We start from the raw sequence: 72,089 nt of genomic DNA on the forward strand, positions 1-72,089 counted from the left end.
AGAGGTGGCCAGAAGGATAAAAGGGGGAAATGAAAAGGAGGGAGACAGATCCAGCCAGTAATCAGTTCCTTAAGTGTTCTCCACCGTCTGGAACACACAGAAATTCACAGAGTTGGGTAGAGTAGAGAGGGGTTAGGGAGGAGATACAGGTGACCTGGTGGAGAAAATGGAGAGTCCAAAGGGAGAGACAGCAGTCAAGCCAGTAATCTCGTACACTAGTGAAAAATGGGTCCTGAAGATTGGGTTCTTAAAGGTATAAAATTGGTAACAAATACATGAAAACAAAAATTAGAAATCTAGAGTAGAGTTTGGAATTTCAAAAATGCGATGTTAATGAAAAGAAGAAGGAAAAGAAAGAGAGGAAAAACGTACAAAGAAAAACAAACAAGGTCGTGAAAGTAATAAAGAAACTACAGGTACAAAATTGATAACTAATACCAAAAAGCAAAAATTAAAAATCTAGAGTAGAGTTTGGAATTTCAAAAATACAATGTTAAAAAAAAAAAAAAAGAAGAAGAAGAAAAATAAAGAGAGAAAACAAACAAACCAACAAAAACAATGTCGCAAAAATTATAAAGAAAATACAGGTACAAAATTGATATCAAATACCAAAAAGCATAAATTAAAAATCTTGAGTAGAGTTTGGAATTGCAGATATACGATGTTATATAAAAGAAGAAGAGAAAGAAACAGAGGGAAAAAAAAGTCACAGAAATTATGAAAAAAACTATAGGTACAAAATTGATAACATATATCGAAAGGCTAAAATTAAAAATCTAGAGTAGAGTTTGGAATTTCAAAAATACAATGTTAAAGAAAAGAAGAAAAAGAAAAAAGAAAAAAAAAAAAAAACCACGGTCAAAAAATTATAAAATATATATATGAAGTTTGCTGAAGAAGAAAAAAAAAAATAGGGTCTTTTTTTTTTTTTTTTGCAAAGTAATAGTTATAAAAGTGAAAATTACAGGACAATAGAGGACTTAAAAAAATTTTTTTTTTTTAATAAAAAAAAAAAAAAGAAAGATTGATCGTAAAAATAGTAAAAATATATCTAGGTCTTTCTCTGGTTTTGTTGTGAGTATTGTGGGTTCAGTTCATTTTTGGCAGTTCCTTAGTCCGACTTATATTTCTCAAGATCTATAGGCCCCTTCCTATGTAATCCGTAGTAACCACAGGGTTTTAATCTATGGCCTGTAGCTTCCAAGGCGTTTCCCTCTGTTATAGCTTCTTCTGTTTGCTGGTCTCTTCAGTGTCTGGTTCCCGCCCTGACACAAAGGGGATGGTTGAGGACACTATTTTTTTTTTTTATTTTAATTTAGGCTCACTTGTTCAGCCGCGCTGTGGGGAGGGAGGGAGGGATGCTGCAAACAGATAACACTGGCGTGCGCTCGCAGTGCCCCAGCTACACTGGGTCTGCCCCCGCTCACGGCACGTGTAGCCTCCCTGCCCACACTGCTTGGGCTCTAGGTTGTTCCGCCGGGAACAATCAGAGGCCGGCCCTGGGCTGAGCTCCCAGGTCCAAGCCGCTCAGGTTCAGGCACTCGGGTAGTCCTCAGAGGCGCAGACTCGGTTGGGCCTGTGTTTTGTGTTCTTCCCAGATCCGAGCAGCTCAGGTGATGAGGTGTTTGGCGGGCGCCAATGCTGCGACTTATCGCCTCCCCGCCACTCGGTTATCTGGGTGTAAAACCGGCGCACCTTCTCAGGCAGATGTTGACCATCCAGACCCCCAAGAAGTTTTAGTTAGCAAAGAGGCCTGCTTACAGTTTTATAGATAGTGTCTCTCTGGGGCTGCGATGTCCCCCTTCCGGCTCTGGCTGCCTGTCACCGGAGGGGGAAGGTCTGCAGCCGGCTATCTCTGTTCAGTCCTTTGTTCTGTGCGCGGGCCTGGCGGTGTCTTAGGGCTGGCTTTTCGCGTGGTAGATATCCCACAGTCTGGTTTGCTAGCCCAAATTATTTCGCTCAGATAGCGCTCAGGACATTCGGCCCGATTCTTACTCTAAGGGACACAGCCCGCGCCACACTTCCCTGCCCAGCCCCCGCTTGCTAATGCCGTGTGCAGGCATCTGCGCTGCTTCTCCGCTGGGGGAGTTACCGTAGGGCTCACAATCAGCGATTTTTAATTGTTTATTTTTTTTCCCCTCCCTTTTATGTTGCCCTCTGTGCTTCCAAAGCTCGGCACAGATTCGGCAGTGAGAGGGTTTCCTGGTGTTTGGAAACTTCTCTCTTTTTAAGACTCCCTTCCCGGGACGGAACTCCGTCCCTCCCTCTTTTGTCTCTTTTTTTGTCTTTTATATTTTTTCCTACCTCCTTTCGAAGAGTTGGGCTGCTTTTCTGGGTGCCTGATGTCCTCTGCCGGCATTCAGAAGTTGTTTTGTGGAATTTACTCGACGTTTAAATGCTCTTTTGATGAATTTGTGGGGGAGAAAGTGTTCTCCCCGTCCTACTCCTCCGCCATCTTGGCTCCTCCCAGTTAATGGATCTTTTAGGGCTCAGTAGCTCCATCTGTAAAATAGGGATATGATTACCTACTTTATATGTTCGTTCTAAGGGTTGAGAGAAACAGTACCATCATTGAATCTAAGTTCACGTGTCTGAGGCACAGTGAGGCCAAGCAAACTGAAAGAACAGAGTTTGGAGCCAAAAAACGTTTATTGATGGAGAGAGGACTGATCGAGAAGACGGGAGGTGTAAGTTTGTCTCACATCCATCTTACTGGCGGAAGGCTTTTAAAGGCAACATTTGAGGTGAGGGTTATGGGGGGTGGACACATGACTTTGTTCTGATTGGTTGGTGGTGAGTTAACAGGTGATGTTTCAGGAATGTTCATCATCAGCCTTCTGGTTTCAGCGAGTCCGGGATCTCCATTGTGTGATCAGCATATAGTCACCATGGTCTACCTGGTGGGATCTTCATTCCTGCAGAACAGCTCAAAGTCAGATTGTTCTGTGTAGCTGGCGGAGGAGGAACTGGGATTCCATTTTATTGCTCAACTATTGTTTCTTGACTGCTTTTCCTTTATTTCCGTATTCTCTCACTTCCCTATTAGTAAATGCTTGAGTCTACTCTTTGAAACTCAGGAAAGGTGTGGGAGACTAAGATATTCTTCTACAGATGATAAATGAGGGACAAGAAAAGGCTTTTGTGCCCAGGAGCGCCCAGAAGGGTCCTACTTGGTTTCAGTACCTCTAATAGCACAGTGCCTGCTAAGGCTCTGCCTTTTTTTTTTTTGCCATACTGCACGACATGTGAGATCTTAGTTCCTTGACCGGGGATTGGACCTGCTCCCCCTGGAGTGGAAGCATGAAGTCTTAATCACTGGACCACCAGGGAAGTCTCAAAGCTCTGGCTTTCTTGCTTGTCTTTCCTCCCTAGGTTTCTAGTGTCTTCTCCATCAACTTCTGGCCCTGCTTTTAGATTGCATATATATATGTATTAATATATATGATATAAAAATACCTGGAAGGATATACACTGAAACAGTAACTACAGTCACATCTGGAGAGATGGATTACTGGGGAGACAAAGAAACTCTTACTATATACATCTGTAATTTGAGAAATGATGTTAAAATGAATATGTGTGTATGTGCCTGCTAAGTCACTTTAGTCTTATCTGACTCTTTTCAGCGCTATAGACTGTAACCTGGCCAGGCTTCTCTGTCCATAGGATTCTCCTGACAAGAACACTGGAGTGGGTTGCCATGCCCTCCTCCAGGGGATCTTCCCAACCCAGGGATCAAACCCACGTCTCTTATGTCTCCTGCTTCCCAGGTGGCTCTAGTGGTAAAAAGTCCACCTGCCTGTCAAGTGAATATATGTATTGACTCCGAGTCATTGTGAAGTGAAAAATGCAGTTTGCAAAATAATATGAAATCTTTTTAATAAAGAAATTCATGTATGCAGAGAAAATAATCTACACTGTAGAAGAAGGTAAATGCAAGAGTCAATAACAATTACTTTTAGGCAGTAAGATTGTGGATGTTTTCAAATGTTCTTTTAGCTTACCTGTATGCTTCAATTTCGCTGAGACAAACATAGATTGCTTTTGAATAAGAAAACAAAAACACACGCACATTAGGAAATAAAGTTAGAAGGTAGCTGCAGAGCAAATCATCCTTGTTTAGGAAGCAAACTCAGCTTTTTCCTTCAGTGTAGGAAAAAACCCCAGTTCTTCCCTACTAGGTCTTTCTTCCCTATGTGTCTCCTTTACCTTCACAGAGAACACTTCACTTCTGACACTTCTGGTTACCAAATGCATGGAGATTTTTCCCTATACCAAGCAATTCTCTGTGACACCAACTAGTTGTCCTGCAAGTCAACTCCATTCTGACACTGTCTACCTGGAGATAGCTTCAGATCCCACTGGGTAAGGGTTCAGTCCTACAGGACTGCTCCCTCCCTTTCCCCACCACTTCAGATGCCATTTGCAAAAGCCCCAGTTGTTATCTGTACTTCTGACCAAATGGCTATAAATTAGAGGTTTCTACGACTGCCCTCTTTGGGTTTAATTAGTTTGCTAGAGTGATGCATAGATCCTGGGAAACAGGTTTCCTCACTAGATTTGTTGTTGTTGTTCAGTCGCTAAGTCATGTCCGACTCTTTTGTGACCCCATGGACCATAGCACACCAGCCTCCTCTGTCCATGGGATTCTCCAGGCTAGAATATTAGAGTGGGTTGCCATTTCGTTTTCTGGGTGATCTTGGACCAGGGGTCAAACCCGTGTCTCCCGCACTGGCAGGTAGATTCTTTACTACTGCTGCTGCTGCTGCTGCTGCTAAATCACTTCAGTTGTGTCCGACTCTGTGCGACCCCATAGACGGCAGCCCACCTGGCTCTGCCGTCCTTGGGATTCTTCAGGCAAGAACACTGGAGTGGGTTGCCATTTCCTTCTCCAATGCATGAAAGTGAAGTCGCTCAGTCATGTTAGACTCTTAGCGACCCCATGGACTGCAGCCTACCAGGCTCCTCTGTCCATGGGATTTTCCAGGCAAGAGTACTGGAGTGGGGTGCCATTGCCTTCTCCATCTTTACTACTGAGCCACCAGGGAAGCCCTACTCACTAGATTACTGGTTTATCATAAAAAGATTTATGAGGAACCGCTAGATGGAAGAGATGCAGAGGGCAAGGTATGGATAAGACACAACGCCTCCATGCTTTCTGTCATTGCACCCAGTCTTTGCAAGTCTTCTGTTTGCCAGCCTGGAAGCTCTCCAAAACTTGTCCTTTGGGTTTTTATGGAGGCTTCATTACATAGGCACTGCTGATTAAATCATTGGCCATTGGCAGTTGAACTCAATCTCCATCCCCTCTCCTCTCCCTGAAGTTAAGCAGGGGTCGGGGGCGGGCACTGAAAGTTCCTACCCTTTAATTGCTTCGTTGGTCTTCTGGTGATCAGCACCCCCCACCCCCACCATCATTAAATTACCTACTGAAAATTGAAAGTATTAGTCGCTCATTTGCGTCAGAAACTTTGTGACCCCATGGACCCTAGCCCGCCAGGCTCCTCTGTTCATAGGATTCTCCAGGCAAGAATACTGGAGTGGGGAGCCATGCCCTCCTCCAGGGAATCTCCCCAACCCAGGTCTCCTGCGTTGCAGGTGGATTCTTTACTATTCCAAGCCACCAGGGAAGTTACCTAAGGGCATTCTAAAAGTCACCTCATTAGTATAACAAAAGACACCTTTAGGGCTCCAATCAGAGGAAATGCCAAAAGTTTTAGGAGTGCAAGGTGATCTCTCATTGTAGTTTTGATTTGTGTTTCTCTAATAACTAACAATGTTAAACATCTTTTCACATGCCTGTTGGCCATCTGAAATCTTTGGAGAAATGTCTATTCAGGTCTTCTGCCTATTTTTTTGAGTGAGCTGTTTGTTTTGATGCTGTTAAGAGTCATAAGCTATTTATAAAATTTGGAGACTAATCCCTTATTAGTCACATCATTTGCAAATATTTTCTCCCAATCTTTGGGTAGTCTTTTCGATTTGTTTATTGTTTCCTTTGCTGTGCAAAAGCTTTTGAATTTAATAGGTCTTGTTTGTTTTTGTTTCCATTTAGGTTTTTTATATTTGTTTTTGTATAGCTTTTGTATTGTATTTTGTATTGACCCACTTTTTCCAGCACCAGTTGGTTGACAGGCTATGATTTCTTCACTAACTTGCCCTTACACCTTTGTCTTTTGAACTGTGGTGTTGGAGAAGATCTTGAGAGTCCCTTGGACTGCAAGGAGATCCAACCAGTCCATCCTAAAGGAAATCAGTCCTGAATATTCATTGGAAGGACTGATGCTGAAGCTGAAACTCCAATACTTTGGCTACCTGATGTGAAGAACTGGCTCATTGGAGAAGACCCTGATGCTGGGAAAGGTTGAAGGTGGGAGGAGAAGGAGACGGCAGATAATGAGATGGTTGGTTGGCATCACGGACTCGATGGACATGAGTTTGAGCAGGCTCTGGGGAGTTGGTGATGGACATGGAGACCTGGCATGCTGTAGTCCATGGGGTTGCAAAGAGTCAGATATGACTTAGCGACTGAACTGACTCACTACTCTTGCACCTTTGTCTAAAATCAGTGGATTTATGTAAGCAAATCTGTTTCTGGATTTTCTATTCTTTTCCATGGAGTTAAATATCTATTCTTTCTCTTCAATATCATTCGCCTTGACTCTTTTATCTTTAAAATAGTAGATCTTGAATTCAGATAGTTATCAGTCCTACTTTGTCCCTTTTCGTTTTCTAAAAGAAGATTCACTTTACTTTTCTGAACCACTTTTCAGAGTCAGACCCTTTGGGGCCATCCTCCTAGGAGCTGAGTGAGTGCCCATCTCTGAGCCTGTTGTTGCTGTTGTTTAGTCATTCAGTCATCTCTGACTGTTTGTGATTCCATGGGCTATAGCCCGCCAGTCCCCTCTCTCCATGGGATTTCCCAGGCACGAATACTGGAGTGCTACTTTGTTCTTATTTTTCAATATTATTTTGGCTATTCTAATGCCATTGTCAACCCACTCCAGTGTTCTTGCCTGGAGAATCCCAGGGACGGGGGAGCCTGGTGGGCTGCCGTCTATGGGGTCGCACAGAGTCGGACACGACTGAAGCGACTTAGCAGCAGCAGCAGCAGCAATGCCATTGTAATTGCATATGATTTTAAAAATCAGCTTATCTGCTTGTACAAAATTTTCTGATGAGATTTTTTTATTGGATTGTGTTGAATCTATATATCAGTTTGGGAAAGATTTGATACCTTAACAATATTGAATCTTCCAATCTATTTACCTGGTATGTTAAATATATATATATCTATTTATTCAGGTACTTTAAAATTTCTTTTATCAGTATTATATATTTAATATTTTTCAGCATATGACATATCCTTAATAAGATTTATCTCTGAGTATTGCATGTTTTTTCTGCTATTGTGAGTGACTTTTTACAAAATTAAAATTTTAATAGTTCACTGTGAATATATAAAAATATAATAGATATTTATACATTGACTTTGTATCATGCAGCCTTGCTAAACTCACTTATTAGTTCTATTAGGTTTTTTTCGGTGTGTGTGTGACAAATTCTTGGGGTTATTTATGTATACAACAACTTTGTCATCTGTGAAAAAAGAATTTTATTTCTTCCTTTCCAACCTGTATTCCTGTTATTTATTTATCTTATTATATCTCCTAGGGTCTTCTGTAAAATGTTAAATAGGATTGGTAAGAGTGGAATTCTTGCCTTGTTCCCTATCTAAAACACACTCTGCCTTTCTCCATGAAGAACATTAACTGTCAGGTTAAAGAAGTTTCTTATATTTCCAGTATGCTGAGAGTTTGTATCATGAGAGGTTTTTGAATTTTATTAAAGGCTTTTTCTGATTCTGTTGAATCAGTAGTATAGTTTTTCTTGAGCCTGTTGATGTGAATTATATTGATTTTCACGTGTTTAATCAGCTTTGCATCAAGAGATAAATTCCAATTGGTCATGATGTATTTTCCTTTTGATTTATTGTTGATTTTATTTACTAAGATCTTAGTGAATGAGGATTTACTTAGGAATGAGGATTTTTTTGGTCAGTGCTCAAGAGGGATATTGCTCTGTAGCTCTCTTTTCTCCCAATGTCTTTGTCAGGGTATCAGTGTAGTGTTGTATTTATAGAGCGATTTGAGAAATGTTCCTTCCTCTTTATTTTCTGGAAAGCTTTATGTAGAGTGATATTATTTTTTTCTTTAAACATCTGCTAGAATTCACCTTGGAAGCTGTCTAATTTTCTTTGTGGGAAAGTTTTAAGCTGCCAATTGATTTCTTTAACAGGTATAGTGCTATCCAGGATATCTCCCAGGCTTGCTTAGTCTCTGACAGGAAGTTTGCTATAATTCTCATTTTCTCTATGTAATGTGTGATTTCCCTCTAGCTGCCTTTATTTATTTATTTTTTATTTTATTTTATTTTTTTAATATTATTTATTTATTTTTAAACTTGGCTGCTATGATAAAATTAAAATATAATTGATTTATAATATTGTCTTAATTTCAGGTATATAGCATAGTGGTTCAGTTTTTCTTTTTTTGCTGATTATGTTCTAAGAGTTCCAGAAAAACATCTGCTTCTGCTTTATTGACTATGGCAAGGCCTTTGACTGTGTGGATCACAACAAACTGTGGAAAATTCTTAAAGAGATGGGAATACCAGACCACCTTACCTGCCTCCTGAGAAATCTATATGCCTCCTGAGAAATCTATATGCAAGGAGATCAAACTGTTCAAGCCTAAAGGAAATCAATCCTGAATATTCATTGGAAGGACTGATGCTGAAGTTGAAACTCTAATACTATGGCTGCTTGATGCAAAGAACTGACTCATTGGAAAAGACCCTGACACTGGGAAAGATTGAAGGCAGGAGGACAAGGGGACAACAGAGGATGAGATGTTTGGATGGCATCACTGACTCGATGGACATGAGTTTGAGCAAGCTCTGGGAGTTGGTGATGGACAGGGAAGCCTGGTGGGCTGCAGTCCATGGGGTCACAAAGAGTTGGACACGAACTGAGTGACTGAACTGAACTGAACTGAACTGATACTCCATTATAGGTTATTATAGGATATTGAGTATAATTTCCTTTGCTGTACAGTAAATACTTGTTGCTTATCTATTTTATGTATAGTAGTTTGAATCTATTAATCCCATACACCTCATTTGTCTATCCCACTGCCCCCACCTTTGGTAACTATAAATTTATTTTCTCTGAGTCTGTTGCTGTTTGTATATAGATTTATTCACTTTTCAGATTCTACATGTAAGTGATATCATATAGTATTTTTTTCTCTGACATATTTCACCAAACATAATATTCTCTAGGTCTATCCACATTGCTGCAAATGACAATAGTCCAGTTTTTTAAATGTCTGAGTAATATTTCATTGAATATTAGCTGCCTTTTAATATTTTCTCCATATCTTTCACTTCAGGGAGTTTGGACATGGTATACATAGGTATGCTTTGTTTAGTCCTTATCCTGCTAAACCACAGGTGTTTGTCATTAGTTTTGGAATATTTGTCACTATTATTTCTTTGAACATTTTTCTTCCTCATTTCTCTCTCTCGTCTGGAAAAGAAATGGAATCTTTTTCTGGGATTCATGTGTATGAGACCATTTGATGTAGTCCCATATCTTGGATTCTCTGGTCTTATTTTTTTCTTTGTGTTTCTGTTTGAGTAATATTTGTTGACCTATTGATCCATTCAAATTCACTGACTTTTTCCTTCAGTTATGTCAAGTTTAGTGATTAGTCTGTTGAAGGCATTCTTTATCTCTGTTACAGTGATCTTCATTTCTAGCATTTCCATTTTTTTGTTTTTTGCTGAAATCATTCATCTGATCTTGCATGTTATTCACCTTTTCATGATGCACCCCCCTCCCTTTCATTGGTTGTGCTCTGCAGCTTGTGAGGTCTTAGTTCCCTGACCAGGGTCTGAACCTGGGCTCCCAGCAGTGGAAGTACAGAGTCCCAACTACTGGACTACCAGGGAATTTCCTCAATGATAGCCTTTAAGATTGCTGGGAGAAATATCAATAACCTCAGATATGCAGATGACACCACCCTTAGGGCAGAAAGTGAAGAGGAACTAAAAAGCCTCTTGATAAAGTGAAAGAGGAGAGTGAAAAAATTGGCTTAAAGCTCAACATTCAGAAAACTAAGATCATGGCATCTGGTCCCATCACTTCATGGGAAATAGATGGGGAAACAGTGTCAGACTTTATTTTTTGGGGCTCCAAAATCACTGCAGATGGTGACTGCAGCCATGAAATTAAAAGACGCTTACTCCTTGGAAGGAAAGTTATGACCAACCTAGATAGCATATTCAAAAGCAGAGACATTACTTTGCCAACAAAGGTCCTTCTAGTCAAGGCTATGGTTTTTCCAGTGGTCATGTATGGATGTGAGAGTTGGACTGTGAAGAAAGCTGAGCGCTGAAGAATTGATGCTTTTGAACTGTGGTGTTGGAGAAAACACTTGAGAGTCCCTTGGACTGCAAGGAGATCCAACCAGTCCATTCTGAAGGAGATCAGCCCTGGGATTTCTTTGGAAGGAATGATGCTAAAGCTGAAACTCCAGTACTTTGGCCACCTCATGCGAAGAGTTGACTCATTGGAAAAGACTCTGATGCTAGGAGGGATTGGGGGCAGGAGGAGAAGGGGACGACAGAAGATGAGATGGCTGGATGGCATCACTGGCTCGATGGACGTGAGTTTGAGTGAACTCCGGGAGTTTGTGATGGACAGGGAGGCCTGGCGTGCTGCGATTCATGGGGTCTCAAAGAGTCGACATGAATGAGCGACTGAACTGAACATAATAATCATAATTATTTAGAAGTCCCTGTTAGTTTCCACACCTGTGTCTGATTCTGTTGCTTACTTTGTCTTGACAGTTTACAAATTTGTTTTGGTTTGTCATTGTTTGTATGCCTGGTAGTTTTTGATTGAAAGCCAGACCTTTCTTTTTTAGGACTGTAGAAATTTAAGTCAATAATTTTTATCTTTGGAAATTGGCATGCCTTTCTTTTTGCTAGACCTTTAATATAGTGGTTGATTCAGTCGAGTCAGGAGTTGTTAGGTTTGGGATTTATTTTTTTTCTGTGGTTACCCTCTGTCTTAGTTTGTTAGAGCTGCCATAAAAAAAGTACCACACTGAATGGCTTGAAAAACAGACATTTCTATCTCATAGTTGTGGAGGTTAGAAGCCTTAAATCAAAGTGCCTTCAGAGTTGGTTTCTTCAGAGATGGCTGTCTTCTCTGTATTTCTCTTCACATCATCTATGTGTGTCTGGCTCTATATCCATCCTTCCCCTTTTATAAGGAAATCAACCCTATTGAATTAGGGTTGATTTAAAGCACCTCCTTTAACTTGACTGTGTGAAGAACTTATCTCCAAATAGGGTAATATTCTGAGGTACTAGGGCTCAGGTTCTAACATAGCTTTTTTGTCAGGAAGCAGTTCAACCTATAGCATCGTCTTTGTACCGCAGACTTCAGATTCTTCTAGCTTTTCTTGTGTTTAAGGTAAAAAGGTCTAACTTGCCAGAGGGTTTTTCTTCATATGTGCTCCACCACAGGCATTAGGTCTTCACTGTTGCCCCTCTCCAGCAATAGACTGCTATTATTATTATTTTTAAATTAGAGTATGAATGCTTTACACGGCAGTGAATCAGCTATATGTATACATATATCCCCTCCCTCTTTTTAAAAAATTTATTTTTTAATTGAAGGATAATTGCTTTACAGAGTTTTGTTGTTTTCTGCCAAAGTAACATTGAATCAGCCGTAGGTATACATATCTCCTCCGTCTTAAGCCTCCCTCCCACCCCTCTAGGTCATCAGAGTGTGGAGCTGAGCTCCCAGCCCTGGGCAGCAGCCTCCCGCTAGCTATCTGTTTCACACGTGGTATTGTACCTATCTTAATGCTTCTCTCCCAATTTGTCTCACCCTTCCTTTCCCCTCTCTGTGTCCACATGTCTCTTCTGTACGTCTGCATCTCTATTCCTGCTCTGGAAATAGACTCATCTGTATCATTTTTCTAGATTCCACATATATGTGTTAATACACAATATTTTGTTTTTCTCTTTCTGACTTTAGTCTGTCAGAGCAGAGGAGGGGCCATATTTTCTGTTTTGATTAAGCCTTAGAATCAAATAGACACTGTGTCCTATCTGGGTCTTGAGGATGAAGTCTTCCGTGGATTCTGCTCCCTTCCCGCTCAGCTAGAGGAGGTGTCTAATGGCCCATGTCTGCTCTTTCCCCCAGGGATAGACATTTTTTTTCTGTTCCTTTCCTCAGCTGCGATGGATCTGCACTTGTGCCCTAAACATGATAAGACCTAACTCTTCCTCTATGAATTAGAAGTATGATAATAACAACAGCAAGTCTATAGGGATATTTTATGATAAAACATAAAACGTGTGATTTAAGTGTGTTAGTCTTTTAGTTGTGTCTGACTCTTTTTGACCCCATAGACTGTAGCCTGCCAGGCTCCTCTGTTCATGGAATTCTCCAGGCAAGAATACTGGTGAGGGTAGACATTCCCTTTTCCAAGGGATCATCCCAAACTAGGGATCAAGCCTGGGTCTCCTGCATTGCAGACAGGTTCTTTACCGTCTGAGTCACCAATAGAAGTTAACAGATAGTTGCTTATTGTGCTTCACCCAATGGCCTTTTTTCTCCACATCTTCATGTTATTTACAAAGCTGAGTTCCTGCCTTTTACATCTTCATCTAAGTCATCACAAGTGCTGATTGTTTTAAGTCCTGAGCCCAAAGATACTCATTAACAATGTTTAGAGAAATAATAATTATCTTATTGAATATGCTTTTTGGTTTAAATATTTTTCAGCATGACATAATCTGAGATGAACTTTCCAGAGAGCCCTTCATGTTGGCAATTGTAATACAATTGAGTGCCCCAAGAGAAATGTTTTATCTTGTGGGATATTTGCGCAGGGCAATGAAAATAGGGAAAATCCAGATTCAGATTAAAGTTTAGAGGTCATAAATGGGAAGGTGAACTGCAAGACTGGAGGCTATTAAAGTTATTTCAACCATAGGCACAATGGACAAGTTATGCTTAGTGTTATTTTTAAAAAAAAGTTGTGTTGGGACTTCCCTGACAGTCCAGTGGTTAAGTCTCTGTACTTCCAATGCGAGGGTACGGGTTTGATCCCTGGTCAGGGAACTAAGATCCCACATGCCGTGGAGCAGCTAGGCCCTCGTGCCGTAACTACTGAGCCTGCGCTCCACAACTAGAGAAACTGAGCTCTGCAGTGAAAGATCCTGAGTGGTACAGTGAAGATCCCACGTGCCTCAACTAAGGCCTGATGCAGCCGAAATAAATAAATTAATAAATGAATAAAAAAAGATTGTGAACATCTTGAGGATTATAGCAAGTTTAGGTGAAATGTGATGTTCGGGGAGGAATATGGGAGCATTTTGGGAGAAAGGAACATTCTAATGGTTAAGTGAAGGGTGTAATTACCCACACATATGTGGTAGTTTAGGAAGTTTGTGTCTCACCACGTCTACCTCTGGAATTTGAGCAAAAACAAGATGAATGTGAATTTCATCTCTTCTCAATGTGCTATATGAGTGTATAGAATGGTAGCAGAAAGAAAGTTGGGCAGAAGTATGGTGAGTGTATAAGGAAGGATACTCATTTCTGATATCTGTGATACAGAGATTTAAACGATCTACCTCTTGAATCCCTAATTCCACAGTGGAAGAGGAGAGCAATCATTTTTTAGCAATTAATAGGAGCATTGAACCTTTTGTTCTCATGTATACAAATCATCAGCAGAGCTAAGAACCAGCTGGAGGCAGGTGATTTTCCAACTCCTCCAGAGCATTTGGAGAATTCATCTTTGGTGATGAAAGTTTTTCAAATTTTCAAGCTGTGTTTTTACTAGAAAGAAGTGTATGGGAACTGAGTTTCAATGCCCCTGTTTAGATACCTCTGATGTTATACTAGTGTCTTAGTAGAGTGTCCCAAGCCATCTATTCCATGGACTATATGAATCTTCTCATTTTTCAGGCTCATTTCAAATCCTTAGCAACCTATTTTAGCATTCAGTTTTCAATGGAAACAGTGACAGACTATTTTTTGGGCTCCAAAGTTACTGCAGATGGTGACTGCAGCCATGAAATTAAAAGACGCTTACTCCTTGGAAGGAAGGTTATGACCAACCTAGACAGCATATTAAAAAGCGGAGACATTACTTTGCCAACAAAGATCCGTCTAGTCAAAGCTATGGTTTTTCCAGTGGTCATGTATGGATGTGAGAGTTGGACTATAAAGAAAGCTGAGCGCCGAAGAATTGATGCTTTTGAGCTGTGGTGTTGGAGAAAACTCTTAAGAGTCCCTTGGACTGCAAAGAGATCCAACCAGTCCATCCTAAAGGAAATCACTCCTGAATATTCATTAGAAGGACTGATGCTGAAGCTGAAACTCTAATACTTTGGCTACCTGATGCAAAGAACTAATTCATTTGAAAAGACCCTGATGCTGGGAAAGGTTGAAGTCGGGAGGAGAAGGGGACAACAGAGGATGAGATGGTTGGATGGCATCACTGACTCAATGGATATGAGTTTGAGTAAACTGTGGGAGTTGGTGATGGACATGACATGCTGCAGTCCATGGGGTCGCCAAGAGTCGGACACAACTGAGCGACTGAACTGAACTGAACTTTCCCTCTCTCCTAAGTCTGTCTTATATTTTCCTCATATACCAACAGGCTGTGACCAAGATTTAGTAGCCAGCCCAGCTTCTTTTCACCTTTTCTCATACCAGGTTCAGCTCCCCACAATTAGGTCACCTTTTGGGAACAGATGTCATTGACCCCAAATTTGGGCCTTCTGTGCTTTTTTTTTTTTGAAGTGTTGCTGCTGATTTGGGTTAGGGACCAAGCAAGCTTCCCTATGGAATACTTGAATGCTTTGGAAAAAAAAAAAAAGCATATTCATTGGGCTTATAAAGTTCCATGAATGAAAGCTAGTCTTTGTTTTTTTGTTGTTGTTTTTTTGCCATGCCATGTGGCATGTAGGATCTGCAGAATCTAAGTTCCCTGAAGAGGGTTTGAACCCACACTCCCTGCGTTGGAAGCTTGGAGTCCTAACCACTAGACCACCAAGGAGGTCCCTGAAAGCCTGCCTTTGTAAAGAACCTTTCTTTCTGTTCTTGCTTCCTTCCATTCTTCCTTTGTTTTCATTAGATTTGAGTGTCCAATATGAGCTAAATTCAATAAGTATTTAGTTTCAAGGAGTAAATACTCTTAAATTTTTTTTAAATAAAAAAATCCTTTTTATTTTGTATTGGGGTATGGCCGACTAACAAGGTTCTGATAGTTTCAGGTGTGCAGCAAAGTGGCCTGGTCATACCCACACATGTATTCTTTCTCCCTCAAACTCCCCTCCCATCCAGGCTGCCGCATAACCTTGTGCAGAGCTCCCTGTGCTATACTGTAGGTTGTCGAGTAAGTACTCTTCAAGCTTGGTTAAACTCAAGCAGAGAAGGATGGAAGAGCATCAGAAGAATACAAAATCAGATCCCATGAATGTCTGGAACCAAAATTAAAAGCCAGTGGGACCGATGACAGTTTTTCCTCCCTTTCCTTCCCTCCCTTCTCTTTTTAAAACGTGTTCATCTCTGGTCCGAGACTCAGTGTGGGAAATAAAATGATGTGTGTGGGAGGAAGCCACTGGCTGTATTCTGAAGGTGTCCCTACTTCCTGGAAGTTGAAACAATCGTTTTTCTAGCTCATCCTTCCTTTTCCCCAAGGAACTCTATGCATAGGCTTGGATTCCTATCCAGTAGTCCTGGAGACTCCTTAGAGACTGTTGAGAACAGGCCAGAGATTTATTACTGTAACATTAACTAGTTCATTCAACAAGTCTTTCCTGAATGTCTTCTTTGGGCCATGTGCAGTTCTAGGTTCTAATGACACATGGGTGAATAAGACAGAGTGCCTACTCTTGAGGACCTAAGTATTAGTAGTAAAACCTTCAATGAATTAACTGAGAGCTTTTTGCTCAGACTTATGGAGGAAAACAACTCTCTCTACCCACCCCACCTCCTTTTTCTAAAAAATTCAAACTCTTTTCTTTCAGGAGATACGAAGGTCCTGCTTGAATCTCTAAATAGCACAGCTGTTGGTAGGGCAGGTTTTTGGTCAGTTGTACTAAATAGCCTCTCTTGAATATCCCAAGTACTCCTCAGTTCAAGAAAACCAAACTCCTCACCTACCGAACTCACACCTTCTGATGCACACTGGCATGCAAACACGTGCAGAAAAAGGCATCACAGTTCACTCACTTGTCCAAGGTAGAAACAGGAGATATTCTCAATTTATGCCTTATTTCCACATTCAGTTGATCTTATTCAGTTAGTCCTTTTAAGAATTTTACTAGCATATCATCTCTCACATTGGCTTCCTCTTTTTCAAAAAATTTTGGCTTGTGCAGGGCACGCAGGGGTCTTAAGTTCCCCAACCAGGGATCGAACAGCTCCCCCTGCAGTGGGAGTGTGAAGTCTTAACCACTGGATCCCAGTGAAACCCTCTCCTTCCTCTTCTTTACCCGTTCTGGTATCATCTTCAGACATTCAGTCTCGCACCTAAATCCCTGCTGTGGTCACCTAACTGACCCTCAGTTTCCAATCCATACTCCTTTCATCCATTTTCAAAGAGCAGTGTCTGACAAACAGTGAAAAAAAAGCGTTAGTTGCTTAGTTGTGTCCGACTCTTTTCAACCCCCTGGACTGTTGCCCACCAGGCCCCTCTGTCCATGAAATTCTCCAGGCAAGAATACTGGAGTGGGTAGCCTTTCCCTTCTCCAAGGGATCTTCCTGACCCAGGGATGGAGCCTGGGTTTCCTGGATTGGAGGCAAATTCTTTACCATCTGGCCATCTGAGCACCAGGGAAGTCCCCTAAAAAACAGTGGTTTTTGTTAAAAGTTGGGGAAAAAAAAAAAAAGGAACTTCGATGTATTGGTTCGATTGCCTCATGTTACCCTGATCTTAGTGTCTGAGATGACTGTGTTTTCTGTTTGGCCTCTTCTAGATCTTTTCAGTGCTAGGATGGTGGTAGTATCTATATTCTCTACTGAGTAAGATAAATTATTTAACACTGTTAAATGAATTGTTTTGGTAATTAAAATTTCATATAGAGCTTAAAATTGTGTGCAAGGTATTATTCATTCAATCTGTAGACTGCATTTCATGAATAGAAATTCACATACTATGTATAATGTCTAGATAGCTGTCTCCATGAGCTTGTGGTCTAAATGATAGAAATCACTGTTCCCTCTATGACAAAGTTAAATATAGCCTTCCACTGGTAAATTCTGAAGTGTAAATAAATCTTCCTTCCACAGTGCCCTAGTAAATTGCATTCAATTTACTAGGTAAATTGAATCCCATCCATATGAGTTAATTATTTAATTGGTCTAAAGCTTTCTTTCTAGCATATTCTTCCGATCAATATTCTAAATTTTAGGGACTCCCCTGGCAGTCCAATGGTTAAGAATGCACCTTCCAAAACAGGTGATGCAAATTTAAGATCCCTGGGCGGGAAACTAAGATCCCACGTGCTGCGAGGCAACTACGACCCAAAGCAGGCACATAAATATTAAAAAATACTGTAAGTTCTCATCCTACTGCACACTCTCACTTTAGGATGTGTGTGTCTCCCCTGACAAGGTGCTTTTGCTGGTGCTGTTTCTGCTGCTAGTCAGGTATTCTTTCTTTCACATTTTTGTCTATTGAAATTGTACCCACCTTTCAGTTCAACTTCATCCATAAAATTCTCCTAAGATCTTTTTGAAGAGGCATTTAGTATTAACTTCCCTGCTAGACCATAGCAATTTTGAGATCATAAATCATATTTAATTACCTTTGTGTCCTTTTTCAGTTCTTAACACATCAATTAGCTTAAAGTAGGTGCTTAGAATATTTGATCAATGGATGAAAATAGTGGCTAACACTTACAGTTGACTTACAAAGTGAAGGTTACTAGGGAGGTATGGAGTTGGAGTGGCCCAAGATGAGTGAGATGTGGTCTCTAGTGTTATGTACGCCTCTGTTTGTGATGTTGGCATATTCCTGCAAATCAAGCAAAAATAGTTTTTGTTTTGAAATACATTAAAAATAATATGTCAACTCTGTATCGTTCCCTGAATGCATGAGTGGGGTGAAGGAGGGAGAGAGGCAGATTGCAAAATTTTGCAAGGTGACTAAGATGAACAGTGCTTATTTATTTATTTAACTTAATATTGGCTTTTATTTTTTCGATGAAAACTTTTTTGATTGTGGTACAAGTCACTTAATAGAAAACATACTCTTCTGGCTATATTGAACTGTACAATTGATCGGCACTAAGTACCTTCACAATATTGTTTGACTCGTACCGTTATCCATCTCCTGAGTTTTTTACCTTCCTAAACTGAAATTCTGTCCTCATTAAACACTAAGTCCCCACCCCCCTACTGATTCTATAAATTAGATAGACTATTCTAGGTACCTTGTATAAGTGGAATCAATAACAGTGCTCATTTAGATGGAAGTTCTGGTCTGTTGCTTGCGTTTCCAGGGTGACCTGGCAAGACTTTAAGTATTTGCATGGTGTATTATGTGGTTGTGGGCAGTATTTGCATATACAGTGAATTTCTGGGACTTCAGATAAGAATGCTTGAATGTGGTCTCAGGACAAAGCAGAGTTTAGGTGAGTACTGTGTCTGAAGCACAGTTAAGGTTCAATAAATATTTATTAGGGAGGAAGAAGGAAGAACGAAAACAAGCCAAGCTAGCTACTATGTAAGAACAAGACCAAAATGGAGCCAACAGGTGTGAAACCATGAGGCAAATGAGATAGTACTCTTATAATTATTATTTTATTAACAATACTGTAGCAACTTAATTTCTTTTTCTCCTTGCACCAGACACCTCTCATATGTTAACACATTTGTTATTTAGAAGAGCCCTTAATTATAGTTACTGTTAATAATTACTTTGTGGATGAAGAAGTTAAGGTTCAGAGAGAGCAGTTTGCCGAATCACACACAGCTAGCAGCTGGCAAGCGTGGTACCCTGTGCCGTACAGAACATTCAGGGTGTTCCCTAAACCATTCAGGGTGAGACCTCGATGCTGGGCATCCCCAGGCCACACCCCCTCCACTCATCTTTTTCAGCTCTGCTGAGGTGGGAAGTTCCTTTTCCCATCCCCATCCTTCCTCAGGCATGTATGCCCTCGTCTCTTTCTGGTTTTCTGTCCCAGGACGTTTTCTAAAACCATGGAAGGACAGTCAGGTTCTTATCTGCACAGCTCTGAGATGCAAGGGAGCAGTCCTTCGCCAGTGGAAAATGAGAATTGGTTGACAAATGCACCTTATTCCTGTCCTTCTTAAGGACAACCCTGAAGTGACTTCCATGTGGGTTTTTGGAGTTGTGGTATCACTGAACTCTATTTGACCCACAAACAAATAGCTTAGTAACCCATTCCTCCTTCTCTGTTTTATTTCCACTCTTCCACATTCCTGCTTCTGCCATCATCTGCACTCAACTTGTTTCAGGCAAATCCAGTGTAGATATGAATTAATCAGGCCCGTATGTTACATCAAGGTCATACTCCTTAGGGTACTCTAAAGGACTAACGGGTATCTGAATCAGTAAAGCCACCAGTATCTTTGCTTGAGAATCATACCTTGTATGACAGACAGATAAAGATGTGTTTTTATTAAATTTTTTTTTTTTTTGGCCATGTAGGATCTTAGTTCCCTGACCAGGAATGAAACCCAGGCCCCCTACAGTGGAAGCTCAGAATCTTAACCAGGGAAGATTTTGCCAAAACACCAGGGAAGTCCCAGAAAGATGTGTTTTTAAAAAGCCCACCTTTTGATGTTTGGGTAGTTAATGTCACATGGCTTATCTCATTTCCTACCTATGTCCCTGTGACGGGGACGCATGATATTGATCTCAAGGAAGTGGTGCTTATTTCTAGGAAGTGGAGCTTACATTCTCAAGGGGAGACAGACAATGTGCAGCAGTTATAAGAAGGCATGGCAAAGACTGTGATGAGAGAAATATGTCAGGGGAGTGCCCACCCTCGCGTCCCAGAGCAGGTTTCCCAGAGTGAGCTTGGATGTTTCCAGGCAGAGTCTGAAAGCCGGGAAGGGTTTGAGGAGGATTTGGGGAGGCTGGGCCAGCTCATGGAGCTCCAGGGCAGGAGGGTATGCTGAGATGTGAGCAGGGGTGTGCGGCGTGTGGAGCTAACGATAAGCTGGTGTCCTGGCCGTAGGGACCTTGACTTACTACAGGGCTTCATTCCGAGGGTAGTGGAGCATTCGTATTTGGGTTTGTTTCCTTTATAATGACCACTGCAGTGTGTGATATCACTTATATGTGGAATCTAAAAAGTACAGCGGACTAGTGAATGTAACGTAAAGGAAGCAGAGTCACAGATATAGAGAACAAACTAGTAGTTACCAGTGGGGAGAGGGAAGAGGGGGTGATAAAGGGGCAGGGGATGAAGAGGTGCAAACTATTAGGTATAAAATAAGTTGCAAGGGTATATTGTACAACATGGGGAATATAGCCAATAACTATAAATGGGGTGTATTGGAGTATATAAATGGAGTATATTTAAAAATTGTGAATTATTATATTGTGCACCTGTGTCATATAGCATTGTATAGCAACTATAGTTCAACTAAGTAACTGAATAAAAACTTAAAAAAAGAAAACAAAAAATTTAAGAGGAAATAAAGGCGGCTTCGTGTGAGGCAGCCTGATTTTAAGCTGACTTTGGATCGCTTCGCGGATCGTATCCACTAGTGAACACAAGGGGGCAGCCTCACACCGAGTTCTCAGGGAAGGCTGCCTGTGATCGCGGCGGCTGTTAGCTTCGTCCCCCTTTATGTGCACAGTAAGCGAAACTCCATTGTTTGGTGTGGAAGCGGATTGATTTTTTTTTTCTTTTTCTTTACGAAAGACTTGAGTTAGGGACCAGGGTTCGCTCGGCGGCACATCACAGGACGTGCACCATCTTCGCATCTCACTTCCGAGAGTCTTTTGATTGCCGGGAAGAGGCACCCAGTCCAAACACAATGCGTCCAAGGACGCTGAGAGTCGCTGCCTTCCCTCTGTTGTTTTCAAGTGTCGTCACAGAACTGCTGTGCGCGAGAAAAAAACCCAGAGCTCTCCTGGAAAGTAGTGGAGTGGATTGCTCCTTTGGGAAAATTCTCCCTTTGCTTGGGTGACCTCATCCAGGCCCAAGACTGTAAGTGGTATCTCTTCCCTAATGGCTCAGTTGATAAAGAATCCGCCTGCAATGCAGGAGACCCAGGTTTGATCCCCGAGGTGAGGAAGATCCCCTGGAGAAGGAAATGGCAACCCGCTCCAGTATTCTTGCTTGCAAAATCCCAATGGACAGAGGAGCCTGGCAGTCATGGGGTCTCAAAGAGTCCGACTCGAGTTGGCCACGAAGCCACCACCAAGGAAGATAACTCTGTTGGATGCCTCAATTCTCAACATCCTCCCAGAATCCCAGATTTGTATATTTCTATTTGGAATTATCTAGCTGGTATCACATAGTGGTGTGATAGGCATCTCAACTTTGACCAAAAACAGCTATTGCTAACCTTCCCCATGGCCTTTTTCCCTCTTCTCAGTATCAGCCACCACCACTTATCTGATTGCTCAAACCTAAAACCCAGCAATGATGCTTCCCTTCTCTCTTTTCTCACCTCCTCCCACATCTAATCAGTTGATATATGAGTTCTGTTGACTCTCCATCTCCACCTTCACTCTCCTCTCTCACCTGGTTGCCTGTTACAACTTTCTTACTAGGCTTTCTTGCCGGACTCTGGACTCTCTACATATATGCCAGGATGATCTTTTAAGGAGAATTCAGATCACTCTTCTGCTTGTATTTCCCAGGACTCCTAGGTGGCTCAGCGGCAAAGAATCCGCCTGCCAATGCAGGAGATGCAGGAGGTGCAGGTTCGATCCCTGGGTCAGGAAGATCCTTTGGAGAAGGAAAAGGCAAACCACTCCAGTATTCATGCCTGGAGAATCCTATGGACAGAGGAACCTGGTGGGCTACACTCCAGGGGGTCTCAAGGAGTCAGACACTACTGAGCACACGCACAGAGTTTCTGCTTAAAACCCTCCAGTGGATTCTATTGCACTTGTAATAAAATCCGTGTACCCTGTCATGGATGTGCAGAGTCCTGTGTTATCTGCTCATGGCCTGCCACCCCTGCCTCCCTGTATACTCCTCTCCTTCCTCTCTTGGTTCTGGATACCTTGGTCTTCTTGGTGTTGTTAAGCAGCCTTGGGCCTTGGCATGAGCTTTTCTCTCCTGCTTGTATGTGTTCCTCTCTGGTCTCTACATAGGTGGCTGTTTGTGTCCTTCAAGTCTCAGCTGAAATGTGACTTCTCAGGGAGAGCTTCTCTGGTCCTTCCAAATATAGTGGTCACCCAGTCATTCTCATGTCCCTCTGTTTTCATTCTATATAAGCACTGATACTGGGTGCATTTCTTTCTTTCCTTCCTTCCTTCCTTTCCGTGCAGCTTATGGGATCTTAGTTTCCCGACTAGGGATTGAAGCCAGGCCTTGGCAGTGGGTTGAACCCAGCTGAATCCTAACAACTGGACTTCCAGGGAATTCCCTAGATGCATTTTCTTGCTTATTTATTTGTCACTTTATTGTCTATCTTCCTTCACTAGAATGCTAGCCCCACGAGGGGTCGGACATATCTGCTTTGGACATTCAACCTCATCCTGGTGACTAAACAGGGCCTGACACGTGAAAGATGCTCAACAGATGTTTGTTGAATAAAGAAATGATTCAATGGGTAAAACTTCCACACCTGACCCTGCTGAGGGTGGATTGCAGGGTTCTTTACTATTTATTCCCGTGTGTTTGGTCTGAGGTGAAACATTTCTTCTCTTTGAGCATCAGTTCCCTCTTCCAGATAAATACTGTTTTGAAAGTGAAAGTGTTAGTCACTCAGTTGTATCTGGCTCTTTGTGACCACATGGACTGTAGCCCTCCAGACTCCTTTGTCCATGGGATTCTCCAGGCAAGAATACTGGAGTGGATAACCATTCCATTTTCCAGGGGATCTTCCCGACCCAGGATTGAACCCAGGTCTCCTGCATTGCAGGCAGATTCTTTACCAGCTGAGCCACCAGATCCTGTGATATGTTTATTCTAATCCACAAGGGTGCGTCTCACCTAGGAACTCCCGAATGGAAAACCCACTTGCTGTCTAAAAGTTTTGAACACCTTGAAACTTGTGAGAAGCACCGAGACTTCATGATTCCTATCCGTTCATTTTCAGGTAAAGAATCAACACTTAAAGTTGCCAGGGTTTTTGAAGTCTCCTATGATGCTGGTTCCGTGTCATAAGACAGACCAAGCTCACCTTCTCAAGACAGTGATTCTCTGAGTAGATGAGCTGGAGGTCAGACTGTCTTTTCTCAAAGGCTTTTGGTTAGTGATACTTGGTTTGAAATTCCGGACCTGCTATTTTAGAAACAATTTAGGTGCAGCATATCCGTTCTGTCTTAGTGTATCTTAGAGTTTATCTAAGTGAGGCAACAATTACAAACCCAGACTTTTTAGGAGCCTAAAGTGCTATTCATAACTAGTCAGGAAAGGTCACCAGATAAATACTTTGACATCTGCTAAGAAGGGAGATTAGTGAAAGCCTTGACTCTATGTTCACCCAGATCGTGGGATGTGGGAGCATCTTTATTCATTTTCAATTCCTTTGTTGCTCTGGGATTCTGATATGCTACTAAGCTTTAATTTCTTGAAAAGGCGTTTCATCAACCCTGTTGACTGTGTGCTGAGATTCCCTTCTCCCTCCCGTTCCTACATTTGGGTCAGCCGGTACCAAAGGAGAAGGTTATCTGGGCTGTTAAACCTTTGACTTGGTGTCTTTTGAAGAGCGCATTTTGCATTTTGTTATGTCAGGATTGTAATTAGATCCGTTAATTAAGGAAAGAATGAACTTTTCCCAAACTCTGCACCTCTTTGAATTTTTGATAAGTTTGCTTAGGTTGCCGCTGACCTTTGCTAAGGGATATGCTACTGCTCATTAATTGGCAAATTTTAATGAGGAGAGTTGATGAATGTGCTGGCCTTGACAATAAATAAAGCTGGCTTCCATTCCAGGCCTTACCACCTCTGGCTGCTTCAAAGTGTGTGGTGTTTCTTGACTAGTGACCATTAAACTTGGGACACTTGGCCTGGATTCTGTCTTATGAGTAAGCAAGGGAGGGCCTCCTTACCCAGGCACTGATCTGAACGGCTCCTCATCCATCGTCTTATTTCATTTTGGTTGCATTGTGGGCAGTGTGGTCAGTCTTGTTTGACTCTTTTGGACGCCATAGACTGTAGCCCACCAGGCTTCTCTGAACATTATAGAAGAACAGTATTCTTCCCAGGCAAGAATACTGGAGTGGGTTGCCATTTCCTACTCCAGGGGATCTTCCCAACCCAGAGATTGAACCAGGGTCTCCTGCATTGCAGGCAGATTCACTGCACCCCCTGGAATTCCCTTTATTCTGATAATAATCTTATTATACCTGTTTTAGACAAGGGGAAACTGAGGCATAGGGAAAGTAGTACATCACATAGGGATGGGTAACCAGTTAATGATAATAACTAATATTTGAGCTCTAATTGTGTGCTAAGCACACTCCCAACCTCTTAATGTGCGTTGTGTCACTTCATACTCATAACATACTCATACTCATACTTCATACTCATACTCATAAGCCGTGTGAAATAGGTAGTATTTTTGCCCCTACTGTAAAATGGGACTTGATTTTCCAAAGGGTTGATCTCCTGTAGGATTGGCTGGTTTGATCTCCTTGTCGTCCAAAGGACTCTCAGGAGTCTACTCCAACACCATAGTCCAAAAGCATCAGTTCTTTGGTGCTCAGCCTTCCTTATGGTCCAACTCTCACATCTGTACGTGACTGCTGGAAAAACTGTAGCTTTGACTATACAGACCTTTGTTGGCAAAATGATGTCTCTGCTTTTTAATATGTTGTCTAGGTTTGTCATAGCTTTCCTTCCCAAGGAGAAGCATCTTTTAATTTCATGGCTACGGTCATCGTTTAGAGTACAAAGAAGAGTAAAATTCAGATTTACACACACACATATGAAGATTTCTCTCCTTTTCAAATATGTTTCTGCTGCTTCTCAAAAAACCTAGTGAGCTGTGGCAGTTCAGAACGTAATGAGGGCTACAATATTTAACATATAGAATTGATTGATGAGGGGACTTCCCTGGTGGTCCAGTGGTTAAGACTCCACACTTCCACTGCAGGGGGCCCGGGTTTGAACCTTGGTTGGGGAACTAAGATCACACATGCCATAAGGCATAGCCAAAAAAGAAAAAAGACCTGAGTGATGAGAAATTTACTTAGTAATCCAAGTCCGAGACATGAATTTTGGCTTTATAGCTGTACTCACTATGACTGCTTGGATTACAGTGAGCAAGAGTATATCTTCTGTTTGGAAGTATTGGTAGGAAAAAAAAACAAGCCTAGCAGAAGTTATAAGTAAATCTTCAGAGCCTCTTTTAAAGATTCTGCAAAATATTAGTACTTCTAGTGATTAACGAAATGTGGCGCTGACATCTCTGTGCCCCTTACTGAAACACTTAGAATCCTTCTACTAATCCACAACCATAATAACCCTAAAAAACGATTACTAAATACTCAACAGTTTAAAATACTCACCAGCACTCACAGTTGCCACAAACATTCCCCATTTTTTAATTTTTTTTTTGCTGAAAACATCCTCTCTAGCAAAACGTCACTACATTTAGAATTTCTGTTTCTGAACATTGCCCTAAGTGACTTCTGAGAAATTTTTTTCGGACCGTTGATGATGATAGTTTGACGTCACTGAGTAGCTGGTTCATTTGGGGAAATGCTATTCACATTTCATCCTCATCATGTTCTTATTATTCCTGTTTTCTAGAGGAGAAAACACCGAGGCAGAGAGAATGTTGGTGTCTTGCGCTGGGTGTTACTTAGCGAACACTTTGTTAAGGATGTTTAATGATGAATCTCACAGTACACTTGTGTACGTGAATATATGCCCTGTAATCTGCCAATGTGGTGAAAGCCTGTTTAACCCCTTGAACCTTGGACATGGACTAGAATATCTAGACAGGGGTTTTCATGTCTCTGGATAGAGGAGGAAAAATCATACCTTAAGTCAATATTGGAGGCTGATCTGGAACTCAGGGGTCTGAGGTTTTCCTTAAAAATATCTCCTGAACTCAAGGCAACAGGTATTATAAATTGGGATTGTAGGACCCAGTGAAATCAAAACCTTCTTCTACCAGGCATGGCCTTGCTCTTTTTTTTGGTGGGTTAAGAGCAAATGAGTTGGTTATGAAAGTGAGAAAAAGAGTGCTGAGATGGCCGAGGGGAGATCTAAGAAGGTTTTACAGTGAGGGCAGTAGCTGCGGGAAGCCTTGGAAAATGTACCAGATTTCTGTTCCTAGATCCGTGTTTCCTACTCACATCAAAGCCCTTTACCCCCTCTTGTTAGAATGTGAATGAAAAGAGGGTAACACATCCTCAGGAATCCAGGGTGTTAAGACTTCCATGGTGTTCTGTTTTCTTCTGAGCTCCTGCTGAAGAGTGAGGAAAGAAGGGCATTGCATTTTCGATGAATCCTGAAAGGAGCAAAGCCATACACGTGTTAGAAATGAAATAAAATACAAAGAGAATCCAGAAAATCCACGAGTATCTCATCCTCATTCTGGATACTGAATAAATAAGCAGAATGGTGGTATGAAGCTCCACAGCGTTTGCAAGGAGGTGGATTGTTTTCCCAGGGCGTTTTCAGGTTTAAATTCAGGAGGGTTATAAAGCCACACCCTTATTACAACTGGAGCATGGGAGCCCTGTCTTCCAAGACAGGAACCAAAACTTTTTATGAGTGCTCAATCAAGGGCCAACTTTTCAAGTAATGATGCCTATTAAAGTTTATTAAAAACAGAATAGAAAGTGCAGACCTCCCTGTTCATGCTTTCTCTTTCAAATTCCTCTCCAGAAACACCATGTAGACCTATGAACCCTATTTTTTTGTGTCTCAGTTGGCATTTTGACTGAACTGATACAGGTGACACATACAGCATTGTCTCTTTGAAATACAGGTTGTTTCTTGGAACTGAGCCTGGCACTTGCAGGGGCCATGTCTTAGTTCAAATTCTCCCAACAGAGGTTCAGATATGAACTTGGTGTGCAGTTTATTTGGGAAGTGACATCAGGAAGCAGGAACAAGGTGGTGGGAGGAAAGAGATAGAGAACAAGGAAAATCCAGTGCCAGTGTTTATCAAGATTACTGTTCTGGAAGATGGAGATTTGATTCTTCCAGGAACCCCTGAAAAAAACTACAAAATGCCTCTCAGAATTTTTCATCTGAAAGGATAGTCATCCACAGGTTGCAACCCACTGGTTGAAGGTTGCTCCCATGATCTACCATGAGTCCTGCAGGAAGTAGTAACTCAATATTAAAAATTAATTAGTTGATGGATGTGTGTGCCCGCGTGTGCCCGGGCATGCGTGCATGCGTGTTTGGTCATGTCTGACTCTTTGCCACCCCATGGACTGTAGCCTCCCAGTCTCTTCTGTCCACAGGATTTTACAGGTAAGAATACTGGAGTGGGTTGCCATTTCCTACTCCACCAGAGGATCTTCTCAACCCAGGGATTGAACTTGTGTCTTCTGCATTGGCAGGTGGATGCTTTACCACTAGCGCCACCTGGGAAGCCCATAATTGATGGGTATTAGATTGTTTCTAAATTTGTAGCTATTAAACAGAGAGCTGCTATAAACATTCATGTGCAAATCTTTATGTGGTTATATGTTTTCATTTCTCTAGGGTAATTGCTTTAGGAGTGGAATGGTTGGGTCATGTGATCAGTGAATGTTTAACATTTAGAAATACCGTGGAAGTGTTTTCCAAAGCAGTTGTGCCATTTACATGCCCGCCAGCAGCGTATGAGAGTTCCAGTTGTTCCATATTTCACTGGCACTTGACTTGGTCCGTTGGTGTGTAGTATGTCTCCCTGTGGTTTTATTGGTAGTTCCCTAAGAAACTAATAATGCTGAACGTCTTTTCATGTGTGTATTTGTCACCTGTTTATTTTCTTTGGTGAAGCCTTTGATAAAATATCTTGACCATTGTTTTTTCTTTTTACCCTGGTGTGTTTGTTTTCTTCTTACGGAGTTCTTTGTATATCCTGGTTCAAAATTCTTTGCCTAATATATGTCTTGTGAATATTTTATCACAGTCTGTGTGGCTTGCCTTTTCATTTTCTTAACAATGTGTTTGGAAGAGTGAAAGTTTTAATTTTGATGAAATTCAATTTACTCATTTTTTAATAGTTCATGCTTTTGTTGTCTTATATTAGATATTTTATCCCAACTCAAGACCATTATGATTTTTTATTGTTTTCTTTTAGAATATTTGGAGGTTGACATTTTCATCTATGGCCCATTTCACCTTAGGTTTTTCTACATTATTACCATAAACTCAATAAAAGGGACAGAGTATTGATGTATGAAACAACATGGATGGGTCTCAAAAGCATTTATGTTGAATTACATAAATCAGATCAAAAAAGAGGACATACTATATGACCTCATTCTATAACATTCCAAAAAATGCAAACAAATATAAAATAACAGACAGCAGCTTTCCTTGTTTATCTCAGAGGAGGCCAGGCTACAACTTGCTTCAGTCTTGCATCCAAGTTTGTTCAATACCAGCTGCCTCTGACATATTGCTTATTCCACCCAGCAATAGTAAAGTTGTGTTTATCTGAGGTGTCTTAGTGGGGAAATTGATGCCACGTCTGCCCTGGTCACGAAGATCTGTCCCCTGAGTCTGTCTCTGAAAAAGCTTGGTGGTGCCATCACCAAGGCAACCAGTGACATGAAGGGCCTGGTATAGTGGACCTGCACATTTAGTACAGCCTGATTAAGGTGGTACCTTCTACCTCTGCCTTGGCCATCAAAGCCTCAAAGAACCACCTCGAGACAGAAAAAAGCAGAACAACATGAAGCATATAGGAAATACTACTGCTGAAGAGGTTGTCAACTTTGCATGACAAGCGTGGCACAGATTTTTAGCCAGTGAGCTCTCTGGAACCATTCAAGACATCCCGAGGACTGCCCCCTGTATGGCTGCAGTGTTGATGGTCACCATCGTCGTGACACGACAGAGATGACATCAACCGGTGCAACTGAAAGCCCAGCTAGTTAGGAACTATTAATACTAAGGAAGCTGTGTCAATAAAGGATCACTTGGAAACCAGTAAAAAATACTCCCCAAACCACAAAAAAACACCACCCTCCCCGCAAAAAAGGACAAACAAACAAGAAACAGATTAGTGGTTGGCGAGTAGGTTGCAGACAGGTCTAGGAAACTATTGGGCGTCATGGAATTGTGTAATGTTGACTGTGATGCTGGTTACATGAGTGTGTGTAAATTTCAACACTGGTCAAGTTGTCCTCTTTGAACATGTGCATTTTATTGTATCATTCATACCTTAGTAGTACCATAAAAATAAAAAGTTTCTTCCTGTGAGGAACCTTGTAATTTAGCTGCCACAAAAAACTTCTAAATCAGAACCAGATATTAATTTTTTCTTAAGTCACATTTAAATTAGAAGTAACATTAAATTTTATCAGTCTGCTTTTTCTAGTCTGGTCAGTTGTCCTTAGGTAGGGAAGGAGCCCAGGGAGCATATTTTATGGTCTCATTGCAGTGAGCTGTTCTTTTTGAAACTGGTGTCTTATCTTTACATTTGCAATTAGCCGAAGCTGGCACCTTCAAGAATAAATCCTGTACTCAAACATGGTGGCACTTAACCCTGCACCATCCTAGGGCAGCAGCTAAAATCTAGATCTTTCCCTTAGAGCAGGCACTTCATTTGGAATTGTCAGAAACACGGACACTCTGAGGTCAGATGCAGACCTACACCTGTTCAAAAAGAGGGCCAGTCTCCGAAAACTAGGATTTGCCTGTTTTCTGCTTCTCAGAATGAGCCTAATATCCAGATAAAAGGAATGCCAGATTAAAATTTAGCTGGATGACTTCAACCATTCTATCTGCTCTCTTGGGCCTCTGTTATTTCTAATCTAAAATATTGGTTTATTGGGTTGGTTTTTAATAGTGTTTCCTATAATGCACTTCTTCTAGAATTGGTTATTAGAAGCCATTTTATGGCTCACCCTTAACCTACTGAATGCAGCTGTATTTTTGCTCCAAATGTTAAATATTTAATCAACTCTAGGTGAAACCCAAATGTAATTCATTAAGCAACTTGGTGTTGAGTCAAATGCAGCGGACATGAAAAATGCCTTTTCATTAGTGTCCATTGGCTTCTTTGGTTCAAGAATTCCGGCTGATGGAATGAATAGCAAAACTGTCCTCTGTTTGAACAAACTGAATGTATGTGAGTAAAAATAAAATAAAAGCCAGGAGGCTTTCCAGTTGCCTTCTACTAATTGTGATGTATTGATTTTCTATACTGCATTAATGTCTACAGGGCTCTCCTTTGGCTAATCCAAAAGATGAATGAAGTTAATGAAAATTTTTATTTCAAAGTGTGCATAAATGTAAAGACTAGAGAAAAGCATGTGTATTTGTGTGTGTGCATGTGTGTGTGTAGAACATGGAGAAAAAGACACACACGATGCAACTTTTATATAGGGGAAGTAGTGGAGACCATCACCAAAGTATCTTTTGTATATGATCTATATTGTCCTTTGTCTACAGGTCTTGAACAATTTAACCTCTCAAAAAATAACAATATTGAATTTAGTAGTAAGGGCTTCCCTGGTGGCTCAGCAGTAAAGAATCCGCCTGCAATGCAGGAAGCACAGGTTCAATTCCTGGGTTGGGAAGATCCCTTGGAGAAGGAAATGGCAACCCACTCCAGTATTCTTGTCTGGGAAATTCCACGGACAGAGGAGCCTGGTGGGCTAAAGTCCATGGGGTCACAAAAGAGTCAGACACGACTTCGCGATAAAATAGCAGCAACAAACTTAATGATAGCTGTTTGTTTTAAGTAATAAAGATTTGGCTTTCCTATATTTTTATGAGTCAGAATTAGAAAAACAAACAACAATTTAAATATGAAGTAAACATATATTCACACCAAGTTTATGAAGCTGAAATCAGCAAAAGGAAGGAAGGAGGGAGGGAGTCAAGTATTGTTAAAGCATGTTTTGGGTACCAGGCACATCTCTGGTGATTTGTATCTATAATCAGTGTCTAGTCATTTAGAGGACAGTGTTGCCCTTATACAGACATCCTAAAATTAGTGGCCATGGGCTTAGTAAAGTGGGTGGGAGTTCAACATAGAATGTGACTGTCTTGGACGGTCACTGTGGCATTAGTTTCCGCCTCAAGTTCTCAGACAAGGGCACATTTCTTTCTCGTTTCCTTCTGGGAGGACAGCTCCTCCTCTTTAATTTCCTAGATCGGGGGGTAAATTCCAACCCTTGGTTCAAATCTGGTGTGCTGCCTGTTTTTGTATGGATTGTGAGCTAAGAATGACTTTTACATTTTTATTTATTAAAAAAAAATTTTTTTTGGTGTGGACTGTTTTTAAAGTCTTAATTTAATTTGTTACAATATTGCTTCTGTTGTATGTTTTGGTCTTTCGACCCAAGGCATGTGGAATTTTAGCTCCCCCACCAGGGACTGAACCTGTACCCTTTGCATTGGAAGGTGGGAATCTTAACCCCTGGACCACCAGGGAGTCTCTACATTTTAATTTTTAAAAAAAATTTATTTATTTAATTTATTTGGCTGTGCTGAGTCTTAATTGTGGCACATGGCACCTTCAGTCTTTGTTGCAGCATGCAAACTCTTAGCTGTGGCATGTAGGATCCTAGGATCCAGTTCCCTGACCAGGGATCGAACCTGGGCCCCTGCGCTGGAAGCCCAGAGTCTTAGCCATTGGACCTCCAGAGAAGTCCCCAGGACCTTCTTGATAAGTACATATTTGATTCCTACTGGACTTTTGGAAAATTTGCTGAGTTCATAGATTTCCATATCATGGCAGAGTAATTGGGGACCTAGGAGGGTGCTTACAAGCTCACTCTCTGGAATCATCGAGAACTGTGTTTGAATTGCCATTTTGCTGCTGCTGGTAAGTCGCTTCAGTTGTGTCCGACTCTGTGCGACCCCACAGACAGCAGCCTACCAGGCCCCCCCGTCCCTGGGATTCTCCAGGCAAGAACACTGGAGTGGGTTGCCATTTCCTTCTCCAGTGCATGAAAGTGAAAAGGGAAAGTGAAGTCGCTCAGTCGTGTCTGACTCTTAGCGACCCCATGGACTGCAGCCTACCAGGCTCCTCCGTCCATGGGATTTTCCAGGCAAGAGTACTGGAGTGGGGTGCCATCGCCTTCTCTGGAATTGCCATTTTACCACTTACCAAATAAGGAATGTTTCTTAAGCATGCTTCTTGAATCTCTGAAGGCCTCATCTATAAAATGAGAATAATAATGGTGCTTAAAGGAACTTTGTATTAGTAAATGAGATAATAAATGTAAAACAGATAACTTAACTTTTCTTAACGCTGTTAACTTTTCTCTTAATTGGATAAAAGTGGAATTCCCACATAGCAATAGCTCACTTTTTCCACTGAAACACCCATGTCTCAAATATTTCAGATTTAATTTTTTAAAAGCTCAGGTATGCACTCTTGAACTCCCCTTGCATTTTTCTGCCTGTTTCCCAAAGCCTTCAAATGCATTCGATGGTTGTGCTGAAGAAGGGACAGTCAGGGGATGTCATCATGATAGCCATTGGTGCTTTTTGACAAGGTGTTGAGAGTTGATGATCAGGGAAAAGGTGACTTCAAAACGCTCTTCCTAAGTCATTAGGCACAGATCATTAGCATGGCTCAGAAGTACAATGAAACATTTGTAGGAGTCTGTACTATCAGCAGTCCACAATAAGCCCATTCTTGACACCAAAGACCTATAACATCTCAGATTTAAGAAGCTGCAGAGATGGTTGACACTTTTCATTTCAAAGAAAACACTCTGAACATACTTCTTTCCATTAAGACATTAACAAATATATGTTCAGAGTCTTAAAATGTTTCCATGTGGGACAGTTATGTTAAAAAAGCAGTGTGGGACTTCCCTCGTGGTCCAGTGGTTAAGATTCTCCACTCCCGATACAGCAGGCATGGGTTCAATCCCTGGTTGGGGAACTAAGATCCCACATGATGCACAGAATGGCCTAAAAAAAAAAAAAAAGGCAATTAAAAAAGAGAAAAAGAAAAAGCACCATGTGCATTTACTGTGTGAGATTACTAAGAAGTGAGATGTGTTTTGTTCGTTTCATAATTGGTGTATTTTTGCAAAGCTCTGCCCTAATTCCTACATGTATTGATATATCCACATATATAAGTATCTAATTTATCAATAAGGTGTATTCATACCACACTACACTGGACCAAGAACACATGCAGAAGTCATGTAAATGTATCCTTGTATTATTTTCAACTGTTTCTCTCTAATGCTCATTTTCATATAATTCTGTCCCTGTTGAAATTTTTCCATGAAAAACTCTAGGTGGGATTATCATCCCATCCCAGGAAGGGAAAACTATAAGGGAATTTAACTCACTTTCTTTCTCAAACTTTTCTTTGTAGAATAAAATGATGTCACAAGTATTGAACAATACATATATAAGTTCATACAGTTAACTTGATGAGAAGTACTGAGGATGAGATGGAAAATTCATTTATTTTCTGTACCTAATGGTTTTGGTCACTCAGCCAGATTGTTGGTTGAGGTTTTTAAAACAGAGTCAGCTCCAAAAGCAAACTATTTGTATCTTGTCTGTCAAACTGTCAAGAAGAAAGTCAATGAATAGTATATGAAGACTTCCTTTATCTGAATCTTTTTCTCTATTTAGTGGAGACAGATCTCCTCCATGATAGAGTCTGTTTGCATTTTATGAGCAATACTACTATACCTTCTTTCAAATCTTAGTGTTTAATTAGTTCCAGTCCTACAAGTTATCCCTTGACCCAAACACTTTAGGTTCTGTCCTGGATAAGCAACATGTCCTTTTCATTTGTATTTGGACCATGAAGTAAGACATTTCTGAACATAGAACATTTTAGTCCCACAAGCCATGCTAATAACACCAGTCTTTTTATTTCCAGATTCAGATTATTGTGATGCAAAGGCTGAGGCCAGGTGTGAGGGTAAATGTGCATTTCAGATTTAACAGGGCCAACTTTACACTGCCCCTTTTCTCCCTGACCCCATCTGATCTGACTTGCTCCCCCCAAATTGTTGTTTTTGGGAAATAGCACATCCATCCTTCTTCCCCATCCCAATTTCATGCAGTAAACAAGTCATCTGACATCTCATATTTGTTCACTCCTTACTTACACCCAATGACAAATCCTGTCATTTCTTGTTCCAAAGTATTCCTCTGTCTTCATGATCAACACACCAGTCAAAGACGCCCTTATGCCTCCTCTCCTTTGGTGGCCTGTGGTACCAGTTCTCCCTTTTGTATCAAATTCCCACCTCACAGCTGGATAGAGTGTTGCTGTTGTTTTTGTATATTTATATTAATATTTGGCTGCACCGGATCTTAGTTGTGGTGTGTGGGATCTTCGATGTTCCTTGTGACATGTGAACTCTTCCTTACTGGATGTGGGATCTAGTTTCCTGATCAGGCATCGAATCCGGGCCCCTGCATTGGGAGTGCAGAGTCTTAGCCACTGGAACACCAAGGAAGTCCCTAGAGAGCGTGTTTTAATAGGCAGTTTCAATCATGTCACCATACTGCTGAAAAGCCTCTGAAGGCTTCTTCATGTCATGAAAAAAAGATCCCATATCCTTAACATGACTCAGAGGATCCCACATGATGATCCCCATCTATTTCTAGAGGCTCATTTTCTGCCCTTGTGGGTGGATTCATTTTCTGTTGCTTGCTCGCCGCATTCCGTCCATGCTGGCCTTCTCCAGGCTGTTTAGCTTGGCAAATTCACCTACTCGTCCCTCAACGCTGTTCCTTGCCCACTCCGGCTCTAGGTCTCAGTACTGGAGAGGCCTTCTCCACGCCTGACTACACTCCTAGGTGAAGTAGGTTCCCCTTGTTTGCTCTCATGACGCCTGTTAGTTTTCTTTACTGCACCTCTCCCCTGTGGCTGTCCATTCGTGCAACTATCACCGAATGTCTTTTTCTTGCTAGTTCAGGCTCCCGGAGGAAGACACCACTCTGCTTTGTTCACTGCCATATATCCAGTTCCTGGTAAGAGACTGGAAAAATGTAAGACCTCAGTTAGTCATGAATGCATGAATTTTCGGACAGTTAGGCACAAAATACATTAATGTTTCATTATGACTAATTCAAGCAAATCATATCCATTTATACAATCAGAAAAGCTCTCTATTTTTGGCCTTAATTAACCCTTTATAAAAATCAGATGCTATTTCCATCATCATCGTCACCATGTGCTCAGTGTACTTCCTGGATCCTATTGGATAGTCCAGTCAGCAAAGAGGTAGGGTGGTCAGCTAAAAGACAGGATGCTCAGTAAAATTTGAATTTTGGATAAACCACAAATAATTATTTTAGTGCAATATTTAGGACATACTTGTACTAAAAAATTATTTGTTACTTATCTGAAATTAAATTTTAAGCCAGTATCTTGCACTTTTATTTGCTAAATCTGACAGCCCTACCACAAGGAAAAGGTCATTTGAATTTTTTAGAAAGTTAGTTTCATTGAAGTTTATAGACATATCACAAGGAGAGACACAGAAAATAAACCTTGGAAGTCTGTGATGAAAGTGTTTTTCCTTCCAGTTTTAGAGATACAATTGACAGACAGCACTGTATAAGTTTAAAGTGTACAGCATAATGATTTGACTTACATATATCAGGAAATGATTACATTAATAATCTCCTACAGATACAAAATAAAAAGAATTTTTTTCCCTGTGATGAGAACTCTTAGGATTTACTCTCTTCAGTTCAGTTCAGTTCAGTCACTCAGTCGTGTCTGACTCTTTGCGATCCCACGGACTGCAGCACACCAGGCTTCCCTGTCCATCACCAACTCCCGAAGCTTGCTTAAACTCATGTCTGAGTCGGTGATGCCATCCAACCATCTCATCCTCTGTCGTCCCCTTCTCCTCCTGCCTTCAGTCCTTCCCAGCATCAGGGTCTTTTCCAGTGAGTCAGTTCTTTACATAAGGTGGCCAAAGTATTAGAGTTTCAGCATCAGTCCTTCCAATGAATATTCAGGACTGATTTTCTTTAGGATTGACTGGTTTTATCTTGCAGTCCAAGGGACTCTCAAAAGTCTTCTCCAGCACCACAGTTCAAAAGCATCAATTCTTCGGTACTCAGCTTTCTTTACAGTCCAACTCTCACATCCATACATGACTACTGGAAAAACCATAGCTCTGATTAGATGGACCTTTGTTGGTAAAGTAATGTCTCTGCTTTTGAATATGCTATCTAGGTTGGTCATAACTTTCCTTCCAAGGAGTAAGCGTCTTTTAATTTCATGGCTGCAGTCACCATCTGCAGTGATTTTTGGAGTCCCCCAAAATAATTATTCATGTTATACATTATATCCCTAGTACTTATTTATCTTATAACTAGAAGTTGTACCTCTTGACCACCTTCACCCATTCCTCTGCCCTTAATCCCTTCCCCTGTGCCTCTGGTTACCACAAATCTGATCTCTCTATGAATTTGTTTGTTTTTTGAAGTATTATTGGCCTACAACACTATGATAGTTACTGCTGCTCAGCATAGTGATTTGATATTTCTGTGTGTTACAGAATGATCACCACCATGATGGGAATATTGAGCAAGTTTTAAATTCATTGCTACTGTATGAGATGTTAGGACAATTGCTTAGATAAAATGTCAATGCTTTGTTGATTGTTACAGGGGCAGATGAAAGGACTTGGAAATTTGGTTAGTCAAGAGATGTTGATCATCATCTTCATTATTATACAGTTCTTATAATTGAAGTCCAGTCTAAGTGACAGAGTCAGCCATGGTAATGCTTATCTTATCATTGGGCTTACTGGAACCAAGATTCATTTCAAATAACTAAAAATACATGACTCTACATATGATTGGGCTTTCCTGGTGGCTCAGATGGTAAAGAATCTGCCTGCAGTGCAGGAGACCTAGGTTCAATTCCTGGGTCAGGAAGATCCCTTGGAGAAGGGAATGGCTACTCACTCCAGTATTCCTGTCTGGAGAATTCCATGGACAGAGGATCCTGGTGGCTACAGTCCATGTAGCTGCAAAGAATCAGACATGATTGAACAACTAATACTTTTACATATGATTGTGCCATTTAAAAAACCTAAATATTCATGTTCTTTTTTTTTTAAACCTGTGAACTTGTCATTGAAGGATAAATTAATCCTTTTCCATAAAAACTAATTAAATGATAAAAATAACATTTAGCACTGATTTTTAAAGATTATAGTTTAAGAGTTTTGCCAAAAAATATATTTGTGTATCTTCTAAGACTCTAGAGTGTTTATTTAGAGTCTTGGTTTAGTGTTTATTTAGTGTCATGGGAGTGGAGTTGGGGAGGGATGGACTGGGAGTTTGGGGTTAGTAGATGCAAACTATTACATACAGAATAGATGGACAACAAGGTCCTACTGTATAGCACAGAGGACTATATTCAATGTCCTGGGATAAACCATAGTGGAGAAGAATATAAAAAAATGTGCTCATGTACATATGAGTACGTGACTCATACATATATGAGTCAGTACATATATAACTGAGTCACTTTGCTATACAGCAGAAATTAGCACATTATAAATCAACTATACTTCAATAAAAATATAATGTCTTGATATAATTCTCTACTTATGGCAGTACACAAGATACAATCACTCAAAAGTTAATTAGAATATTTAACATTTATTTTAAAGATTAAGTATTAAGTATAGTCAGGAAGATACTATAATGTCACCTTTTAAAAATTAATTGATTAATTGATTTTTGGTTGTGCTAGGACTTTGTTGTGGTGCGTGGGCTTCTCCTTGTGGTGCTTGATTGCAGAGCAATGGCTCTAGGTCCTTGGGCTTCAGTAATTGGCACTCAGGCTTAGTTGCTCTGAGGCATCTGGAATCTTCCCAGACCAGCAGTCAAACCCGTGCCCCCTGCATTGGCAGACCAGCGATTCTTTTTTTTTTTTTTCTTTTTCATTTATTGGAGGATAATTGCTTTACAATATTGTGTTGGCGTCTACATTACATCAACATGAATCAACCACAGGTATACGTGTATCCTCTCCCTCCTGAACCCTCCTCTCGTTTCCTCATCCCATCCTAGGCGGTCACACAGCAGGGGGTGGTCTGGCTATAAATATAAACACTTCCAAGCCTTGCTTAGGGTAGGCGAGGGGCAGTTACGTCTAAAGGGAGTGATTCATATGTTCCCAGAATTTTAGAGCTGAAAAGAATTAGATTGGCAAGCTCAAGGGCTTCATTTTACAGATTGGGAATATCTGCACAGAAAAGTTAGGTGATATCTGTGGCATGCAGCAAGTGAGTGTTTCACTCAGGAGCAGATGCAGCTTCTTTGCCCTACGTCTTTTCCTACCACAATTTACTTGTTGCACTTCTGGTTGTGGAATATTTTGAGTCAATCCAAATCTAAGACCAGTTGTTGTAGGTGTGCCCTGGAGCCCTTTTCATGCCATCTATTCAGTGCGTGTGTGTGTTTGTATTAAATATAAACTCACGTGATAATTGGTTTCAGAATATCATTTTGGAAGATCTGTGATGATTACTTTTGTAAGGAAGAAACAGCCAAATAACACTTCCTCTGAAGTGCTGGATTAACCCCATGATGAAACTGTCATCCTTGTCTTAGAGATGAAGAAGCTAGGGATCAGAAAGGTTAATTTAATTATTTAAGGCACATAGCCTGGAGTGGCAGGTTTTGGATGGAAAACCAGGTTATCCAAATGATTACATCTATACCTTTTTCTCCTCAATTTTTCAACACCTGTCCTTTCTCCTTTCTTAGCTTGTGACCTCTTTTTTTTTTTTTTAATTTCACTGAAGCAAATGGAAGCAATCAGAAGAAAATTGTTACAGCCTCCCCATGACAAATCTGCCTAATGCCAGCACCTTCTGCTCATCTCCCTTTCACAGAGGAGGAAGTTTCGAGCTGTTATCTAATTTCCCCTCCCTACACACCTTGTAAATGAGATCCTGTACCTGTAAACTGCATTCAGTCCTTTCTCTTCCAAATCATCAGTTACCCTCTTTTTGTTAGATTTTCTCATCAGCGTAAACATGTGGCTTAATCTGTCTCATCTTCAAAGAGTCCTGGTCCAGATACTATAAACTCTGAGCACTTTTCTTTATAGCAAACTCCTTGAAAGCGGTCTCTGTGTTCTGTTTATCCTCTCCTCATTCCATTTTTGCCCTCCCTAGTCACTGAAACCGTGCTTGTTATGGTTACCTGTGACTTTAGCTTGCTGATTTCCGTCAGTCACTTGTCAAACTCATCTCATTTGGTCTTTGGGAATCTTTGGAACAGTTGATTATTCCTACCTTGTTGACCCCCACACCCCATCCAACATACACTTAATTTGAAGACATTCCACACTCCTTTTTTCCCTCCTACATCATAGATTGCTTCTTCTAAGGTTCCCTTCAGCCTCCTCTTTCTCACCTCTATATTGGATCAGACCTCATAACATCTTCTCTTCTTTAGTCTGTGTGTGTGCTAAGTCGCTTCAGTGGTGTCTCTTTGTGACCCTGTGGACGGTAGCCCACAAGGCTCCTCTGTCCATGGAATTCTCCAGACAAGAATACTGGAGTAGGTTGCCATTCCCTTCTCCAGGGGATCTTCCCAGCCCAGGGATTGAACCTGTGTCTCCTGCATTACAGGCAGATTCTTTACTGCTGAGCCACTGGGGAAGCCCCTTCTTTAGCCTAGATGATATTAATTCAGTTCCAAGGCTTTTTAATCCCCGTCTGTATTCGGAGGCCTCCTAGTTGTACATAACCTTGGATTTTTTGAGTTCCAGGATGTGTGTATGAATGAATGAAAGGTATCATGACTCCCTTTGCACAGAAAAGAAACAGCAAGCCCAAATAAGAGTGCCCAAAGGATGCTCACTCTTATTCTAACCATCTTTTAACACTGTCATCACTTTTCTTCTCTCTAGTTAGACGATGTCCTGTTTTAGCACTCAAGGTCCGCTGACTGTTTGGTTGGTGTGCAGAATATATTTTACATATAAATGTCCCTCTCCAAAGAGCCCCTTATAGGTTACATTGGAATACCACTACTTGTGCCAAGACTTCAAACAATTTTATGAAGATTTGAATTAAAAGTAGAAAATGAAAGCTGCTCACTGCAAATTGGCTTCTCTGCCTTCCCAGGAGTCAATTTCTACTTTCAAACAGTTAGGAAAATCATGAGTATTACTTTTTTGGTTATTAACTGTATGAGTGACACTGGAATTTCAGATTGTGTTTTACTGAAGTTTGTGGTTTAAAGCCTCAGATACTTACTATGAAATGCATGGTTGTTTAAAACAGATAAACTATCTGAAGAATTATTTATCTCCTGGGAAAAGTAGAGCAAATCAATTAGTATATATCAAAACACAATATGGCCAGGTTTTTGTGGATCATCTGCAAGATTGATAGAGGTATCTCATGTCCTTTTATTATGTGGTAAATTTTTACAGGTTGTTTAGATTTGTCCTTTTTAAACTTCAGTGGCAATGTCTACAGTGGTTTAATATATTAGTGGTTTACAGGAGTGCTAAAGTTCAAGTGTTAAACAGGGCTCGCTGTCCTGGAGTGTCTATTTTAACTGACAGTTGTGAAGGAGAATGTTTTGATATTAAAAAAGGCATGATCATTTTATTAAGCATATCTTTACTGATGCACAACACTTCAAGGACATTTTACACTTAAGGTGAACTACTTAAGACTTTCCTGAGAGCCCCCAGCCCTAGGGTCATGACTTTATTCTTGCCTGAAGTTAGAATTGCATTGGTGAGGAATTTGAACAGTGCATACACTTCTGGTGGCAGTGGACAGTCACATATATAATATCATCTCTCTTTCCAGGGCTTCCCTGATGGCTCAGTGGTAGAGAACCCGCCTGCCAATGCAGGAGGCATAAGAGATGCGGGCTTGATCCCTGAATTAGGAAGGTCCCTGGAGAAGGAAATAGCAACCTACTCCAGTAGTCTTGCCTGGAGAATCCCATGGACAGAGGAGCCTGGCGGGCTACAGTGCAGGGGGTCACAGCCGAACATGACTGAAGTGACTTAGCACTCTTTCAGTAGGCTCTAAGCTCCCCCTAGTTAGGGACTCTATGTTATGTTTTGTTTTTTTTTTGGCCCTGCCATGCAGTTTCTGGGATATTAGTGCCCTGAGCAGGGATCAAAACCGTGCCCCACCTGCAGTGGAGGCACGGAGTCCTAACCACTAGATCAGCAGGGCATTTCCTGTGGTACTTTATTTTGTAATTCTGTAAGGGTCACTGTGCTTGGCACATAGATGAGACTCTAATAAAAGTCGTTGAGTGGAACTTAGGCAGATGGAACATAGTGTTTAAAAAATAATTTCTAAGGCAATAGCAGAGTATCCACAAATACAGAAAGGTTGCATTGTTCTCAAGGAAGAAAATGAGTTTCTTGATTTTTCACATAGAGCAGTGGCTGATTAAGCCTTAGAGATGAAATTTGGAAATTCCTGACTTGGACGGAGAGTGACAAGGCAGCTCTGTGGTTATTGCCAGAGGATCATTAGAGCATGGCTAGAAATGTAAGGTGTGCATTACATAGGTGTGCATTCATAGACCCACATACGAGGAGTGCATTGCACATAAGTGGGAAGCTGCATCAACAGTAAAGTGGACCAAGAAGTCACGCTACATACATTTGCTTTACACAGTGATGAAAGGGAACCAAGTACATCTACATAAAACAGTATAGATGAACCTGAAGAACCACAGATCCCTCCATATGATTACATGTATATAAAGTCCTACCCCCTCCAAAAGAGGCAAAATTAATGTATGATGTTAAAAGTCAGCATACTGGGTATAGTAGTTAATCCTTGGCAGGATAACTTGAATGTAACAAAAGTGAGTGTTATGTAGAAATGTTCACTTAGTGAAAACGTGTCAATTTATACAATCATGATTTGTGCATATATGTATGCATATCAATTTGTGCATATATATATGCAATCAGTATATGTATTACATCACTAAAAACTTGAAACAGCTGCCTAACGTGAATTGTGATCTTGAGTTAGAAAACACCCAGGGCTGCTAGAATCCATCCAGGAGTACAAACACAGCATCAGAGGGTACACTGGTTTAAAGAAGCACAGGGATCTGGGGATAAATGGATGGGGTTATTTCAGCTCACTTACACTCAAGACTACTGAGTTTTATCCTTTTTCATCAAGCTCTAAGCGTTCTGGATATCAGGCCAATAATCAGGGTTAGGCTGTTAGAGAGGTACATTAATGAGGAGGCTTTAAAAGTAATTTGGAATTTCTAACCTGAGAAAGCAGCAGTGCAGACTTACACTTTTTACTGATTTTTGCAGTGGATTCAGCTGAAAGGGCGGAGAAGGCAATGGCACTCCACTTCAGTACTCTTGCCTGGAAAATCCCATGGACGGGGGAGCCTGGTGGGCTGCTGTCCGTGGGGTCGCTAAGAGTCGGATACGACTGAAGCAGCAGCAGCAGCAGCAGCCAGAAGGGAACTATGGTGGAGCTGGCTTTGGGACCTGCTTTTATTGCTGGTCTTAAGTTTTCAGGTATAGGCAGGAATTGTTGGTAGCTCTTCATTGAGAAATCATTTTAATAATCACACAAAAGTCTGATAATAATTGGAGGGAGTTTATTCTTTTTTTTTTTTTTTTTTTTTAGGATGGGCCCTTTACCCTGTCTTTTAGAAAAAACTATGTATTTTTTTTTTTTTTTTTGGTTGTGCTGGGTCTTCGTGGCTGGACCCTGGCTTTCTCTAGTTGTGGCGAGCGGGGACTACTGTTCATTGGGGTGCATGGGCTTCTCACTGTGGTGGCTTGTCTTATAGAGCACAGGCTGTAGGGGCACGGGGTTCAGCAGGTGTGGCGCATGGGCTTAGTTTCTCTGAGGCATGTGGAATCTTCCTGGACCAGGGATCGAACCTGGTCTCTTGCACTGGCTGGTGGATTCTTATCCATGGTACCACCAGAGAAGCCCTGATCCTTTTACTCTTTTTGTTTCTAGTCAAATAAGTTAGCAGCAGTTCCTCTTCTTACATGTTAGGTGGCATTCAGAGGGATAAAAAAAAAGTACTTTTCATCATTCCTCAACATGGAATCAAAATAATATGGACTTTGTGAAGCCACTTAGTAAAATTGTAGATTATTAGACAAAGATCACTCTTCATACACCAGCTCACTATGTGTGTGTGTGTGTGTGTGTGTGTGTGTGTGTATGTGGCCTATGGAGATGCAGGAAGAAGTTGCATTTAAGAGGTAGTGAATTTCATCTCATAAAAGCTTTTTAAAATTAAAAAAATTTAAAAAATTGTGGTAAAAATACCCATAATATTACCAAAATATAACCATTCTTAAGTATACAGCTCAGTGGTATTAAGTATATTTACCTTGTTACACAGCCAATCTCTAGAACTTTTTCAGTAGAATCACCCCTCTGTACCTGTCAAACAGCTCTCCTCCCCAGCCTCTGGCAACCATCATTCCATTTTCTATTCTTATGAGTTTTTCTATTTTAAGTATTGGAATCATACATTAAAGCTCTGTTTTAATTTTTCATTCTGAGCCTGGTTTAGACAAGTCTATGAGCTAAAATAATTTTACCGATTGCCTAATGTTGGTTTACAGGATCACCCTGTAAATTATTATTTTCAGATGGTCCATAATAACATCTTAGATGGACTATTTACATGTTCTAGAATACTTTGCTGACTACATTTTCAAAAGGAAAAAGAGAAACAAGACAGTCAGAAGTCCCAGCCCAATTAGAGGGCTTGATGGCATCACCAACATCCATGTTCCTGCACCAAATTGAAGAAGCTGGTAAAGGCAGTGGTCTTAGAGTGTGCAGAGTTAGGCATTTATTGAGTTCCTATGATACAATAACTGCTTTTGCATGTAAGTCATCTGACTTTGTGTGTGTGTTTAGTTGCTCACTTGTGTCCAACTCTTCATGACCCTTGGGACTATAGCCTGCCAGGCTCCCCTGTCCCTGTCTCTCTCCCCAGGGAGAGCAGGGACAGGCTCCCCTGTCCATAGGGTTTTTCAGGCAAGAATACTGGAGTGAGTTGTCATTTCTTCCTCCAGGGAATCTTCCTGACCCAGGGATTGAACCCACGTCTCCTGTGTCTCCTGCATTGCAGGCAGATTCTTTACCTGCTGAGTCACTGGGGAAGCTTCCCTGGTGGCTCAGATGGTAAAGAATCTGCCTGCAATGCAGGAGACCTGGATTCAATCTCTGAGTTGGGAAAATCCCCTGGAGAAGGGAATGGCTTCCCATTCCAGTATTCTTGCCTGAAAAATCCCATTGACAGTGGAGCCTGGCGGGCTAAAGTCCATGGGGTCCCAAAGAGTTGGACACAACCATGTGACTAACACTTTGACTTCATCCGACTTTAATCCTCATCTTAATATTATGAAATTGTTTTTTTGTACCTGCTTTGCAAGTGAGGAAACTGGAGTTAAGAGCGTCGAGTGGTTTCTCCAGGTTTCCAAGGCTAATGGCAGAGATGGTATTTGACCTGGTTTCTTCTTACCCATCTTTATCTTCTGTCATGCAGGAGGAGCTATAGTAATATGCATGATGTACATTATTCTTGGGTTAGGGATGATCAAACTGAGTTAAGTTGGGCTAAGTAATTTTCCTCAAATTACACATCTAGCAAGTAGTAGAAATAGGAGTTGAAATCAGGAGATGTTAGAAATAAACTGTAAGCCCTTCCGGGTTTGGAGCTATCTTTACACAAAAGTTTACAAAATTGTTGCAGTTAAAAGCATTGGTAGGTGGAAAGTCTGTGCAGAAATAGTACAAGTGTTGTGACATCTGGCAATGCCTTCTTCACAAGAGATGAAGGTTGGTCTGGTCATATGGGAGACCTTGAATGACCCACCTACGGGTTTGATCTTAATTTGGTAGACAATCAGGGGCTTTTGAAGAACCTTGATTGAAGGTGATCAGAGCTGTGCTTTTAGAAAAATCAATGCATACATTAGAAGGTGAAGCTACTGAATGTAAGCACTCTCAACAGTACTAAAATGGGAATGACTTTATTGCCTCTCTGCATTCCCTTGACCTTTTCCCAGTATCAGTTAGGAAACCTCCTATTATTTTACATTTAATACAAGGTACTATTTCTTTTCCCCAAAGGCATTTGAATGGTGAGGCTAACATCTTGAACTTTTGCATATATACAGATGAAGACATTTTAATACTGTCACTAAGTTCAAACAGTCAGTATTTTCGTGATAAACTGATATGTGGAGTACTACATGTTTCTTGGGTGACTTTTTGAACCAGTGGAAATGATTGTGCATGTGTCCCTTCAGTCGTGTCTGACTGTTTGTGACCCTTGGGCTGTAGCCCACCAGGCTCCCCTGTCCATGGGATTCTCCAGGCAAGAATACTGGAGTGGGTTGCCATGCCCTCCTCCAGGGGATCTTCCCCACCCAGGGATCGAACCTGCATCTTTTACGTCTTCTGCATTGGGAGGCAGGTTCTTTACACTATGTTGCAATAAGTATACATACATCTGTGTATATGTGTAGTTTTATATATATGTGTGTATAGTTGTGCATATATATGTAGTTATATATATATTTAGGATTCTGCACTGCGTGCTAGTTTCTGATTCTCATACTTTGCTCATATTCCTCTTAACAACACTAGAGGTCACTCAGACCCTGTCTGTAATTTAGTTTTGCCATTGTTCATCTTCATTTAAGTTACATCTGCATTCCTGTTGTGGACTTGCTGTTTTTCTTTATGAATTATACAGCTTGCCTCTCTCAACCTGCTAATGTTAGTTTGCAGCAGTCCCTATTACAGCGATAGTTTAATTGACAAATTAACTTGTATTAGTTTGCCAGATACTGGCACAAATGAGATTTTTCTTCATCTCCTCAATGGTTGATGTCAGCTATAGAGAGGCAGGTTGATTAGATGCAGAATGGTTCTAATTTCAGAAAAATCAATGATATAACCATAGTGTTCAAACTACATTTTTTTCAAGTATTATATTTTCCGTCATAGAAAATTGGCTCTAACTTTTGTTTTCGGCCAACTTAAAACTTTTTAAAATTAATCTGCAGGCATAAAAACATGACATTAGTTTTCTGTTCTGTAGGCATAAAAACATTAGTTTACTGTTCTGAATTAATCAGATTAGTCATTCAGTTAACAATCTTTTATTAAACACATACTATAATGCAAGAAACTAAATCAGGCACAGAGAGCATGGAGACTAATTAAACTGAAAATGGATCAATAGACTTTATTCATGTTCCCCTAAACTCTAAAATTTTATGATGCTGGGAATAGGCTTTCTTAAATTCTTTAAGGATAAATTCAGTAAACTCTAAGGAAGGGTGATTTGTTTCCTTCCATTCCTTAATAATTTTATTTTCCCTCCTAACTTCTTCCAGAAGTTATACTGGTGGGCACCTGCTCCTGGGTCTCCATGTAACTGGTACATAAATGCCATCTGGGACTAATGGCTTCCTGAACCTTGTTATGTCCTCTGAAATATTGACCATCAAAGGACTTGCCAGAGCAGAACATTTTCATCCAGTTTTTGCAAAGTACTTGATTGATAAAGGTTTGTTATGAGCATAAGGCCATTTTGTGATAAAAAAAGAAGCAACCTTTGTGTTTTATTTAGTTTCTTTCATGAACCACTCTTTGGGAATGGGAAGACAACAGCATAGTCAAGACTCTAGGACCTTTCCTGGTGGTCCGGGGGTTAAGAATCTGCCTCCCAATGCAGACTTCCCTGGTGGCTCAGTCGGTAAAGAATCCATCTGCAATTCAAGAGACCTGGGTTTGATCCCTGGGTTGGGAAAGTCCCCTGGAGAAGGAAATGGCAATCCACTCCAGTATTCTTACTTGGTGAATTCCATGGACAGAGGAGCCTGGTGGGCTACAGACCCTGGGTTTGCAAAAGTCAGACATGACTTTGTGACTAAACAACAACAACAATACATCCTTCATATACCAGTTTAACAGTCATAACTGTGAAGCTTGTGAGTATCATTTGCACCCATCTCTAACTCCCTTCGATAAAGCTGGTTATTGCTTTAAGGTCTTCTCATGTTAACGTTGAACATAATACATATCATATTAAGATAGGGTTCCTGTTGGTTCACTGGACAGCTGCTTCTCTTAGAGGAGATACAATCTTATTCATCTTTGTGTCTTTATTACTTAATGCAGTTCTAGTACAAAGCTTGCATTTCATAAATGTTTAGTGCATGATTAAATCTATGTATATATCTGTTTTTCCTTCTATATTATGAGATTCTCTAGATGGATATCTTGATCAGTTTTGCTTTTTCGATACATTCCTCTCTTTACACATTATAGTTCAGTTTTAATGAAGGTTAACTGCATTAAAAAAATGAAAAGAATGAGAGAACTTATATTACTTTTAGTTAAAGTGTCTCCAGATTCTAAGTGCAAAACTGACTTGGTATTTTTTCATTGTGCATTTGTTATAATTGGATCTGATTTTAATAGTTGTATTTAACATTTAGACATGGTTTTGTGATAGGGACGTCACAAAACAGATTTCAGGGATTTTTTTGCAGTATTTACAACTGTCTACCATGTTTTATTGCTATCTGTATTTTACAGAACAAAAACATTTGATGAGCTTGAATTGTCAAACACGCGTCAACATTTAATATAAAAATCAGAAAAGTCAACGAAAGTAGGATATAGTGACTGTCCTTGTACCAGAAACAAGGTGGAAATAAGTTTGTCCAGGGTTGCACTAAGATGGAATGACTTTAAAAGCTTTGATAATGTGTCACAGCTTGTGGCAGGAAAAGCAAGTATACAGATTATATGTCATTGGTCCTGTGGCAGAGCTCATGCTAAGCAGAAAAACTGGCATAATTCCTGTTCTTTTGTCAGGCTGTCAAAAACTCAGGCTGTAAGGAGGAGTTACTGTTGATTGAAGCAAGTCTTCCTTGCTTGTCTTGTTCCTAGAACCCTGGTTGTTTAAAGCTAAGAGTTAGAAAAAGTTTTGCCCATGAGCTGGTGAAGGCACTTACTTATTATGTCTCGATGCCTAGCATAATTGTGTGTGCCAATAGCATATCTAGACAGAAGGAAATCTTGTTCTAGTCCCATTTTATGTGGAGGTTGCTTACACAGTCAGTTTAATTTTGGTACCACATTCTAATAAAGAAAATGTCAATGGTAACTGTCATTAGTGACATTATTATCATTAGTGACTTGAAGACTCTTTTTAACCTATAAATTACAATTTTGTCTTACTGTGGGTCCAGCCACACCTCCTCTTACCACTAAAAGCTGACCCTAAGACAAGGAGTTGATATGGGGAGTTTATACTGCAGGTAGTCACAGAAGTGTGGAAAGTAGAGAGAGAGAGAGAAGAAAGGAAGAAAAACAATGAAATATGTGTTAATGAGCTGTTTACTGCCTAGAACTGTCTCACTGAAAGACAAAGAAGTTGGGACATTTATCCATAGGCTCTTATGTTCCATAGCATGAGGATTGCATTGGGGATAGACCCTTGCACATTTCTGGGTTGCATCTGCATGTGGCTAAGCCATCTTCCCCCAGAGAAGGCAACGGCACCCCACCTCAGTTCTCTTGCCTGGAAAATCCTATGTATGGAGGAGCCTGGTAGGCTGCAGTCTATGGGGCTGCTAAGAGTCGGACACGACTGAGAGACTTCACTTTCACTTTTCACTTTCCTGCGTTGGAGAAGGAAATGGCAACCCACTCCAGTGTTCTTGCCTGGAGAATCCCAGGGACGGGGGAGCCTGGTGGGCTGCCGTCTATGGGGTCACACAGAGTCAGACACAACTGAAGTGACTTAGCAGCAGCAGCAGCAGCAAGCCATCTTCCCCAGCTTTAGAGAAAGCAGTTCAGAAAACTGTGGTGGAATATTGGGAAAGATGTATGGAACTGTCCACCATACAAGTGCTGAAATTAGGTGGACTGAGGGTGGGAAATGGTTCATTACAGGTATCTTCTACAGACGACAAAAAGTCTTACTTAAGAATAATGGCCAAACTGATGAAATAAGTTGTTTATGCTCTACTAATTATTTATGTATATTTATATATGCTTTTTTTTGTATGTTTTGAGAGATTACAATCATGTCAAGTGATATTCAGTTTAAGGTTGGTATTTGTGCCAACCTCTCTTCATTTAATAATTGGCAAAATGCCAATTTCTAGAACATTTTGAAAGAGCCAAAAAAGCTATAAAGCTTATTAATGAATTACTTTTACTAGAAGGTCAGATCATGGGATGGGAATAGACAAGACTCAAATGACACACATTTAATATAATGGCATCCAGAATTTTGAATTTAAAAATCATCTTATTTATCATTTTAGAACATTACAAAAAAACCTAAATAAAAAAATATAAAGAAAGGAACCATAACAACCATAACCTCCCATGTCGAAATGATCATTATTACTGCATTGATATAATCCTTTCCAGTCAAAAATTCTTATTATAGATGTGAGTAATGATTTTTTTTTCTTTTCGATAATAAATGCCAGTTCCCTACTGTGTGGCAGGTAAGGAGACTGATATTTGTTAAATGCCTGTTATTTGCTGGATATCGAGTTGAACATTCTGCACACCTTCCCTAATCCATTAGCCCTTGTGCTGTTTGTTTTTAGGAAGCCACTATCCCAGCCTCAGAGGTTAGTCTACGTGTGTTGGGTACTGCCCAGAGCCTGTCTCAAATCATTGAGAGAATGCTTTGTCTTCCACAGGCCCCAAGTGAGCAAGTGAGAAAGGTTAAGGGCAGCCTGGGAAATGCTGAGAAGTGTTTTTTTTCCAATGGAAACAAAAATGGAATAGAGAGAGGCAGAGGAACCAGGGAAATGTATTAGAGTAGAGCAATAGAAAATAAATTTTCTTAAATTTATTTTCCTCCCAGTACTATGTTACGTCTGTTTTTAGGTCTGCTTGCTCAAATGACTAGGCAGATTTTCCCAATTAAACCATCATTTACAGCCCTAGTCATCCCAAATGTGTAAATAAGCTTCCTTTGGGTTTGTGTGACAGGCATTTGCTTTGCATCATCATTCGTGTTTTGACAACATTCCTGGCAATGAAAACAAGTCTGCCAAACCCCCAACTCCTTCGAAACGTCTTTTTCCTCCTTTTTTCTTTGATTCAGGGATGTAAGTAAATAAAACCTGCCCTACAGAGTCTTGCTTCCTCTCCCCCCCTTCCTTCTACTATTCAGGATTTTAATTTGAAAATGGTTATTTTTAGCCTTGTTCTCAACTGTGCCTATGCTCTGTCCTCACCATGCTGCTGATTGCTGATAACGCTGCCGGCTTCAGGGGTGGCTGGTGCAATCTGCAAACATTACAGATAAGATTGATTGAAAAGTGGGCTGCAGCTTATAGAGACCCCTCTGAGGCTTTGGAAGCAGGAGCTTCCTAAAGGGCTTGCTTTTTAGGGGGAAATTTTTTAATCACACTTCCAGGCAGGCCTGTGGTGGGGAGAGGTATTTATTAAAAACTGTCCCTTTTGGAGTAGTCCTGGGACTCAGGAGTAGGTGGAGCAGTCATGATTTTAGAAAATTAGGGATTGTGTGGGCAGAGAAAAAGAGTCAGGAGGTATGCTACGTTCAGAGGCAGTCCCAAAAGGTTTTCAGTAAAGATAAAAGCAGGGGTCCCAGTCTGATGACCTGTAGACCCTAAGTGTTTGTAGACGTGTTTTGCTTGGCTCCCAGTGTTTTTCTTTAAAAAGTGTATTATTATTGATGTTATTCAATTACATATTTAGTATTTAGTTGTATATTCAATATCCAATTATACATTTAACATGAACTTGAATATTACATATTAATCACACATTCACATATATATGAAAACACTATGTGCCAAGAACTGCTCCAAGCTTTTAACAAATACCATGAAATTTACTTTTTATAGCAGCCCCATTAATTAGGGTCCAGTATTGTCCTTATTTCACAGATGAGGAAACTGAGGCATGGAGACGTTAGATAACTTGTACAAGGTGATATATCTTACTCTTGATACTGAAATAGAGATTTTTACATATAAGGCTAAAAATCAGTATTTCTGAATATTTGAAACTTCTAGGCAATATCGCAGAGAAGGCAATGGCAACCCACTCCAGTACTCTTGCCTGGAAAATCCCATGGATGGAGGAGCCTGGTGGGCTGCTGTCCGTGGGGTTGCTAAGAGTCGGACACGACTGAGCGACTTCACTTCCACTTTTCACTTTCATGTGTTGGAGAAGGAAATGGCAACCCACTCCAGTGTTCTTGCCTGGAGAATCCCAGGGACGGGGGAGCCTGGTGGGCTGCCGTCTATGGGGTCGCACAGAGTCGGACACGACTGAAATGACTTAGCGGTAGCAGCAGGCAATATTGGGCTCTCAATCCTTATGGCAACAAGTGTCACTGTTAGATAGGATATGCAGGCCGCTGCTTATTGAAGTCTTCACCTGTCCCTGTTCCCTGTAATTGGCTGACTTTAAAAATTTCTGTTCTTTTTCTTACTCCTGTAAGTAGTTAAGTAGATTCATAGTTTTCAAATCAGGGAGATAAGGTTTAGCAAAAGGAGGCAGTAGGAAATGGAAATAGGACACGGAAGAAATCATGAGAAAATGTGTAGAGTCCACTGGCCCCAAACCACCTGCCACCCACCTGGGTAGTCATTACAGTCATGCATCTATTCAGCCATTTGTAGCAGATGACTAAAACTGAGCTGAAGACTAAGGACACAGCTCTGGGTGAAAACCAAACAGAACTTTTGAGTCTAGAAGGACAGTGCTGGTGATCAATGAGTGTACAATCATGCATGATATATAGGAGGAAGCCTTGAAGTGGGGATGTCTGGGGAGTCAGGTCTGAGGAGGTGCCTTTTGTTCTTAGGAGGACGAGTAGTTAGCCAGCAAGGAATAGGTGTCACTTATGGTTGTGACAATTATGCCCTGAAAACATACCTTCCCTGAGAGAGCATTAGAAATCAAGAGCAACCTAGTTGCAAAGGCCAGAGAAAGCAGGGCAGGCAGAAGAAATGAATGAAGGACATGTGTTGGGTGTGGAGGGCTGAGGACATGTTGGGGAGGACACTCACTAGCTTTGTCTGTTAGTTGAAATGTTGGTTTCTTTCTTCTTAAAATATTTATTTATTTATTTGGCTTTGCTGGGTCTTACTGCGGCATGCTGGACATTTGATCTTCGTTGTAGCATGCTAACTCTTAGTTATAGCATGTGGGATTTAGTTCCTTGATGAGGGATCAAACCCAGGACCCCTGCATTTGGAGTGAGGAGTCTTAGCCACTGGATCACCAGGGAAATCCTGAAATGTTAGTTTCTGAGTGTCACTTTTCTTCATTTTAAAAGTGTGGATGGAAAAAAGTGCTGACCTCATAGTTTTGCTTCAAGACTTAATTGTGATAATATAGGTAAAGTGCTTAGAGAGAACAGCACAGTGCATTGCTCATTAGTATGGCTATTATGTCATATCACATTTTTCTTCTATCATTTTTGGTGCTAATAATAATGGTGAGGTTAATAGTACTTATATTATTGTTATTAGAAGGTCCAGTTGTTACTGTGGGAAGAGAAAACATTGTTACCATAAGTGCATCTCATGAAGATCTAAATAACAGATCCATCAATGAGACAGTATGCAGTGAAGTGAGCCTGAGATGGTGGGGCATTGGGAAGGGACTAATAAAAAGCTGAAGAATTGATGCTTTTGAATTGTGGTGTTGGAGAAGATTATTGAGAGTCCCTTGGACTGCAAGGAGATCCAACCAGTCAATCCTAAAGGAAATCAGTCTGGAATATTCATTGGAAGGGCTGATGCTGAAGCGCCAGTACTTTGGCCACGTGATGCAAAGAACTGACTCATTGGAAAAGACCCTGATACTGGGAAAGATTGAAGGCAGGAGGAGAAGGGGATGACAGAGGATGAGATGGTTGGATGGCATCACCGACTCTATGGACATGAGTTTGAGCAAGCTTCGGGAGTTGGTGATGGACAGGGAAGCCTGGTGTGCTGCAGTCCATGGGGTTGCAAAGAATTGGACGCGACTGTTCGACTGAACTGAACCGAATAAAAAGCAAAATAAGCAGAACAACTAAAAAAAAATCACTCTAAAATGCTTTGACAAAAAAAAAAAATGCTTTGACAGTTTCTTCCTGCTATTAAAATGTGGTGAAGATATTTCTCTTACCCTTGACCTTTGTAATTGATGAATTAGGAATTAGAGGTAGAATTTAGGTTCAAATAGGTGGTTGATAGTTTCTTTCTCATATCCAAAATAGAGCTAGACTCTGAACTTCAAATCCTAATTATAATCTGTTTTTAAAAAGTATTTATAACTCCCAGATACATAGTAGTGGGTTGGCCAAAATGTTCATTTGGGGTTTTCCACAGCATTGTACAGAAAACCTGAACTAACTTTTTGGCCAACCTAATCAGGAAGCAACAGTTAGAACTGGACATGGAACAACAGACTGGTTCCAAATAGGAAAAGGAGTACATCAAGGCTGTATATTGTCACCCTGCTTATTTAACTTATATGCAAAGTACATCATGAGAAATGCTGGACTGAAAGAAGCACAAGCTGGAATCAATTTTGCCGGGAGAAATATCAATAACCTCAGATATCCAGATGACACCACCCTTATGGCAGAAAGTGAAGAGGAACTAAAAAGCCTCTTGATGAAAGTGAAAGAGGAGAGTGAAAAAGTTGGCTTAAAGCTGAACATTCAGAAAGCGAAGATCATGGCATCTGGTCCCATCACTTCATGGGAAATAGATGGGGAAACAGTGGAAACAGTGTCAGACTTTATTTTTTGGGGCTCCAAAATCACTGCAGATGGTGATTGCAGTCATGAAATTAAAAGACGCTTACTCCTTGGAAGGAAAGGTATAACCAACCTAGATAGCATATTCAAAAGCAGAGACATTACTTTGCCAACAAAGGTCCGTCTAGTCAAGGCTATGGTTTTTCCATTGGTCATGTATGGATGTGAGAGTTGGATTGTGAAGAAAGCTGAGCACTGAAGAATTGATGCTTTTGAACTGTGCTGTTGGAGAAGATTCTTGAGAGTCTCTTGGACTGCAAGGAGATCCAACCAGTCCATCCTAAAGGAGATCAGTCCTGGGTGTACATTGGAAGTACTGATGGTGAAGCTGAAACTCCAGTACTTTGGCCACCTGATGCGAAGAGTTGACTCATTGGAAAAGACCCTGATGCTGGGAAGGATCAGAGAAGGCAATGGCACCCCACTCCAGTACTCTTGCCTGGAAAATCCCATGGATGGGGGAGCCTGGTGGGCTCCAGTCCATGGGGTCTCTAAGAGTCAGACACGACTGAGTGACTTCACTTTCACTTTTCACTTTCACGCATTGGAGAAGGAAATGGCAACCCACTCCAGTGTTCTTGCCTGGAGAATCCCAGGGACAGGGGAGTCTGGTGGGCTGCTGTCTATGGGGTCGCACAGAGTCGGACATGACTGAGGCGACTTAGCAGCTGCAGCAGCAGCTGGAAAGGATTGAGGGCAGGAGGAGAAGGGGACGACAGAGGATGAGATGGCTGGATGGCATCACCTACTCGATGGACATGAGTTTGGGTGAACTCTGGGAGTTGGTGATGGACAGGGAGGCCTAGCATGCTGCAGTTCATGGGGTCGCGGAGAGTCGGACACGACTGAGTGACTGAACTGAACTGAACGTATGTGTATATACTTGTGTGCGTGTGTGTGTGTGTGTGCAAATAGTCCAGCTTGGCATCAATGTGATACCCTAAAGGAAAACAAACTGAGGGCCTCCCAGTAGAACAGCTCCACCATCCTGTCAATAATCATAGTCTAGATCTGTCACACTTTGCCTTTATTAACATTTGATTACATTGCCCTCACAAAAGGTGGGCTTCCCTTGTGGCTCAACTGATAAAGAATTCGCCTGCAATGCGGGAGACCTGGGTTCAACTCCTGGGTTGGGAAGATTCCCCTGGAGAAGGGAAAGGCTTCCCACTCCAGTATTCAGGCCTGGAGAATTCCACGGGGTCTCAAAGAGTCGGGCACGACTGAGCGACTTCCACTTCACTTCACTAAAGGACAAGAATGAATGTCCTTTTATCTGTTCTCTCACCCTCTCTTTCTATCAGTGCTTCCCTCCAGGAGACATAAGAGGGCGATCAGCTAAAAGGAAACAGGCCAAGCCTTAGAAACCTAAAATTTAGTTCAGGGCATTCCTTTTTAGCTCCATGTCTGAAACTGTCTGAAAAGCTAGGGGCTCATTGTTCAAATGTGGGAACTAAGCGGGTATTTCTGCCTTTTTCTTTCTCCCTTTTCAGTGTTCATTAGTTGTCTTTACTAATAACAGTTTCTGCAGACTCCTTTTGGAAATCCATCTTCTGTCTCAGATCTTTAGCTGATCCACCCTCAGCTGCAGAGGTGGGCAAGAGACCAGAACACCCAATTATTTCATCCTGGAGCCTCAGAGCTTCCTTCAGGGTTGGGAACACACCCCAGTCAAACAGTCAAAAGAAAGCTGAGCACTGAAGAATTGATACTTTTGAACTGTGGTGTTGGAGAAGATTCTTGAGAGTTCCTTGGACAGCAAGGAGATTAAACCAGTCAACCCGAAAGGAAATCAGTCCTGAATATTCTTTGGAAGGATTGATGTGAAGCTGAAACTCCAATACTTTGGCCGCCTGATGTGAATAACTGACTCATTGAAAAAGACCCTGATGCTGGGAAAGATCGAAGGTGGGAGAAGGGGATGACAGAGGATGAGATGGTTGGATGGCATCACTGACTTGATGGACATGAGTTTGAGCAGGCTCCGGGTGTTGGTGATGGATAGGGAAGTCTGGTGTGCTGCAGTCCATGGGGTCACAAAGAGTCAGACGCGGCTGAGTGACTGAACTGAACTGAAAAAGCAGGAGGGCATCCCAGGTGAGTCAGTGGTAAAGAATCTGCCTGCCAATGCAGGAGATGCAAGAGACACAGGTTCAATCCCTGGAGAAGAGAATGGCAACCCACTTGAGTATTCCTGCCTGGGAAATCCTATGGACAGAGGAGCCTTACAGTCCATGGGATGGCAAAGAGTGGGACACAGCTGAGTAACTAAACAACAGCAACAACAGTAACCATCCATTTTAGTGATACGATTTAGTAGTGTCCCCTGTTTTACTTTCGCCAGTTTGAATCGACCCTTCATTAATTTGCAACTCTAAGAGTGATGGCTAATAAATATATGTTCACAGCCATCTGGGTCCCAGGCAAAGCAAAACCTTTGAAATTGGTTTGTTAGTTCAGAGAGAGGAACACAAAGAAAAGGAAGTGGCCTCGAAATATAGAGAGACACATGAACACCAGAGTAGATGGACTGTGATAACTTGGAATGGGTTCTGAGGCATCGGGTGTGACAAATGGCATGTGTGAATTTAAAAGGGATGAAGTAAAAGGTTGCAAATCTTGACAAGGACACTGTGTGGCTGCAAAGCCCTGATATGACAACTGAAGTCACACTTCCTGAGGGTGTGTGAAAGATGATCAACTTCAGATTCTGATTCCATCAAGTTGTGTATCCTCCTCTTCTTTTCCTGCATTCTCATATGTTATCCATAAAGGTCGTGGTCATTTGCAGGGGTACATTTTAAACATTTTTTTTTTGTAGCTGGGAAATACAAGCACATGGATTTATCTTTGGCTTGGAGGAGAAGGAGCAAGGATGAGTGGTAGAAGAACCTAAGTATTTTATCACTGTTGCCTCCCTGGAATGCTGTGATCTTGGGTGGTTTAATGCAGCAGCCTATGAAACTTACATTTACAATGGTGTTACAGGTAGCCAGACAGGTGCTAGATAGCGCAGAATTTTGCAGACAATTGCGAGGAGCTTGGAGGAAGCCATTCTACATCCTATCATATATTTTCAGACAAGACTCTAACACCTCTACTTCTTTCCCTTTCCAAGCTAAATAATACAAATTATTCCAAGTAATCATCATATGAAGTTATTCCCCCACAATCCTCGAATGCAGGAAACTTGTCTTTTTTCCACAGGTGCCTTCCCAGATCTTAGCATAGTTCCTAGTCCATATTAGAGGCTCAGTACATTTTGGGAGTTGGAATCAATTTCCTTATCATATCATCTTTGTTTTTATTTATTTTTGCTCACTCTGATTTTCCTTCAGCAAGATGTTGTTTTTTTAAATTTCAAACTCAGTTCTTCTCCGTCTCTCTCCACTTCTCATACGAACGAAGGGAGAGAGAGGAGAGAGTTAGTTAGTTAGCTCTGGCTCCTTATGAAAAGAGGAACTCCGTCATGGTGGCCACAGCCAATTGATTCCTAATTAAATGAAGCATAGAATTGGGCCGGGATGCATTTGTTCTGATTCAAAAGTCATCTTTCCTTCCTGCCTGATGATTGTGTCTCTTTCAGTGTCAGCACAATGTGGGCAGGGAGGAACTCTCTCTGCTCTGTTCCACTCCACACAGGGATAAAGGGAGATGGAAGTGCAGAATGCTTTGTGATGAAGCAGGAGCCACTTGTTAGAGCAAGGGGGGAGAAGCGACAATAATAGGAGACTGCCCAAATGGAAAGGATGGGATCACAGGCAGTCGTTCTTTCAGCAGCACAAACTTTTCACTCCCCAAGAAGCAGGAAAGGAGCCAGCAGAGGTGATTAAGCCAGTGATCAGGATGAAGAGCCGCCCGAAATACAGTCAATGTGCAGAAACGACTCAGCAGGCTCGCCGAGCTGGGGCTGGACCTGTGGCTCTGTGAACCAGCCCGAACACTTCATTGCCTGGAATCTGCCAAGAACCAGGCTGTAATTTATCTGTGGCAGTGGATGCTGATTGTCAGATATCCCATTCATTCATTCACGCATTCCGCCACTGTGGAGGGTGCTCCCTCTATGTGCCAAACCGCCTGCTAGACAGTGGGGATTCATAGGTGATTAAGACAGTCTCTTTTTCTAGAGGAGCTCCTAATTTAATGGGGAAAAGCAATAAATAAAGCCAGAGGAAACCCTCCATAGCTGGTAGCTGTGTTTTCATATTGTGGGGGACCCAAGCAAACATTCATTAGTAATGATTTCATATAACAACTCTGGGAAATTCTATTTTCCTCTCTGTTTTTAGGTAGAAAGCTCTATGATCAACATTACCTCCAAGTCAGTGAAAAAGCTGAGTTTGAACCCATCTGGTTAAGAGGCAAGCACAAAGTACAGTTAGAACACAGGAGTGATTGACTCACCTTTTCTGAGAACATTCAGAAAAATGTTTTCAAATAAGTACTTTTTGATTTGGGTCTTGAAGTACAACTAAGAGTTCACATCACAGGCAAAGGTTGACAGGAGGTCATTTCTTTCTTTTGTAACATATACGTGGGAATGGCCATAGGAAATATTTCTGGATTCCTTTGTGAAGCCCAGTTAAGTAACAATTTTCATTGAGCAGGCGATTTTGATAATCTGATTTAGATTTAGTTTTATGGCTTTAAGCAATATAGTTTTGGCTTCAATCTGTTGGTCACATTTTACTGACTTCTAAACCTTGAGGTATAATTGACATGTAACTTTAGTTTTAGGTATACAATATAATGATTCAATATTATATTACAAAATGATCATTATAATAAGTCAACATCCCTCACCATGCATAGTTACAAATGTTTTTTCTTGTGATAAGAACTTTTAAGATCTACTCTCTTAGCAGTTTTCAAATATGCAACACAGTACTATTGTTTTTATTTATTTATGATTTATTTTTGGCTGTGCTGGGCCTTCATTGCTGTATGTGGGCTTTTTCTAGTTGCAGTAAGCAGGGGCTGTTCTCTAGTTGTGATGCGCGGACTTCTCACTGCGGTGGCTTCTCTTTTTTGCAGAGCAAGGGCTCTCAGGTGTGCAGGCTTCAGTAGCTGTGGCGTGCGTGCTCAGCAGTTGCCAGGCTGGACTCAGCGCAAGGAGGGATAGACTTTTCCTGTTAGCATACAAAGGACTGAGATATGATGAAGTTTGAGTGCTTTCAGAAAATAGGTAGAAATAGGTAGGTGGACATTGAAAGAGAGACAGAGAGGGGGAGAGGGGAAGAGAAAGAAAAATGAGAACTAAGAATAGACTTTAGATGTCCGTGCATGTGAGGACAGGCACGTACCTGTATTGGCTCTCTGTCCAGTTTCTAAAGTCCCCATTCCCTGGACTGTGAGAAGGATATGCCACATGCTAGATTGTGCTTTTAAAAAAAATTAATTTGTTTTTGTCTGGGTCAGGTCTTAGTTGTGGCATGCAGGATCTTCATTGCGGTAAGCTGGCTTCTCTCTCGTTGTCGCAGGCAGGCTTAGTTATTCCTCGGCATGTGAGGGTCTTCATTCCCCAACCAGGGATTGAACCTGCATGCCCTGCATTGGCAGGCAGACTCATCCTGATTGAGCTTTTTTTTTTTGTGGATGAGCCAGTGTGCCTTTCTGTCAAATATTTTTACACACACACACATACAAACACATCTGTCTAGCTGACCTTTAAAAGACTATTCTCTTTTAGAAGCTAAGCAAGCCTTTACTTTCTCCTGTTATACCAGCTTGCCTTTCCAAATAATCCTCGCTTCCACACGTCTTTGTATTTTACTCCTCATGCCCTCAATAGATGACAGCTAAATATCAATAAATGTACCGGTCCCTCCAAATATGAATAAATATATGAGCCCTTCCAAATATGAATAAGTATACTGGTCCTTCCAAATATGAATAAATATACCAGTCCTTCCAAGCGTAAACTGACATAAACTATGTGTGTTTTTGTACGTGCTAAGTCGATTCATTCATGCCCAACTCTTTGTGACCTTATGGACTGTAGCGTTCCAGGCTGCTCTGTCCATGAAATTCTGTAGGCAGGAATACTGGAGTGGGTTGCTATGCCCTCCTCCAGGGAATCTTCCTGACCCAGGGGCTGAACCTGAGGCTCCTGCATTGGCAGGTGGGTTCTTTACCACTAGTGCCACCTGGGAAGCACTGTATGTGTATATATAAAGCAGATTGAAAATACCTAATGAATTGAATCTGTTTCTTCCCACCAGTGTCTAGGAACGGCTGAATTTACTGTCCAGGGGCCGCGGGGACCCGGTTGTGCTTTGGTCCCCATTCCCCATTGCTGTGATGGTGCTGTGTCTGCCTTTGTCTCTTGCTGTTATCAGACACACCACCGCAGACCAAGCTGGATATGGGAAGCAGGCAGCACTGTCTGGTTAGACTCAAACATCCCTGGGAGTTGTACTCGCCCATTCTTTGCTGTAAATTGAAGCTTCTTTTCTTGGCATGAGGAGCCCTAGACCTGGAATATGAGAGCAGCACATTGCGAGATATGGAAAAGAGGGCCAAATGTGTGTCTTTGTCCAGAGAAGAACCATTTGTCTATGCATTCTGCAGTTATCACAGGTCTCAGCTCTGTGGTTTCGATCTGTTGAGGGACAGAGCACACTTGGTTATAGTCTACATCTAACTTTAAATCCTGCTTTTCAAAAGCGATGAGGATTTGGCAGCCAGAGTAGTAACTGAGTCAGATTTAATGTTTTGGTGTTTGATAAACATATTCTCTGGCTTAATGATTATGTCCCTGGTTGAGTGGATATTATTGCTTGACACTAATTTAATCAGATAATTATTTAGCTTGAAAGGATCCTACAGATGGCCTACTCCAGTCTCTTCTTGATCTTCCCGTGAATATACCTCAGTTTACTCATTTGTGCACTAACCCCTGCCCCCAGGAGTTGCCAAATTTCACACGTCAGAGAGAGAATCTGTGGAGGAATTTGGTATTCAGTGGGAGGTGTCCACATTATCCTGCATATAGGAATGATTATTTTTCATGACCTTCAAAATAGATTTTAAGTAGATGTCCTTTTGTGTGTTAGGGACAGAGACAAGGAGTGGAAGTGGATTGGGAAGTGAACCCAGAGCCCTGATCTTGAGTAGTTCTCTGCTTGGTTTGACTGTGGGGTCATGGCTTGAATGACCTAGAGATGCTGAAATTCTTTATTCTGGGACTCAGACCACAAAGAGAGTTTTTATTGTAACTCTTCTCTTCTGGTAATAATGAAAATGAAATATTAAGAGCTCTTCATTACAGGCCTTAGGGAAATACGCAAATATGTTACAACTTTCTAAAATATGTCCTGATTAAATATCTCATTTCTCCACTTCCATAATCGGGAGATAATAGACCAACTGATTGTGCTAAATAGATTCCAGCAAGCCTCACTGTCTTGTTCCATCAGGAGGGAATACTGATTTCTTCTCTGTGTCATCTTTGTCTACAAAGGAGAACTCATTCCTACTATTCAATGTAAATTTCTTTAAAAACAAAACAGAAGAAAAAACCTAATAATCAAAGCTCTATTTCTGTTTTATATATGAATATCTTAGATATAGATATATATATAGATATGGGCTTCTGCACCTGCCCAGAGGAGAAGGGGGCAACAGAGGATGAGATGGTTGGATGGCATAACCGACTCAATGGACAGGAATCTGAGCAAACTCCGGGAGATAGTGAAGGACAGGGAAGCCTGGCGTGCTGCAGTCCATGGGGTCGCAAAGAGTTGGACACAACTTGGTGAGTGAACAACAAATGGGCTTCCCAGGTAGTGCTAGTGGTAAAGAACCTGCCTGCCAGTGTAAGAGACATAGGATGTGGGTTCAATCCCTGGGTCGGGAAGATCCCCTGGAGGAGGGCATGGCAACCCACTCCAGTGTTCTTGCCTGGAAATTCCATGGAGAGAGGAGCCTGGTGGGCTACAGTCCATAGAGTCACACAGACTTGGACATGATTGAAGTGACTTAGCACGTACGTATATATAGATACAGTTATAGATATGCATTGACCCATAATGTTGTAAGTGTTTTTCTGGTTAGGGAGATTAAGGAATTTTTTTTGCATCCTTCATAATGCTTCTGTTTCTTTTGTTTATGATTTTTAATTTTTTAAATTTAGTTTTTATTTTATATTATAGTTGATTTATGATGTTGTGTTAGTTTCAGGTTGTACAGCAAAGGGATTCAGTTATACATATACATACATCCATTCTTTTTCAGATTCTTTTCCCATATAGGTTATTATAGAGTATTGCATAAGTTCTCTGTGCTATACAGTAGGTCCTCGTTGATTATCTATTTTATATACAGTAGTTTGTATATGTTAATCCCAACCTCCTAATTTATGTTTTGGTTTCTTTTAAACTCCCAGGTGCCTCCTATAACCAAATACTTGGGTAAAGGGTTCAGTTAAATTAGACAAGGATGGAGCACTTACTATATGCCAAACACTGTGCTGAGATCTGGGTATTTAAGAATGAACGAGTTATAGATGCTTAGTGTCAAGTGGTAAGACTATTATCTTTGCATGTAAGTCTTGTTTTGTGCAATAGCAGTAAAAATATAGATGAAGTTTTGGAGATGGAGAAATCACCTTTATTTGGGACATGCAAAATAACCTGGATGGGGTTTTATGGGCCCATCATCCACGGCTTTAAAGTTTATCATCCAGCAATAGTAAAGTGGTCATTCCCTAGTGGGAACAGCGTGTGCAAAGAAAGGAAAGCCTTTTAAGAGGTTGCATCACGTGTTGTAAGGGCAAGAGAAGTCCATTAGGATTGCTGGAGTATAAGAGTGGGACAGCATAGGGGCAAAAAGACCAGTGTAGCTCAGATCATGTAAATTCATGAAGACTGGTCAAGGAATCTAACCTTTATCTTTTCAGAAACGGGGAACGAATGAAGGGGAGCTAGAAAAAAAGGTTACTCCTGAGACCTTCGTTTTCCTCCTGTCCAGAGCTTTGCTACTTAGTCACAGGAATACTGGTGATCGTACCTCAGAAGGTATCCGCCAGCATTCATTAAGACCAATGCTTAATCTCAACTGACAACATCAATGTCAAAATCAGAGCTTGGAGCTGGCAGTATTTCAGCAGAGGAGTCTTTGGAACTTCCACGAACTGGTTCAATAAACAATCTTGCTGTGAAACACAAAGCTTGGAATTTAGAAGGGTTTTAGCTGGCACATCCACAAAGTCGCAGCGTCCTGTCCACTGACTAATTCCACTGTGAAATGTTGAAATATAGCTCTTAGCTCCAAGAAAGCATGTAGGCCCCCATTTGCATGCAAATCGCTGCCATTCATGTGTGAACTACAGCAGGTAACAGCTCTGCCAGATGGAACAATTTGGGGTAGGGCCATCCTCCTTGCTAAAGGCCACAGGTATCCACACATGTGGCAGTGTACCTCATTCCTATTTTCCACATCACCCCCCTGGGGAATAATCATCTTAATAATGGGCATCAAGGCAAGGAACCTCCATCCCACCCTGTCATCATCTAGTAAACAAATGGTGCTAATTAGTGTAATACTGAGCTAATGCAATATTTGATGCAATTAGAGAATTGAGTCATAGCTACTGAGAAGGATAACAGGGGACATGGTAAATTGATAAAGAAAACGCCCTTGGATTTTGAAAGGGTACAAAGAGCAGTTTTCAAAGGAAGACCACTGTGTTCTCAATCTCTGAAATTGTTAGGGATGTGTGACTCTGGGATCAGAGTGCTTTTTAAAAAATATTTATTTATTTGGCTATGTTGGGTCATCGGTGTGACATGCTGGATTTTCACTGCATTAGGCAGGATCTAGTTCCTTGACTAGGGATTGATCCCAGGCTCCTTGCATTAGAAGTGCAGAGTCTTAACCACTGGACTACCAGGGAAGTCCCAAGTGCTTGAGTTGTTTTTTTAAATTTTTAAAAAATTAATTTATTCTTGGTTGTACTAGGTCTTTGTTGTTTTGCTTGGGCTTTCTCTAGTTTCAGTGAACAGGGGCTACCCTTCGTTGCTGTGCATGGGCCTCGCATTGCAGTGGCTGCTCTTGTTACGAAGCACAGGCCCTAGGCATGTGCTTGTGGCCCATGGGCTCTACTTGCTGCACAGCAAGTGGACTCTTCCCGGACCAGAGACTGAACCCATGTACCCTGCACTCATAGGTGGAGTCTTATCCACTGCACCACCAGGGAAGTCCCCAAGTGCTTGAATTTTAATCATAGCTCTACCTCTTACTAGCCAGGAGACTCTGAGTGAGTAACTTAAACTTTCTTGTTTAGCTGCTGCTGCTACATCGCTTCAGTTGTGTCCGACTCTGTGTGACCCCATGGACAGCAGCCCACCAGGCTCCTCTGTCCACCGGATTCTCCAGGCAAGAATACTGGAGTGGGTTACCATTTCTTTGTCCAAATTCTTGTTTAGATAGGAGATAAAGAAAATAATACATGGTTAGTTTTAATCCTTTCATAATCATGGGAGGTAGGTCTGATTTAAATAGTTTAGCAAATTTCCTTATATGTAATAAAGCTTAATAGTAATAATAATTATGATTACTATTAATAAAATAACCATAGAAACTGGTTGAATTCAATGTATTTAGCCATGTATTTATCCCTCATAGCTCAATCAGTAAAGAATCTGTCTGCAATGCGGGAGACCCAGGTTTGATTCCTGGGTCGGAAAGACCCCTTGGAGAAGGAAAGGACAACCCACTTCAGTATTCTTGCTGGGAGAATCCCAAGGACAGAAGAGCCTGGCAGGCTACAGTCCATGGGGTTGCAAGAGTCGAACACAACTTAGCAACTAAACCACCATTTATCCATGTAGTAGCTAATGTTGCTCTGGGAACACTGATTCATGGATCTGATTTCTCCAATAGGAAGCTCCTAAGGACAGAAACCATGTCTTCATTCCCTATCGTCAGTAGTTTGCTCAGCAGTCTAAAACTTAGCAGGTGTTCAACAAACAGCTGTTAAATGCATATTAAAAAAAAATCTTTGGTGGTATTTGTTGTGTTGTAGTCTTTCTTTCTCCACCTTCTTCTCTTCTCTTCTATCATCATCATCGTTGTCATCATCATCCTCTTTTATCCTCTCTATTTCCAACAACAAAGAAATAAAATGTGTCCCAGCGGGATTTATGCAGATGACATGAAAGCAATGTTGCTGTTTAGTGGCGAAGTTGTGTCCTACTCTTTTGCCACTTCATGGACTGTAGCCCACCAGGCTCCATGAAATTTCCCAGGCAAGAATACTAGAATGGTTGCCATTTCCTTCTCCGGGGGATCTTCCTGACCCACGGCTTAAACCCACATCCCCTGGATTGGCAGGCAGATTCCTTACCACTGAGCCACCTGGGAAACCTGCAAGCAGTATTTCAGACATTCAAATGTCCTCTAGGGATACCTATCAGCTTGTGGATCTTTGATATTTTTCATTTGAATCTCCAGACTTCTTTACGCTTTCCCAACTCTATTCTGTGGAGTAATTCTTTGGACTTCATGAATCAGTTTGATTGTTTTCTAGCTTCCTGTTGCATTCAGCTGACGAGGACCTAGGAGGGTAGGCGGAAAGTGAGGGTAGATTTCCCTCTACTAGGTTTAGCTCTTGCCTTTTTTGTTCTCTGTGTGGTGAGTTCTTGTCTGCATGCCCATATTTTAGGGTATGACATGTTTTAGGAAGAATGGGCAGTACAGTATGGCTGAGCTATAGTGGATATTAGTGGGGTAATACCTGAACAGAGGTTGGACTAGATTAGCTTTTCAGAAGCTTGAAGGTATATTAAGAAATTAGGACTAGACTAGGTCAGCATTTTTCAGTCTCTTTTTTTTTTCTCTTTTATTGAAACTCTTTCTTGAAAAATTTGTATTCAGAAGACAAATAAGTAACAAAGAAAAGGAGGTTCACTCTCAGTGGAAGCCAGGAAGATGGCCAGGAGCCCTGCCTACTTTTTCCATCTACCAGTTGCTTCTTATTCAAAGGCAACTACACATCTACAAACTCCCTAGGATTTCAAAAAGCACAGTCTGAAAACCTGCTCTAGGTTAATGGGAAATTACTGGATCCATGTTTCAGAAAGAGCACCACCAACTCTATGGAGAGAGGAAGACCGAACAGTCTATTGCTATCACGGAAGGGGGAGGTGATGAGGGCTCATAGTAAAGCTGTGATGGTGAAAGTGAAGAAGAGGGACAGATGCATAGCCAGGTCAGAGGTAGAGTCAGTGTGACGTTGCGATGTCTTATATATAGAGTGTAAAAGAAGTGGGAGTACCAAGATTGTCTGGGGTGTTCTATTCAGCTTTAGATTGACTAGGAAATTCTGGGTAATACTAGGAAACAAGCATGAGAGAACTGTATTTCCCTTGTTCCAGAGCAGGGGGCTGTCATGCTGACAATATAGAGGGCAATCCTCGAGAAAGAAAGAAAACGCTCTCAGAAAGAGAAAGAAATGATGAATGTCTAGAATAGAACACAATCCCATTATTCCATTATTCAAACATGAACTCCTTCAAATAAGACACAAGCTGGAGAGCTCTAAAATCTTAATGGTTTGGAAAGGGTATAGGGGACCCTCCAAAATATGATAGAGTTGGGTTGGGCGTGAGATGATTGTGGGGAATGACAGGCAAAGTTTGAAACATGAAAGAGGTCATGAGAATGTATGAACAAGATATGAGTTCCCCAAACTGAAATACAGATTCTGAAATTTACCAAAGCCCATATACTAATTCATCATTTAAAAATGATTCAGGAATTAATAGATACTTAAAGGGACTTAGTAAATGGATAATACATCTCATGTTGGTATCTTTCACTCTTCTAAACACATCAAATGTACACATGTTGCTTGTCCTTGACAAGATAGGCAGCTGACTTATAAACCATTCCTTCCGATTGTCTCAGCAGCCCATTCCCTCAACCAATGGGCCTTCCTCTCATCTAATATGTCAGTAAAATCTATTGGCTCTGCCTTCCAAATGTCTTCTGAGTCTATAGGCTTGTTTATATCCCTTCTGTTACCATTATCTTCTTTTCTTGGTTCAGTAACATGGCTTTCCTATTTCCACTCTTGTGTTTTTCCCTCCATCCTGCTCCCAACAAAATCCATTTTTCAAAGAGCTTTTGAAATGAGCTTTTGTTGTTATTGTTCAGTTGCTAAGTTATGTCTGACTCTTTGTGACCCCATGGACTGTAGCATGCCAGGCTCCTCATCCTTCATTATCTTCTGGAGCTTGCTCAGATTCATGTCCATTGAGTTGGTGATGCTATCTAACCATTTCATCCTCCGTCACCTCCTTCTCCTTCAGCCCTCAATCTTTCCTGGCATCAAAGTCTTTTCCAGTGAGTCAGCTCTTCACATCAGGTGACCAAACAAAGTATTGGAGCTTCAGCTGCAGCATCAGTCCTTCCAATGAATATTCAGGACTGATTTCCTCTAGCATTGACTGGTTTGATCTTGCATTCCAAGGGACTTTCAAGAGTCTTCTCCAGCACACCAATTTGAAAGCATCAGTTCTTCAATGTTCAGCCTTCTTTATGGTCCAGCTCTCGCATCCATACATGACAACTGGAAAAACTATAGCTTTGACTATATGGACCTTTGTGGGGAAAGTGGTGTCTCTGCTCCTTTTTTTTTTTTTTTTTCTTCTTTTAAGAACTTTATTTTTTTATTTTATTTTATTTTTAAACTTTACATAATTGTATTAGTTTTGCCAAATATCAAAATGAATCCGCCACAGGTCTCTGCTTTTAAATACACTGACTAGGTTGTCTTAGCTTTCCTTTCAAGGAGCAATTGTCTTTTAAATTTTTAAATTTATTTTTGGCTATACTGGGTCTTTGTTTCTGTGACCGCTTTTTTCTAGTTGTGGCAAGTGGCAGCTACTCTCTAGTTGTGGTGCGTGGACTTCTCATTGCGGTGGCTTCTCTTGTTGTGGAGCACGGCCCGTGGGGCACGTGGACTTCAGTAGTGTGGCATGTGGGCTCAGAAGTTATGATTCCTGGGCTCTGGAGTACAGGCTCAATAGTTGTGGCACCTGGGCTCAGTTGCTCCGAGGCATGTGGAATCTTCCAGCCTGGGGACTGAACCCATATCTCTTGCATTGGCAGGCAAATTCTTTACCACAGAGCCACCAGGGAACCCCCCAGAGCGAGCTTTACATAATTGTATTAGTTTTGCCAAATATCAAAATGAATCCGCCACAGGTATACATGTGTTCCCCATCCTGAACCCTCCTCCCTCCTCCCTCCCCATTCCATCCCTCTGGGTCGTCCCAGTGCACCAGCCCCAAGCATCCAGTATCGTGCATCGAACCTGGACTGGAAACTCGTTTCATACATGATATTTTACATGTTTCAATGCCATTCTCCCAAATCTTCCCACCCTCTCCCTCTCTCTCAGAGTCCATAAGACTGTTCTATACATCAGTGTCTCTTTTGCTGTCTCGTACACAGGGTTATTGTTACCATCTTTCTAAATTCCATATATATGTGTTAGTATACTGTATTGGTGTTTTTCTTTCTGGCTTACTTCACTCTGTATAATAGGCTCCAGTTTCATCCACCTCATTAGAACTGATTCAAATGTATTCTTTTTAATGGCTGAGTAATACTCCATTGTGTATATGTACCACAGCTTTCTTATCCATTCATCTGCTGATGGACATCTAGGTTGCTTCCATGTCCTGGCTATTCTAAACAGTGCTGCGATGAACATTGGGGTACACGTGTCTCTTTCCCTTCTGGTTTCCTCAGTGTGTATGCCCAGCAGTGGGATTGCTGGATCATAAGGCAGTTCTATTTCTGAAGGACATTTCTAGTAATGTTTGGAGGGCCTTTCCTCCTAAATGAGTAGTGGCATGTAAGGAGTTAATCTTTTTCCACTATGGTGTATCCAGGATACAGTTCCCTGTGTTATACACTAGGACTTTGTTGTTTATCCATTCTAAATGTATTAGTTTGCATCTACCAACCCTGAACTCCTAGTCCTTTGATAAACTTTTTGAACCATTATACAGTTAACTTAAAGTACTTTAAGAACTGATTCACTTACTCTTCTCTTTGTATGAATGTTTTGATTCTATTTGATAGAAGTATCAAGGAAAAAAATTTTTTCCTGATCTAAAGGAAAATTTTTCCTTTTTTTCTTTATTTTTATTTCCTTAATTTTTTCTTTTCTTAATCTTATGCCATTACTCTTACTTATATCTCCTTGTTCATATTACAATGAACATTTTCAGCCTTGCGCACCGCAGCGGTGTTTCTGGATCTAGTGAATTAGATTAAATTATTCTATCTCTCTCTTGGCTTTGTTCTGTCCTTTCCTCTTATTCTTTCCTGATACTTTCTCCAGTTTAATTCCATATTTTCAGTGTTAAAGTGCTCAGGGGTGAGTCTAGCAACTCATCTCAAGGACTGTATCAGATTACTTTATATGGTGTTTGCTGGCTGTCCGGTCATGCCAGGCATTCAGCCTGTTGCTTTTTGCATATACTGTCATATTAATCAGACAGCAGTTCTGTGAGATGTTATCATCATTCCCATATAAAATGAGATGAAAAATTGAATCAGATGAAAGACTGGGGTTCAAATCTCAGATCTGTCTTACTGAATCCAAATCTAAGGTTCTTTCTGCTCTACCATACAGCAGTAAGCCAGAGTTCTTTTCAGCAACCTTTTCACATTATAAGCTAAGATCTAATTGACTTTTCACTTCATTTTCCATTTAGCTTTATTGAGATATAATTGACGTATACCACTGTGTATGTTTAAGGTGTACAGTGTGTTGATTTGATACTCATATAGTTTTCAAAATGATTACCTCATTTGTGCTAGCTAACACCTCCATCATATCACATAATTACCATTTCTTTTTTTGTGGTGAGACCATTTATGATTCAGCAACTTAGCAACTTTCAAGTATGTAATGCAATATTATTTACTTTACTTAGCTATACATTAGATCCCCAGAACTTATAGCTTTTTAATTTAATATGATTAAAAATTACACTGAATAGTACACTGAAAAACTGAATATTTTCCCCCAAAAGTCATATAAATGGACAATATGTACAAAAAAGGTATTCAATATCACTAATTGTCAAGGAAATTCAAATCAAACCTACAATGAGATATCGCCTCATTGAAATCAAGAAGACAAGAAATAACAGGTGTTGGTGAGGATGTGGAGGAAAAGGGGTCCTTGTGCACAGTTGGTGGGAATGTCTATGTGTGTAGCCAGGATGGAAATAAGTATGGAAGTTCCTAAAAAAAAAATTAAGAACTATCATACGATCTGGCAATCCCACTTCTGGGTATATAGCCAAAGAAAATGAAAACAGGATCTGAAAGAGATATCTGCACTCCTATGTTCATTGCAGCGTTATTTATAATAGCCAAGATATGGAAACAGCTAAGTGTCCATCAGTGGATGACTTTTCACTGTAACTCCTGGATTTGCTTTAGAAATAATGCCTTAGAAGGTTTTTAGTTGATGATGTCATAAACATTAGTATTATTTCCTCTGTCAACTCTCACCCTCCCCCATTCCTGCTCTCAACTCTTAAAATTTCCATGGTGCATTTTTGGTTGTTTGCTTGTGTCTATGTCTAACTTCTCTGGATTTCTTTTGATAATTTAATAGTCTTTATCAGTGTTTGCAGTGCCTCCTCATACATTACTATTTGTGAATTTCATTAACAAGTTATTTGCTTTCTCCTTCAGGTCATTAATGAAGATGCCAAATGAAAATCAATCCATCAATCCCTGTGCCACCCCAGCAGCAAACTAGGTACTCAGAGTTTTATGATTATTTCTTGTTTGTGACTCTTGAGCCAGTTCCCAAATCAACTGAGAGTACTCATAGCCAAGTCAATTTCAATTAATTCTGGAAGGAGAAATTTCATGAGCTAAAGTAGCACCTGCTTCTCTAAAACTAAGATGGATCACTTACATTCCCTTAACCTACTAAAATTAAAATTGTGTCCAAGTAGCAATTATGGACCATTTCTCTGGTGATATTCAATCTTTTCTTTTTTGAATTTCTCTTTATCTCATATTTTTCTTGACCAGGAACTGTTTCTTAAATATGTCTGTTTTTCAGTTCCATGTTTAAAAACAAGTATAAATACATATGCTTTTGACTTTATAGGTTTATGTAGTAAAAATGGCATAATTTTTAAGTAAGCATTATGTAATAAAAATGTATAGGCTTTGGAGTCAGCAGTCTTAAGTTTAAATCTCTGCTCCCCTACTTCTTAGTTGTATGGTTTTGGACAAATAATAATTCCTCCTTGTCAATGCAAACCTCAGAATAATGTAACAGTGTAATAAAATTAATAAAAATAACAAAAATTTAGGGATAGTAATTCCTATCTTACTGTCTTTCAGAATTTTCATGAGGATTAGAATTGATGAAATGTAATAAATACTTAACAAAAAGTAGCCATTATTGAATTGAAATTTTTTCCTTCATTTACAGAGATTTCTGGACCTATTCATGTACTCATATAATTGTGTTCCATAAATTAATTTGAAAGTAGTCAAAAGTCCAATTAGAAAAGAACAAGAAAATTTAATATGAAAAAAGATCAACTTCACTAGGAATTAATGAATTTCAAATTAAAAAAATGAGATTCTATTTCATGTTCACAAGACTTGCAAAAATTTCATTGGCCAGGACTTATTTTCAAATTGGCAAAGATGTAAGGGGTAAAAAAAAAAATGCAGACACTGTTTATGAGAATGTAAAAAACTATCACTTTTCTAGGTGTTTTAAACTGTTCTCCAAGGTTGAATATCAGTATGATTTTATAAACTTTCAGTACTAGGCAATCTCAGATATATGTAAAGAGTTCATTATACAAGATGTT

This window comes from Bubalus kerabau, chromosome 17 (assembly GCF_029407905.1).
Source record: "Bubalus kerabau isolate K-KA32 ecotype Philippines breed swamp buffalo chromosome 17, PCC_UOA_SB_1v2, whole genome shotgun sequence".
NCBI classification, from domain to species: Eukaryota; Metazoa; Chordata; class Mammalia; order Artiodactyla; family Bovidae; genus Bubalus; species Bubalus kerabau.